This window comes from Centruroides vittatus, unplaced genomic scaffold (genome assembly GCF_030686945.1).
Source record: "Centruroides vittatus isolate TY-2023 unplaced genomic scaffold, ASM3068694v2 scaffold_861, whole genome shotgun sequence".
Classification (NCBI taxonomy): Eukaryota; Metazoa; Arthropoda; class Arachnida; order Scorpiones; family Buthidae; genus Centruroides; species Centruroides vittatus.
Window position 1 is genome coordinate 1,062,068 of NW_027122718.1, and position 72,089 is coordinate 1,134,156.

Genomic DNA, 72,089 nt, shown 5'->3' on the forward strand with positions numbered 1-72,089 from the left:
TTCTAAAATTAAGCGGGAGGATTTCGTTAAATCGAGATAAATTTCCAATTTAATTTCCTTCCAGATTATTACGATAAAGCCATTTCTAGAAAGCGAATCACGTGGCACCTTCTGTCATTGTCACGAACAACCGTTAGAATAATTCCCTTAGATCTGCTTACACAAACAAAAAAATTAATAAAATATATCTGGAAATTTTTTAAAATTCGATCATTTAATTACGGATATTTAAAAAAGTTACCTTAAATAAACACGGACTACTCGGAAAATATATTAAATAATTCACTTATATTATTTACTTTAATTAAGTAAACATCTAATTATTTATATTACGATAAGTTTTCAAGTTTATTTTCGAATTTAAAGTAGTAAAATAGCGTGTTTATTTACCGAATTTAAGGAAAGAAATATTCTCGTTGAAATTAATGTAGTAGAACCTGTCTAAAACGGACAAAATCGTTCGGCACCGCCGAATCCACTTTACGCAGGCTTTGCTGCGTACATTTGAATACGGTAAAACTTGCGTAAACTGGAACGGCACGATACCGAATATTTCTTACGTTTTGGCAGGTTTCCGTTTTAAACAGGTTCTTCATTTAACGCAGAAAATTGCTCCGTTTAGGAAGGTTTCCTTTTTATTCGGGTTCCGTTTTGGAGAGGTTTTATTGTAATAATTTTGTAATTTCGTAAATAATAATTTCCACTCGGAAATCGAGGAGCGAAACAACAAATTCGTTGTTGACGATTTAGGACCGACAACAAAATAAAACTCGAAGCGGACGGTAAAACAGTTTATTGTTTGCAGGATAAAATCGATACAAAAAAAGAAAAAATATCGGAAAAAAGGAAATTGTTTTATAAAAGAAAAGCGTAAACTTTGCAATAAAACATTTATTGTATTTGAATAGATTTTTAGACCGAATATACATGAGTGGAAGATCGTAAATCACAAGACACGAACAGTAGAAACGAAAGAAAGTGCTTTCAATTAAGAAAGTGAAAGGGCGTGAGTGACAACCGAATGGACGTAACACATCTAGTCGTATAAAATGCCGTCGAAAATTTGTTTCCGACGATGAACGATACCGCTATTTACAACCCGATAATTGTTCTGTTAATTACGTCAATCAGTGGGTTTTGTATTATTTCTACAAGTATTGTTCACGGGCGAGTACACCTCTGGGGAAGACTTTTATTTTTTGCTCTCGTTTAAACGTACAAACTCGAGTAATTCGTAACTTTCCGAGTCATTTTTTAAAATTTGTAACGAAATAATCCATCACAGTTTCGTTTTTTTGAATTTTTCGCTTTAAGTAGGGACGTTCCGAACAGGAATTTTGCCGTTTTGTAAAAATACGTGGACAAAAAACGTTACTTTATAAATGTCTTTTCGAGTGGCATAGCGTCGACGAGATGGTCCCAGAATTTTTCTTCGTTTTATTTTAATTCTAAATATAATTATATTTTAAAAATACTACAAGATTTAACTTCTAAATACTATAAATTTGCGGTTTCTCTCGCTTTAAAGTGTAATTTTAAACACGATTTTTGATTTTCCGAGACATTTCGAGTAGTAATTATTGTTTTTTAAAGATATATTTATATTATTTTCGTGCCGTTTGGGATTTTCGGTGATCTAAATCGCGACCTTAGCAAAAAATTCGACTTTTCTAATTCAGATTTGACAGGTTTTATTATAGAAAATAATTTTGTTTCTATTGCCACCGATTGATTGTCCTTCTTAAACGAGGGATTTCGGAATTTAGAGGCACTTGGTGGCACGACGCAGAATAAATGCTACCTGGAAATAGATATATTTTGCTTCGTTCCTTCGGACAGTTCGTGTACGTCCTCCCCTCGTACCGGTTCCTCCCAAAACGAGACCACAGTTTTGGAACCACGCTTCAACCTCCCGTTTTGATTCAATAGTTCCGGTACGTGCATAACGGCTGCGGTGACAAAAGTCACTTGGCTATTGTTCCTGGATGTTCTCCTAGAGGTCAAAGGCGATGCCGGCGACCCACACGTGTCCGATTTTTCTCCCAGAACCTTTAGATCCGAGGAAGAATCTCTCGAAAACAGAGACGGCTTTTCACGGTTTGGAATGTCCAAGGTAACGGAACGATATCTAAAAATAGCAATAGAACGATTCGTCGTCTTAAAAGTCTGGAAAAGTTTTCTCTAGAAATGAATTAAATTAAATTAAATTAACTATAAATATGTTCGAATTGGACGCGTTTCGATAAAGCCATTTTCAATTATAATTAGTTGTACGAATTCGCCGTTTATAGTGGCAAATTCGTATATTCGCTATTTTCGTACTAACGGCTCGGACATTTAATTGATACGGCCGGAAATAAATTCATATTCTTCGCGAAATGCACACAGTGCACGCCATAGTTTGATTGCAGTTATTATATTTATAGGAAATGAATAAACTCTCGCGTAATTCGAATATTTTCGTCTATTTTTTAAGTATTTTTCGCAGCGGCCGTCAAAAGTCCGTCGAACCCTTTCCACACCTCGAAAATGATTTTAAATGCCAACCAGTACTTTTGGAAGGAAAAGGTGCGAGAGACTTCCGCTCGCGCGGCGTTAAGTGTTTATTAAGACACCGCGAGTGCCAAGAATTTCTTCCGATAGTTTCGAAATTGTATTCGAGGTAGAATATTCTATCGCGGAATACCACTTTGGAGAATATTCTACCGAGTTCTTTAAATATTTAAGAGCTAGTTCATATTTTTATTACCTTTTTTGTTTTAGACTTCAGAGAAAGCGATGGAAATGCATTTTAGTAAGTCTACTCGACATTTAACAGCAGTACCCATTCGAAATTCAATATTTGAAGAAACCGAAGAAGGCGGCGGGAATACTAAAATCCATATTTCTTCAAAATAGTATTTTCGGATTTGACTTCGGTCATTCTCAACACGTTTTAACGTTTTCAACAGTTTTGCCTTCGATTTCCCGAAATCTCGAAACGAAACACGGGCATTTCTGTTTCGTCACGGGTTAACCGTTATTTTAAATGAGATTTTACCGCCGTAATCAAGGGGGAAGAAAACCGTAGTAACCGGCAATTATTTATTGCGACGTCTTCGCAATAACGGGCTGCAATTTTTAATTATCTTTTAATTTAAAGAAACGGCGCGCGGTCTCGGTTTTGGTGTAGATCGAGACGGACGAGTCGAAGCCCCCGAAATAAGGAACTTACCCCGCTTGCAAGCGACGGAGACGATCGCGTTTGCGTAAACGTTGCGCTCGGTATCTGAGAGCGCAAATAATGGCAAACGTGATAATGGGAAAACTGATGATGCAAGACAGAATTGGAATAACGATCGGTCGAGGATCCAACGACAGCGACACTGTAAAGAGACAAAAGAAATTCGTTACAATTTACATTAAAGGGTTTACTTAATTAAATAAAGCGGAAAGACTCGAACGTTAAATAAAACAGAGATCTCGACTCGATGATGCGGAAGTAATTCCAGTCGAATTTAAAGACGTTTACAACGCATCCGATGCGAGATTTCCCGGAAATTAAAGATGCGCTTCCTTAAACGTTATAAATCCAAGCTGCCGCGGTTCGACGTAACGCCAAACTGTCGCGAAATCGTCTTTACGCGTACGCCTTCGATAAAAGTATTTCAATTTCGCATCAAATTTATACGTTTAGTTTATTTAACGCTTTTATTTACTTTTCTCGATATCGAACCCCGCAATTTCTTCCACTTTCGGTCTGACCACGTCGTTCGAATGACGTTTTAGGATCGGGCCACACGCGTGCGACGTAGCGTTTTAGCCACGTATACGTCGGGGGTCCGACCCTCCCCGTCTAAATAACGTGACCGATAAAAGCGTCTAAACCGAAATTACATGCCAGATAATACGGTAAAAACGGAAAAATATTCGCTGCCGCGCGATTCCGGTTTACACGGGTTTTACCGTACGTACTCGAGCTATTGTTATAAAATGTTTCGGGAGTTTTGTATTACAGATTTGGCAGCGATCCGCCCACATTTATTATAAAAACACATTTTTACTTAAATTTTATACCCCGTTTCGTCCCTCGACGTCAATTTATCGTCGCCGCGTTGATTTATTTTTCTTTCCGAGCGAATTTTCAAAGTGTAATTTCAATTACATTACCACTTGGCGTATTTAAATAAATGAAAAAGAAACTAGAATCGCTATTGAGAATTATTTTTAAATTTATTACAAAAATTACTTTACGATAGAAAATTGAATGGAATCTTTTCCGCTGCTAATAAAAATTTTCAGTGGATATAGGAGCCCGTATTTGTCGCAATTCGTCTCGATCTTCACCCTTTTTTCCCTTCCTTTTAAGTAATTTCGTCTTCGCTTTTTATTTTCTTGTTTTTTCTCCGTTTCTTAAAGCAATTTTAACAGAAATTATCGTTAAATATATTATTATTGCGGAAGAATTCGATATAATTTAAGTTTACTCGAGATTCTTAAGAGCCACTTCTAGAGTGAAACCATTACGTACATCCCTTTTTTTACTTCACCGAAATAGAAATTTCGGGAAGCTTAAAATAAAAATTTCATGCGGAAGAAGAAGCGAAAGACCGGAAACTCTTCGCTAGTTCAATTTTTTATTTTTTATTTTATTCGAGTTTTAATAAACTTGCTGGAAACTCGTATAAATTCCAATGGAGTCGACCCATTTGTAAGTGTTTGCTAAAGCCAATGTAATCTCTCCCTACTTATCAAGGGCCACCTTCGAAACGTTGCAGATATTTGTAGATAGGTCTTTAACCTTTCGTCATAACGCACCGACCCTTCGTTTAGCTTCCGAAAATAATATTTATATTTCACTTTGGCACGCTCTGGTTACTCGCAGCGGGAGTGAAAAATTTTTATTTTTACTTTTATCTCCGTATCGAGGGGCGGAGCGATACTTGTAAAAAGTAACTAACGTCAATTCTCCGATCATTTCACTCATTTTTTTACGTTTATTCCACGTCCCCCCATCGATTTTCGATTTCCACCGCACAATCGCTACATTTTTTTTCCATTTTATAAAGTGATAAGAGAAATATTTCTCGTTATAAAATTTTTATGTTGCCGAATTGATAAATTATTCCTGTCGAGGATGTAATCTTCATTCTTTCACTAACTACTAAAATATTTGTCGAGAAGGAAAACCCGCAGCACCCCACGGACGCGCTCTTCCCCGTCCCTCCCCTTTATGCCAGAATCGTTTGTTATTATGACGTATTTGTCGGATAAATGTGGCAGAAAGTTAATTACCGTAACAATTATCCGCTAAACATTAAAATTTCTTATCTTTACGATAATCGCCGGTTCTTCGACCAAGTTGGCCGATTTATATTGTTCGATGTGACGAGATGTCTTCGGGAAATCTTAAAGACTCGACGTCACTGCCACGTTTTGTGTTAATACACGAGACTTTCCGTTCTTTTTAACCTTTTGTCGAGGGCTTTTTGAATTCGCATTGCGTATTTTCGTAATTTTACTAAACCCGACGCTCGAAACGTTTTTGGAAACAGCTCGACTCCCCGGGGAAATTAACCGCAGACTCTTATAAAACTATTAAAACTAATACGTATACGCCATATATTCGATATTTTAAAATAAAGCAATAACTTAATTAATTTATAAGCTTCCGGAATGAATAAAAAAGAATAATTTCTTTTCCTTCGATCGTACATTTGTAGGAATTAAAACAAGAGTTAAATTATCTACAGAAGAGGAACTTTGCTTTGGTGCCATTTTAAGAACAATCGTACGGATAGATCGATGGATTTGCCCGTGGCGGTCGACAAGAATAAGTTTCCTAGTTTACAGTTTCGAACCGAAGCAATCGTTTCGAACTTCGAACAGACCCAAACTGTTACGCGATTAGAGAAGTTCTTCGGACAGATTTATTTCGACAATAGATTTGTAAATCAAATATAAAATACTTTTAAAAAACGCTGTTATTGGTCGTGTCTTTCGAGATTGGGGCGGGGCGGGGCGGGGCGGGGCGGGTTAGGGTTACACCACTCTCAACTTTCGTAACATCGCAGCGCATTTACACAATTCTACATTTGGTTTCGTTTAATCGGTTTAGAGGACGGGGAGGACGGTCGGTGGAAAAGATAACGAGAATGAAGATGGCGGATGGAAGATAGTAAGAGTGGTCACCTCTTAAAACATCATTAAAACGTATTGTCACAGGTATGTCCTCGAAGTCCCTTAATTAGAAGTGGACAGAATTTGACTGGCAAGATTTGAGAACATAATTTTAAAAAATCAAAATACCAGCCAAGAAAAGTTTTTAATGGATTTCTTCAATTTTCGCTTCTCTTCTAAAGAATGTAATGTTTTTATTTTTAAAAATAAATTATTGACCGTCGAAAGAAAAGAGAATTCTTCAAATAATTTTAAAATATTTTCCATTTTTAACGTTAATAATTTATAATTTACCTAAGTCTGTTGCTATTAATTTGGCGAAAATGTCCCCTAAAACGCTTAAAATACGAAATAATCAATTTTACTAATTAAAATTACATTTAATAATATAAAACTTGCTTCGTAATAATTTAAAATAAATATAAAGTATTTTAATATTTAAAAAATATTCTTATACGTAGTTTAACGAGTGAACCGTGTTCGTATTATAATTGGTCATTTAATAAATCTCTGGAATTTGAAAGGCGAGCGAAACGAAAAAAAATACTTTATTTACTATTATTAAATGATATTTATGAGTAATTAATAAACATTCGCTATATCATTAAATCTTTCATTACAGATTCATTTACCTTACGAGCTAATTACAAATTAAGATAAAAACAAAACAAAGACTTTTTTCGTTTTCTGTATTTTACAAAGGGGAAAAATGATTCAAAATGTAAATAAAAATTTCGTACGTGCGTTTTCGTTTTTGACTCTTTTCCCTCTGTGGCACCGAGAGGACATTTTCCGGGTGGTTCTTAAGGGGCGGGCCCGAACAAACGTCTCTCGAACGAACCCCAGAAATTTCCCGGATAACCCGAAAAAATCCTTCGAAAATCTCAAAATATCCCAGGAATTTCGGGAAACCCGAGAAAAATTCCTGGAAAAAATCCGGATAGCCGAGGCCGAGGCCGATATTTAAACAATATTTAATAAGACGTAAATACGTACGGGTACAGTACGTAAAGAAAAAAAGTCGAAATATACTTAAAGAACCGGCAGTAAATGCAATTTCTATGTTAATCCGTGTACTTCCACCAGATTTTAATTATTGTACACTTTGAGAAAAATCGATTTTTATACTTTTAAGTAATTATATTCTTCGATTAAAACTTCGCAAAGATTTTCTTATTTACGTTTTTGATTTTTAATATCTAAAATTGAATTATTTAATTGTAAACTTGTCCGGTCGAATTTAACTCGGTTTGCCCTTTGATTTTTACCCGTCATTTTGGGTGGAGCCAATTTAATTAAGAACTGACTAAGTAAAAACTTGGATTTAGACTGTCGAAAAAGACAAATCGGCCTTTGTTTAGTCTTTGTATTGTAAAGAATCTAAATAAATCAATCCATTTTTGCCTGGAAAAGAAATTAAATTCTCATCCTATTCGGTAGATGAATAGAAACCATTAAAAATCATAGCGACAATGGTGTGGCTTATCTTTTTATGCGGTTAAGATTCGGGATCGAGAAGATCCTTCGAGAGGAAACAATCGTATCTCGCTAGAACAGACAGCGGCGACGAACTGGCCGTAAACTTCCGAAGGTCACATTAATCGCGACTCGGCACCGTACACGGGTGAAATCTACTTATTTTTTCGTCTCTGCCGGCGACGGAGGCCCCCCGGAGGCCCCAAATTTTGCCAGACCCGAGGCAAAATTTATTTCTCGGGCCCATTAAAAGGGCGACGAAGATAGAAGGTAGATTTATTAACATTTTTTAACATAGAAAGCGAAAGTAAAACGAATTATATTTTCGATGATTTAAATAGTAAAATATACCAAATTTACCAGACCCGAGACCTTTTTCGTCTGCTCGATAAAACGCTACAGTAATTGCAGAGAAGGAACGAAAAGTTAACAGAATTTTTTCTCCGGCCGTTACTGAGATTTTTGAAGGTCTGGGAGAAGAGAAATCTTTGCGCAACTAGGAAAACGTCTGCGAGTTCTGCTCTTTGAAAACTAAAATTGTCGTTGTTTAAGAGGAAACCAAACAATAAATTCGATTTGGCCAAGAATATATTTTCGACTGCAAATTTAATTCCGTTTTATACGCCGCTTTTCTTTCCAGACCAGTTGTGTTTTTTAATGCCCGTCAATTTTATTTGTTTTTCATTGGAAAATTCTATTCGTTTAAATAATGATTAAAAGATATTTACGTTTGTTTATAACGCATCTTTTCCTTATTTTTCTATAACTAAATTTAATTATATCGATACTCCGTTTTCGTTCTTAAATTTTGAAATTTTTGCCAATTCCCCCATCGATTCTCGTATCTTTTCCCGAAATAATAATTAAATTAAATTGTTAATATCAATTTTAATTTATTTAATTCGCTTCCTTTTCTTCTTTGGCAAGTTCTATGGGATATTTCGAAGAAATTAAACGAAGGGAATTGCTTCCGTGCGTAAAAAAGTGAATTTATACGACGCCATTGACGTGTAGCCAAAGTTATATCATTAGAATGTCTCGAAGATCCGTAAGTGTTTTTCAATAGAGATTCCTCCAGCCAACAAAAATAAGATAAAATTCTGAATGGAAAGACTTTATGGATGGGTGTGCTAAGTGTACTTTGGGAAAATTTATAAAAATAAAATTCGGTTAATGAAATCATTTTTTCTCTCCTTCCTCTTCTTTCTCCGTTTTGTCTCTTTTTGTTCTTCGAATTTAAAACGTGTGACAATTTACATTTCGTATCTCGCCGCGACGTCAGTCGAGCCATTCGATGCGAAATTCGACGTTCGAAACCGGTTGAGATAAACACGAAATCTGCCGAAGATTTCTTAATGAATATTCCGTCCAGTGACGCATTCGGAAATTCGGCTCGAATTTTCGGCCCAATGATTCAATTTTATAATTTAAATATCGAAAGGGCAAAGGGCGCCGCTATTCCAGACCCGCAACCCTTCTGTCGCGTAAAATGTATTCGTATATTGATACTACTCGACTGATATTTTGCCCTCACTTAAGTAATTCCTTTATAAATTGTTTCTATACGAACAATTATTTATTGTGACGTGGTCCCAATGCCGGGCTGCAATTTTTAATCACATTTTTCATTTATTTAACTTAAAATATACGCTTTTTAACGCGAAGAAAACTGAAAAACCTCCACGCCGAGCCACGAGTCTTTAGTGGTTCTATTCTCTCGGTCTCTCTGTTATATTGTATTTTCTTAAAACTTATATTTTTCATAATGTTTATAATTAGACTTTTCGAAATTTTGCTCGTTATTATATTAATTACCTAAAATTAATTATTCTACGTCTTGTGAATTGTATATTTAATAAAATCTTAGTGGAGAAGCCCATCTAAACTAAAATACTACAAACATAATTGCCATTTCGATGCATCTACTCGTATACAATCGAGTAAAGACGTTTATAATATAACTAGCTGACCCGGCCACGCGTTGTTGTGGCTCAAAATGTATGTATTATAAATGTATAACACTTCCCCCGTGGAAGGAATTTCAAAAAATCCCTTCTTAGTGTACATTCTCTTGACGTACCCTATTAAAACGCAATCAAAAACGCGTCTAAAATAGTATAATAAAAGCCGAGTTCTTCACAGTAAGCCTTAATCCCGTCACTTTTCCCGCTGGGGAATATCGAAAAATCCCTTTTTAGTGTATATTCTGTTGACGTAACCTATTAAAAAGCAATTAAAAACGCAAAAAACCGCACGTAAAATAGTATAATAGAAGCCGAGTTCTTCACGGTAAGCCTTAATCCCGTCCATCTCCCCCCACTGGGGGGAATTTCGACATGTATATTATATAAAAACACGTGCGTATTCGAATGCAACGTTGTGTCAAAATTTCAAAGGAATCGGTGGGAACAAACGAACGTTATATTTTATTTATATAGATAGATAGAAAATGATCTGCTTCAGTCCATTCTCACAGAAAAGCAAACTTAGGTCGTCGGAAGTTAGCGCCATCTGTTGGACATAAAAGCCTTAATTCATATATAAATATATTTTTGAAAGGGGGGAAATGGTGTAGGGGTATGAAAAATAGATAGTAGCCGATTCTCAGACCTACTGAATATGCATATAAAATTTGGTAAAAATCGGTAAAGCCGTTTCGGAGGAGTACGGTAACTAACATTGTGACACGAGAATTTTATATATAAGATTTTAATACAGTACAGTCAAACCTCCGAACAACGGCCGCTGATAAAAACGTTAATAAAGGTCGTCGTTGGAAGGTGACCGTTGTTTAAAGGTTATTTTGTATGTAATTTTGCTTTTTGACAATAACAATAACAATTGTAATTAGTTTTATCACTCGAAAAATCGTACTTCCCCCCACAAAACTTTAATAAATTAGTAAAACGAAGAAAACAAAAATAAACATAATTAATTTATAAATATATTTAATATCGGCCTACGTATTCCTGGCATCAGCATTTACAACATTAATTACGTTGATTTTTAATTGAATATAAAATTATTTAAGAGGGAACACAATGACATTTCGAGATAAACTACAAAGGGGAGTTTAGGGGAATGACAAATTTGTTTAAGTAGCATTTTTTATAATAATTTATTGTAAGAAGATAAATAATAACGATGTTTTTAAAAATATACGAAGGAAATGACTGTATTAGGATAAATGCCAATTACGCTAACAACAAAGTTTTATCCGCGGTCGAAGATTTGCATAATTTGAAATAATGCTAAAAACAAATTTAGCTATCAAAATGTGCGGTGTTTAATAAAAATTATCTTTCCAATTTTCTTCGGTTTAATAAAGTTTGAGCCGACCAGCACTCGGGATAAAACCACTGAAAACTGGTCGTGGGTTCGTGCCTTAAGCGCGTGGAGTTTTCCGGGTTGTTTTCACGTGCCTAATACGTAAATAGGGCTGCAATTTAGAAAATATAGAAAATCTTTCCGGTATCCTCCTTTAGCAGATCGAACCGGTCGCGGGTTCTTTACTTGTCTAACACTTAGATAGGAGCCCGTTTCCTATAGAAAGTCCTCCCGGGAGGCACCCCTCTTGGCACATCTGCCACGTCTTGCCTTCTTTTGCCAATTCAATCAAACTTTAAAACAATTTACATATAAAATTTTAGACATTAAAAGTCAACTGCACCTTTTACACTGTTCGATGATAAATGAATTCCTTCAAAGAATTTCAATGGATATTTGTATTAAATTATTGTTTCGAAAAAATATATACGTAAATTTCATTTACTTTTAAAAAATAATTTTATTTGAAAATTACAAGTAAAGCAAAAGTAATTGTGTAAATACGTTATTTTGGTACAGTCTTTGTTATCCTGTAATGTAATGGAATGGCCACCATGAATAAAAGCGTATTATGATAATATCAATAGAGCTAAGTTATTTGATACGACAGTATAAGGACACAATGCGCAAGTATCGCTGTGACTTCAGAAATGCTCGTGAAAGAGATCGTAAATAGAAAAAGTATTAGGTTCTAATACAGATCCGGGTAACTAAAAGTTCTCAGTTTATTTATTTATTTGGAAATAAACTACAATCATAATTACGTCTACAAGTACATTGTCCGGAAATAGATCAAAATTTTCTAGAAAATGGATCGTAGGGTTGATGGGGTATGGCGACGCAACGGGTGGGCAATCTGCCAAAGGGTACTGTCTCGGGAGGACTTTCTATGCAAAACTGGTCCCTGTTTAGGTTCTAATTAGACACCCGAAGAAAGTCTGGTAAACTACACGTGGTCGGCCGAGAACCAGTGTTCGATGGTGTAGCCACTCGGGTCACCGGTGGCCTTTCTAGAAAACTGTTATATATTTAATAATATTTGATAAATTAATTAATTGTGGTAAAGAACATAATTCGGTTTTAACCAATGGCATTTGAGATTGTGGAAAGGGATTTTAATAGAGGAGACTATCGCATTTGTTTGGATTCGGTAGTGGCGGGTTACTCAATTCGCACGCGAGACACACATCTACGAACCCCTGGTCTCGAGGGGTCTCGAATTTGAAAAAATAGGCAATTTATTTATAAATAAATTGCTAATCAGACGTCGTTAGTTTACGGCGCCGTAAAATTACACGAAAGACCTCCAATCTTCTGTGTGTAGGAGCCACAAAGGGGCTCGATTAGCCATTGGCATTCACTCTTTAAACAAATTAATAAGCTGACAGTCATTTTGTAAAATATGGGCGTATGGACGGCACGGGCCTATTTATTGTCTGGAAAAACGAGTGGTTTTTTGTTAAAGTTTATTAGCGCTAATGTATGGTGTTTGTGATTTTTTGAATTACAGTAATGTAATTATTTAATGATAAAGTATTTCGATTTCATAATCCGAATGATTGCCATTTATGAGGTAAATTTATCCTTATAAACATAAATACGATGCAATTAAAATTAAAATTTTCTTTCGGAAAAGAAATTTAATTAAAAGAACATTAATTAATTAATTTGTTAAAGCGCGTGTATACGATATAATTTTTCCAGTTAATTATATATGTCATTATTTGTATTTTCTTTATTTATTAATTAAAATATATTATAAACTCGTTAAAAAACCGAACAAAGTTATTTTTATTTTTACTGTCGAGGCCAAATTATGTTCGTTCTGCCGATTGTTTTAACAGACACCAATTTGTATTCCTTGCGCATTTAGAAAAAATCCAGAAAAAATCTCCAAAAATCCTAGAAATTTCTAGGAAACTTCAAAATGTCCTGAAAAAATCCTAGGAATTTTCCAAGAAAGTTCCAAAATCTCAAAAATCCCCAGGAATTACCGGGAACTTAAAAAAACCATCGTCATTATTATTATTATTCATAGTTCATTATTCGATATAACTTTCAAATATTGGATAAAGGAAGCGATTTTTACCGTAAATAAGAATTAATGGGCATTATACCTGCCACGTCAAATGTCGAGTCATAAAAGAAAGACCTGGACGTAAATCAAAATAATATCATCGAAACACGTTGCTTTATGGCGCGTGATATTGAACAAAATGATGACGTATTAGCCTTTAATAAATAAGCCGAAAATAGCCGAAATATAAACAATTTTAAATCTTCAGATAAGATAAAACGAAATCGTTTTAGGAGACATTTTTATTGCCTAAAAATAAAATAAATACAAATTAATAAGCTGACGGTCATTTTGCAAAATATGGCCGTATGGACGGCGCGGGCCTATTTATTGTCTGGAAAAACGAGTGATTTTTTTAAATCTCTTTCTCCCGTGTAGACACTAAGAAGACCTTTTTAGCGAGCCCACGATGGGGTGGCCGGGTGGTGAGGGAGAGGCCTGACGTCTCGAAACATTTCTGAGATTTTTCGGCTCGTCTGGATTCGATCCAGGGTCACCCGGAGCTTTAGACTGTCACCTTAACCGCTCGACTTTATTCTTCGACTACAAAAACTATAGAACATTAGTGCCGAGTACATTATTAATGCAGGTACTGTACGTACCTGTAACTTTATTTATGAAGCATACGTGTATCTCGGCATAGTGTGACGTATGGAAAGTCCACCTGTCACACTATGAGTTTAGCAGCTCGGTAGCCGGTACTGTTTTAAATCTAACTGTTTCATCTTATACACTCTGTTTCGACCAAAACTGGCAAAACGTGTTGGTCACAAATGGGCATACGAGGAGATATATGATATTCTACTGTAGCCTATATTTTCACACGTGTTCGGTATTCAATATTGTCAATTTTTCTTAATAGTCCCATTTTGTCCGGAATGGTTCTACTTTGAAAAGTTACTATTGAAACAATGTTTAATTAATCATTAAAGTTTTCCTACTTTTATATTAAATTTTTAATTATGAAAATTCAAAACTAATGAGAATATTATTAGACCTTGAGTATAAAATTATAAATTCAGCAATACATAACCCGCAGGAATGAAAAGATTTGAATATTCAATCTGGTATTATCGGTTTAACGAGTTTATTCATAAATAGCTAATGTCTACCGAATATCTTGCAAACACATATATAATTTACATAACAAAGATGCTTAGCAATTTATATATATTATTACATATAAATTATTCTATTATATAACGAATAATAGAATATAAATAGACAATAATACCTGTTTAATAATACAGGTCCAGATATAGTTTTTGTTCAAACAGTCGACGGATGAGATAATAAGCATAATTACCTCAATTAATATAATATTTATTAATTCAACAGATTTTTTTTATATTAAGCGGTTAAATGTACTGTACAAGAAAACAAGTAAATTAAGTGTACTTGACGTGGCATTATCGATTCATTTATATTGTTATACGTCAGGCTCCATATAACACTTTAAAAGGTAGCTACTCAAATTAATATATATATACATATACAGTATATACTACATCAACAAGAAAAAAAAAATAGAAAATAAAAGCAAAAAGTAAAAAATTGAAATTTATAGATGTGTACATTATAAAATAATACCATTTTACTGTTATTTCATCACACAATAAATTACTTTTTATTGTTATTAAAGGCTTGTTTCGTATCGTGTCCTCAAATCTCGAAGTTCATCCACTTCTAATCAGCTTTAAGGATATATTTAAGTCCAAGACAACGCTTTTTGATGATGTCTAAGAGGGTGACCCCACCCCGATCCCCCCAAACATAACCAATTGTAGAAATTAATTATTATATATATGTAAACGCACTGTACACATGTGTACAGTGGGGGTGGCCCAACCCCTACCAACTCTCACCCTTAATCTTAGAAAAATTATTTAATGTAAAGGAGAAATTAAAATGTTTTATAATAAAATCTATAAACTACATTTTTATTATTTTTGAATTATTAAATATTCGCTTGTTTCAATATTAATATTTGTTAAATTTATTGAATATTTACAGCGTGTTCTGTTAAATAATCAAACACATTTAAGCATTAAGAAATATAAAACATAAATCTCATTTTTATTCATTTTAAATTATTGAAGAATTGCCCAAAATTTTAAAATTTTAATTATAAATACAATAAAATTAGCAAAGAAATCCGTTTATTTTATTTGTGCCTTTGAATGTTATCGCTGTCCTTTACCTGTACGAACAAACGTATTGATTTTCAAAAGCATTTTGCACAAATGCAGTGAATGTACTTTGAAATAGAAAAAAATAAATAAAAGCTGCGTTTTTTAACAATTATAACACAAAAATTTCGTATTATTAAGGACAGAAATTGATATAAATGACTATAACAGCATACAACAGCATTACACCCCTTTTAATAACAGTTCTGTACTTCATTAACACTTTAATTATACGTTTAATTTACTCGCACATTTACAAATTAATCTAACATTAATTTTGAGCTTCAAACTTTTTGAATTTTTAACTATTTTCGGAAAGAAATATTACAAATACTACTTGTAAAATCCTTGTTATTAAAATGTCAACCGACGAAACACGATCGGTAGGAATTAATGTTGTTAATCTTTGGAAAGAATAAAGTGAAATGAATCAAAATCATTTAATTAAAATTTTCATAATAATTAAAGGCAATTAGATTGGATTCGAGGAAGAAAAATGTAATAATTGTCAAATGATTTCAAAATGTACACAGGCGGATTTAGGAGGTGCGGGCCGCAGCCGAATACGTAAAACCACCGAACACGGGGATGCTTGGAACGGGCACTTTTGGAATCAAACCGATCTAAGATCACTCTGATCGTTCAAATCGTTCATACAAATCAACTATAGAGATCTGACCAATCTGGATCGCGATCAAACTTACAGTTGACAGTAGAGAAATATATTTAACTGTCGACAACGAAAAGTATTTAAAACTCATAAATGGTAAGTAAAATTATTACTAAAATATCCGATTAACCGAGACGAAAAAATAACTATTAAGAGAAATTTTGAGACTGTAGGCAAGAATGTATGGCGTGCACTCTCCCATTTTGCCGTTTGTCAGCAACTTTATTCAGAGTAAACACGATTCGATCCTACTCGTATACTTTCCGCCAACGAACACACGCGACAGAAGCGATCCGTATCGCACGACAAAGACTGATCCGATCTTACAAATCGATTCGTCCGAAACGAAAAGTATACGCACCCTGGTAGTCGGTCGTGGGTTCGCACCTGGCCAACGCGCCGCCCACGTGTTTTCTGGCCTTTCTCGACATTTATAACACCTAAATAGGGACCAGTTTCCCATAGAAAGACCTCCGGAGAGGCATCTCCCATGCCGTATACAAATAAACCAAGCAGGGCGCAGCTGCAACCCTTCTAGGGGTTTTCACGCGTAAACCCCCGCACCTCGCATAGTAAAGAGTTTTGTAAAGCGCATTGTTTCCTTTCTCTCTAAAGATTTCTGGATCCTCTATTGATAGGGATTTAGTGGCATCGTCATTAATGTAAAACGTCTTTGATTATAATTTTTTTAAATATTAATAATATTAAAAAATCCTTGCGTGGGATAATTTTATTATTTCGGATATATCTTGAAATAATTAAAAGCTGGGAAACTAATTAAAGTACTCGGTAACTAATACGAAGAGAACAGCAGAAATGATCAATAGTAGGTCCTATAAAAAATGATTACGTCTGACAGAATGAAGGGTACGATGACATTTTCAACAATAATAATATCCTACACTGCATTTAGGAAAAATCTGTAATAAAACAAAAACATTTATAATAAATAAGATGCATAAAAAGGTACATAAACGATAAATAGTGGAAGATCAATTTTTGATACGTGGTAGAAAATTTAATGCAAATGTATAAAAAATAATATTGATTCAGACAATTTTCCAAATGGATTGGATCACTTTTTGTTCCTTTTTTTTGTAAAATTTAAATAATATCGATTTGAAGACGTACACTTCCGCCACATCTTCGAAAAATTGCGTTTATAAATTAATCGTAATTGTAAACTGTAATGTATTATATTTATTAAAAGCATACGTTATAAAATATACTTAATTCCATAGCGTAAATGCCTTATTCCGTTAAAGCCTTCGTACCAAGTTTACACGCACCGATTTTTCCATTAAATCCGTTGCCTCACGTCCTTTAATTCACGTAATTTACACGTGTAGACATGTACCGTTGTACCGTACATAGAGTGGTACACGTGTAAATTCTATTACGTACATCGAAGTAGATTTACTCGAAAATGAGCTATTTCTCGGCTATTTTCTTTGGCATTGTTTAAAAAATCATTATTTTATATTTCTTTACATACTTTTATACATTATATGTTAGAATATGGAGAATGCATTATTTTATCTTGTCATATTATCAATTATTTACAAATGCCAAGTAATATTTTATCTCTCTATAAAAATGATTCGATTCTTTCCCCCCTCTTAAAATTTTTACCTCGAAAGATCAATCGCCGCTATAAATAGAAAATTGAAGTTATATATATATAAGCAGTTGAGAATTTCTTGAACATCGAAACACCGAAACGTCTATAACAGGAATTTTTATATTCTGATAACATCTACGAGTAAACAATATGAATATTTAAGAACAATGCAGTTATTGATATATAGGGACTGTATTTTTTTAAATATTTTATAATAAAAACATTATTTTTTACAAATATTCTTTTAAATTAATAAATAAATATTATTTCGTATAATTTTCATGCGTATTGCAATAAGAAAAAAAAGTATAAAGATAAGAATATCGATAGTAATTTATCATCTTTCATTTGCAATTGTTAATTCTTTTTCTTTTGTTTTTAGTTGTTTTCCCGCCATCCATTTATCACTAGTTCGTTATTTCATTCCATTTCGAAAGCCAAATAATTTAATAAGAGCTTTGTAATCTCGTTTTTACGATTCTATCGCTCTGGGTGACTCCCCGAATTTTCGCGAGTCCCGAATATTTCGGACCTGGTCCATCGCCACTAGGCCACCTTCGTCGTGGGCTGGAAGAACCCGTGATGTAGGTAGTCGGAGATGTCTGAGCCTTCCACAGAAAATTTTAGCCACCCTGTCGGTTGTTCCAAATGAAAAATTCGTTTTGATTACTTATAGTTTTAGCCCCCCGGTGGCCGAATGGATAAAATCACCGAATACCGGTAGTTGGTCGTGGGTTTTCCAATGGGCTGGCCACGCGGAATTTTCCGGACTTTATTCACGTTTATAATACCTGAACAGAAGGTCAGTTTCTCGTAGAAAGGCCTCCCATCCTCTGTGTATCTAGGATTTCGAAAATATGGGTGCTGCGGAAGACAGATTCGGGGGGACCAAGACGCGTGTCCCCTGTCATTTTTGGGAAAATGTTTCTCAATTACGTTAGAATTAATTTAGTTATCTACTTGGAGTCGTGCTAAGAAAACTGATTGCTCGACACGGTGCTGCAGCACCCCTTGATATAAAGTAATGTTGTAGCATTATAAGCATGCCCCTATACGTGACAAACTGTATTGTTAATTCGTGTAATATTTTTATATAATTTTTAATGTTAAATAAAACCTTAAAATACTTTATAAATAAACGCATTTTGCTATTAAAATAAACAGGAATAAATGTATTCGGTTCTTTATATTGTGAGCAGTCGATTGGAAGGAAACTTCATTTCGTGTCTCTTATATTTAAGAATTTCTAAATGTGCTTTATCATCATCTGCAACGTCCAAATGACACAAAGAAATATTAACAAGTAAAGTAACTGCACTTAAAACTTCGTTAAAGTGATTATCTCTCTTCTACGCAACATTTTCTCTTATCTTTTCCGCCCAACTGATTAATAATATTATTGTTTTTTTATTTCTACAGATTTTTTCCCATCCGTAAGTAGATTTTATTCTTTTTAAAGCCAACCTTTTAGTTTTATTTGTTTATGTACAATGAGCTCTGGCTATTGTTAATTCACTAAAAAGACAAGTTTATCCGCAAGTTTTATTCTTATTTGTCTTATTAATTAAAACACCGAGTAAAATAAACTTTTATAAATTTTTACTTATTCCCAATGAAATAAAAATAAAATTTACATTTTAGATATTAAAAATTCAATTGCGCCTTCCGAAGAGACATTTTTTTTAAATGATATAAGGCTATATTTGTTCCTTTACCTTATGTACAATTTCTTTAATTATACACAACTACCTTGTATATTATATTTTCTATCGAACCTGTGAACAACGAGCACCGACTGAAACATAAAATTGTCCGTTTTTGGAGATTATTTTGTACGCATTTTATAGAATTTCTTAAATTGTATAGAACTAATTTATATTACAGTCGAACCCCAACAATGGCCAATGATTGAAACACAAGAGTGGGTGGTCATTGTCCGCAAATTATTTTGTATGAATTTTAGTTCAAAATAGTTCCTAGAAGAATGACCGTTATTGAAGGTTCGACTGTATTTGTTAATAACAACGTGTAATATTTATGTTAAATGTTTTATTATGTAACTTAAATTGTAATTTATTAAACTTTTAACAGCATTTATTAATAATTTGAGTTCTAAAGAAACAGAATATAAATACAATTTAAACCATTCATTTTTTATTTTATTTTTAAACCGCTCATCAATATCAACTTCAATACAAAGATGTCATACATGTGAAGAAAACCCGAAAAACCTACGTGTCCACCAATGGCCGAGTGGTTTTATTCACTCGGCCTGAAAACCGAGTAAAATAAATATGGAATGCTATTTTCTACAATAATGATTTAAAAACTTTTGAATAGAAATCGTATACGAAGCTAATATTGGTTTGTTTTTCATCGTTGACACCCCTTCGGGTCTTTCAATCATATGTATCGTGGGTTCAGCCAGACCCATAATGGAAATGGCCGGGTGAGAAGATTAGTCCTAGAAAACTTCCTGGAGTTTTCTGACCGCATCGAATCGATCCCGGATTCCCCAGATCATAAATGACACTGTAACTGCCTCGGCCATCCGGTCCTCACTACATTGGTTTATTTGGTTAAGGCAATCGACAGTTGGGCCATCTGCCGAGGGGTACCACCCGGAGGCGTTCTTATAAGAAATTGGGCCCTATTTAGATGTTACAAACGTGAAAAAAACCCGGAAAACTCCAGGTAGCCAACCCGTTGGCCGGGCTCGAACCAACGATCAACTAAATGTTCGGGGGTTTGATTATCCACTCGGGCACTAGTGGGCCCGGTCGTCACTAGAACAGGCCCAATAGATGGGATATGATAAATGCAACAAATTCAAATTGAATATATTATAATATTTAGTATATAACAATTAAAATCTTTGGAACAACGATCAATCATATAGACCTATAATTTTATTAATCAAATTGCTGTAATTTACACGCCGAAATGCGTGTATTTTCACGTAATTTCATGTAAAGCATTATTTATTTTCATTTCGATTCATATTTATATATTAATTTTAAAACTTGAAATAAATGTGTTTAAGAATTAAGTATAAAATGGATTATTAATTAATAAACCACACAGACTAATAATATTATAATATAAACCACACAGATTTAATCAATATAATTAGCATAGAGACTGATTTACATGCTAATTATTAAAGTGTGTAATGAGTTAAGAATTACTCAATTTACAATCACTTTATAGAATTCGAACCGTCGAATTTCATCAGAAACACATATTCCTGCTTTTATTATGTGTTAATTAAGTCAATTCTTGCCTCCAAATTTTCTAATTCTTCCACATAAAATACAGTCAAACCTCTGAACAACGGCCACTGACGAAAACTTATAAATGGCCGTCGTGTGCAGGTTATTTTGTACGCATTAAAAAAGTAACGTTTCTAGAAAATGGCCGCCGTTTACGAGTGGTCGTTGTTGGAGGTTCGACTGTATCACTGCACACCCTCTTGGTAGATCGCCCAAGATTCATAAAGATATTCCACACGAAAGTATCGTTATACAGCAAAAACGGTAACTTTCGACAGTGTCGTCCATTCTAGATTACTCAATCGTCTACAGAACGTGAAGACGACGACCGCGAAAGTGGTTTTCGAAAGTTCTTGTTTAATTATTTTTATTTTTCTGGCTGTTATATTAACAGAGGAAAAGTATGGCGATCGGTCAAAAAGTGGCCCCTTGAAACGTCGAGAAATATTTTAAAAAATCAGTTTTTGCTGTGTTTATGGATGTTTGTGTGTGTTGGGTACGATTTCGTTCATCCATTTTGAAGCTTGATAACTCCTATCCCTTTTGTCGAGAATTTCTGATATTTTGCAGGGAGGTTTGTGTATTAGGAGCAGTGATGATATTAAATGTTGGCGGTTAAAGGCCGAGGGGTGGTGGGGAGATAAAGGGGGTCGTGTGTCGTATCTCGAGTAAGGTTGGACTTATACTAAAATATAATAACGGATAGCGCTACCATAATTTTAGATTATTTTACGAGTTATCTTTTATGAATACGCTATAAATCCTCGATTTTAGAGACCACTAATTACGAAAAAAAACACTTTTTATTTATTAGCCAATAGAGCACGTTAAAAGAGGTTGGGTCAATGATTCAATGCGTATAAATTACTTACTTAATGTACTGTGCATTAAGAAAAACAGTGTTAATTAAAAGTGAACAAGTATTTTATCCACACGATAAATAATTTTATGCAACCTGTTATTGATTAGTTACACAGAACATTTACAAAAAATATATAATAATGAAACTTTTAGTCTATTTAAATTTGTTAATTCCCATTACACCTAAAAAACAATTAGTGGTGTAGATCAATAGTCATTAGCAATGGTTCCCCCTAATTACTTCACTTTTGTTTCAACAAAACTCTAAAATGATAAATGTACCATAATCAGGGGCGTAGACGGAGGTTGCATATGGTGCTGCAGCATCCCGTTGATATAAAATCAGTTTTGTTAGCATGACTTCAATTAGGTAAGGTTAGGTAATTAATGTAATTCTAAGTTGATTGAGTAACATGAAAAATAACAGGGGGCAATGCCTGGTCCCTCTGAATCCACCTCTAACAGCACTCATATCCTCAAAATCAAAAGTGTATAAAATAAATCATACAGTAATACAATAGGGCATAATCAATTAACACGCGTAGAACAGGAAACGAGGGATTTAGTTAACCTCTTCTTCAGTGTCGGTCGGAAAGATGAAATCAGAAGAGTCGCCCAAACTGTGAAATGACTTATGGATAATCAGGTCCCCCACTCGTTGGCTGAAAATTGAATCCAGGTGGCCGTTTTGAAGGTTCTACCTCCAGATTTAGAGGTGAGTTACATTTAAAAGTGTTTTTAGGGATTTCTAAAAATAATTATTTCCGTGTTCTAAAAATCTTTAGTTGTAAATTAATAAAATTTAAAACTAAAGGTAAAACTTTCTAAAACTAAGTACTAATTTTGTACAATGTTTTTGCAGTGAGCAGGAGATTGTACAAGATTGCCAGGATTAGGAATTTCTTCCAAAATTTACGGAATTCAGGTATAATTTAGGGAAGAAAGGCATTTGTTTTGAGAGTTAAGTGTGGATTGAAATTAAGAAAGGAACCTACCAAAATTTTGTTTTTTCAAAACAAATAATCAAATTGGATCGAGAAAAACAGCAGCTGGAGCAGGAGTTTCGGAGGTTTTTTGGATGTATTTGCTATCATACATGGAGGTTTTTGGAGGTAATTTGCTCCGTATTTAGAGGTAAGAGTTACACAAAGCGGAAGCGGTGAAGATTCGTGTTTGAGTAACACTCGAGATAATTTTTTTAATGCATCAACACCAAACCTTATTGCAAATTACAAATTCAACTTTGTTTACGGAAGAAGGGAATTAAAACAATAGCGTAACAAAATTGAAATTAGTAATAGAAGTTTTAAAGTTATGATCAATGCGGGATCTTAATTGGAAAAATTGTTTTGGTAGCGTGTAAATTTTAAAATAATCGGTAATTTTATTATCAGGACAGCCCACAGAATAACGGAGGCCTGGGGCAAAGTACATATTGGGGTTCCTACAGGGAATTTAATTATTATATTAAAGAACGTAAACAAAACAACCATTGTAAATGGGACCCCCATTTGCTCGGGGCCCAGGGCAATTTGCCGCTTCCCTCTTCTAGGTGTCCCTGTTTACTATTATTAAATTATTAAACATAATTTGCCAAAGTTATTGTAATTAAATAAATAATAAATATTGATATCTCCATTTAGTAAATTTTCTTTAATAAATATAAAAAATTCTGCATGAAATATTATCGTATTTTAATGACTTTTTTTGATATTTATTTTCTCATTTAAAAAACACTTTTTATGTTTTTAATTATTTAAAATGATTTTACTAATGCCACTTAGAATAAAAAGCATTAATAAATAAATAAATTAAGAAAAATCAACAAAAAACAGAAGTCATTTTTATTTATTTATTTTAATTAAATTAAAAATATTATTTTCAAAAAGTAATGAAAAGAAATGAATAAAAGATACATCCAAATAATAAATTAAATATTTTATATTTTAATAATAGTCAGAAAATAAATTAAAAGACTAAAATATTTTAATGTAGGTGAAGTGTTTCAGTCAATTCTACCATAGTACTCCACTAAAGTGTATTTTAATTTCTATTTTTAATAAGAAAAACGTAGAAAATTTAAATAAATGTTTTAACCATAATTTTAAAATATAATTGATCTATTATTAAGCAGCGTAATAATGTAACTAGATATAATTATTTTTTAATTTAGTACAAATGATCTGGAAAGTAATTTTATTATATTTTTTAAAATAAAAGAAATGCTTTTATTAGTCGTGCTCTTTGAGATTGAGTGTGGAGCCACCCCAATCATCTTCCACCATACACCGTACAGGCGTACATCAATACAGAGCATTTACCCACACGAACATCGCGATTAAGTGCTATATTTGGTTATTTTTGTAAGATTTCGGGGTGGAGCGGGATGTGGGCTGTCGAGTTTTCAGCCTTCTGTTTAAATTAGAAGCGGATGAAATTAAAGTTGCAAGATTTGAGACACGATTCAAAGTAAATCGAATAAAAGCGCTTAAAGAAAGTAAAATCACATCCGAGATCTCAGTAGAGCCGAAATTGTACACTTTTAACGTCGATTTGACGTCATCTTTCCAGTTTTGCAATGAACGAGTTTAAAAATGACGTCAAATTGACGTAAAAGTACACTATCTCGAGCCTCTCCATCTGATTCTTATCATCGTCTAGAAGATTTTCTTCAAATAATTTCCGATTCGTTTGTTTTAAAACAATATTCTTAAAGAAATTCAATTGAAATACTTTTACTTTACATTATAAAATTGATTTTAAAAATGCAAAAATTTGTCTTTCCAGTCAACAAAAACTTTTAATCTGCAGAATGGAACTTGCAAAATTTCGAGAACTGTCAATTAGCTTCACTAATTGAATTAATACGGACTTAATTCGAATACCGAAATAAATAAAAAAAAGCAAAAAAGTGAAGTATTTTAAACTAAAATCAACATTCTAATTAAATATTTTGCGACAAAGAGATTAAATATTTCTTTTTTTTTCACTTCAGTTTTTGTTGATTTTTTCTTCTATCTCAAGGGGGTTTCTTGTGTTACGTCGAACAGTACCATATTGTTTAATTTCAATAAAATAAGATCCGACTATACTAATCGCGGTGTTGACACAGGACAGAACAAATAATACTTTAATTCGAGTAATGGAAAGTCCACATATAATAAAAATAAAATAAGTAATTGTCTTCGGTTTAGGCTGTTTTAAAATTACTCGATGAGTTACGGAGGGCCATGCAATACAGTAGAGCATCGATTATCCGACCGCGTTCTAGTCGGCAAATTGAAATGTCCGCTAGTGACGTGGCGCTACAATATTTGGCTGTCTCGGCTACTTTAATATTATTTTTTTAAATTTTTGGGTGTTTTAGCTGGCAACACTGGCTCGACCGTGAAAGGGAGGCCGGTATTTAAACCGAGCTTAATTTTCTATTTTCTTTAATTTTGTATTTATTTTGTGCAAAATAAAGAAATAATTTTTAACGATACAATAGCGACGATTGTTATTTTAAAAAAAGTTTGTTAGGCTTAACATCGATGAAAATTCAACGCGAAGTAGGTTAATAGCGATATACTAAGGTATTTTTTCATAGTTTTCGGTTATCCGACCAACCTCAGTCCCCAATTGAGTCGGATAATCGATGCTCTACTGTATCTTTTACAATTCGATTTATTTTTAATTTTAATTCTTTTCCGTCGTTTTAAAATTACCTAATGGATTTGTTTGAGGATTAGTGAAGAATATGTCTGAATTCCTTTCTCACTTTCGTGTTCTTCGACACGAAAGTGAGAAAGGGATCAGAGATTAAAATAAAATATTTGAATCTCTGAAAGCTTTCCAGAACAACGAATAAATTTAACTATATTAAGCCTTAAATTGATTTATTTTTTAAACTCTTTTTTCTCCCGTAGGCACTGGGGGGGGGCTTTGTAATCGTATCTATTGTAGGTTCGGCCCCTGACACACGCAATGCCCACAATGGGGTTCCTCGAACCAAGGCTTGACATATCCTGACATATTCCATGAAACAATCAATAATAAATGCAAAGTCGGGCAAGCACGTATTATTAATATATTCGTGGGCATGATATCGATTATACTTTTCTTCTAATAGCGATAAGTAAATAACTACGATTTTTTAAAATAAAATTAATTGTTTTTCTCTATGAATTTGGTATTAAAAATTCTGACGATTGTCTTCTTTGTTAAGATTTGCATTAGATTCGGCAGCAGTACGAGAAGGCGTTTGATACGTACTCAAATACAGGCTTCTACTATTTTAACATTGTCAATGTTCACAAAGATTCGGTTGGCGTTTTTTGAGAATTTTAAAGTTCGCTTAGATTTTAGAAACGAACCCACCAATGGCCGAGTGGATACAACACTGACAACTAAAGAGGAGCAAATCTTCCATAGAAAGTGCTCTCGGGAGGCACTCCCCGGGCACGTGTCGCGTTGCCTTAATTCATTGCTCCAACTCTTAAAAGATAGAAGAACTTTAGCATCTCCCAAGTTATGCAATTTTAAATCAAACATTTCTTCTGATTAATGATCAGATTATTTAAAAATATTAATAAACATGGCATTTATTTAATATGATTTTTAAAGAAAATAAAAATCGAGACTTAACTTGTGCCATTTGTTATTGGTATCAATTTATTTTCTCACGCGCTCCCTTTAATTAAAATTCCTGTCAAATAACCAAATTAAGGATAGGTGAATTTGTTGATTAATTTATTTAAGGGAAAAAATTTATTTTTTAAATATTTCTCTCATTAAAAACCTTTTTGTTCCAAAGCTAAATTCTAATTAAAGAAATATTTATTTAAATTACTTAATTAAAAACTATAATTATCTACGCCTTAAATGAATTTTCTAACGCTTATTATAATATATATGAAAATTACTATAGGAAAAAATTAAATTGGTTATTAATCCACAATAATCTCGAGAATTTCACGAAATCGCCATTATTTATAATTTAATTTTGCACTCGAGCATCATCTTCCACAAGTAGAAAGCTTATTAATAATTTATTTAATACGAAAATTTTATAGATAAATATATAATTTTTAAGGCCAAAATTAAATATTTACATTAATATAATATATTTCGAAATTATATACTTTTATAGAGAATTTTTGGAATTCTTTTCAGACGAAACGTGATTTGACGGAGACTGGTAAACGGTTGAAATATTTAATCAATTTTTGCTTCATTAATTTAATGTCTAACGTTTTAATTTTAATTAATTAAATTATTAAAATTAAACTGATTACCTGTTGGTTTAGGATTTGGTAAATTTGGTTTTGTTACCGACGTGACGTAGGTGATGACATCAGAAAAGGGTGAAATACTACTTGCAGTTTCATTAGTCGAAGTTAATGGTGTCATTGTATGCTCCGCCCACATAATCGCATGACAAATGTAAAAGATTGATGCGATCACATTACTAAAACGTAAAGTTTCGAAGACGACGAAGTTAATGAGATCAGCTTCTCTTCAACACGAAATTTTGGAATTAATCCTTTTTTCCTAAGTAACTGAGTGCTGCCAGTCACTTATTCCACATGGCACTGTATTGTTTCATACAATCCAAAAATCATATATAACGAATACATAATAATGATTCTGCGATGGTGAGAAACTAGTCCGCACGTTGCTGGAGCTCTGTAAAGAAGAATACGAATGCCTTAGTTAACATAAAGGACTCTATTCTCTTATATCTAAAGCCGGCTGGAGGTTTGCGGGTCCTCCGGAAAACGATATTGGAGGGGGCTGAAAATATTTACCAAACGAAATTTTCTTGGAAATTTGAAAGTGTCGGGCCCCTTTGAGCGCGGGGCCCGGGATCGAGGCCCGAAAAATCGACGTCTGGGCCGGCCCTGCTTTCATCGCGTAAGTTATATTTGTCTCGATACTTCAGAATATTATATCAATATATTCATTGATTTGGTTTCGAAGAAAATGCTGAAATTGTTAGAAAAGTGGGATTTATAATACAAGGTTGAAATCAAAAAACATTATTACAAAATAATAAAAAATGATTAAGTCTTTTATTTGATTTGAAAATGTTATTTCAATTGAATAAAATTCACAAAATACGTCGACTGAAAATAAAAAGTTTAGACTAAGTTTGTAGGAAAGTGATGAAATGTTTATATTTCCAAACCATCTTTTATCACTGTTAACAATACCAAGCATGGGATTCTTTGAATTCACATAAGTTACAAGGTTGCCACTTAAACATCTATCCACGGGCAAAAGAGATCTTTCCGGCATTGAAAGGTTACATTAAGTTAGGTGTAGACAGCAGAGGACACAAATACACCAGCTATTACACCCGACACGCACCCGACCGCTGCAATCTGCGACCATCACTACATGCAAAAGATGCCATACGACACTTTGAGTGGTGCAACATTGTGTTAAATTTACAGCACCACGAGTCGCAATTCCTTCGGTACATTTTATGGCCCGACGATGTACTGTTTTCCCGGAATGGAGTGCATAACCGTCGTAATGTTCGCCACTGGATACAGCTGCTCCACTATCCACGCGACACCAATTGCGTTTTACCCTAAACGAATGGTGTAGAATTAGGGGTGAGCAGCCTTCTCGGTCCCGTATTCATTTGTGGCATTTCATATCTGAACATTCTAAACACGACCGTGGACGAATGGTCCTATGACTTGCCGTTGGCGCAACTACAGTAGGTTTGGTACTAGCAAGAGGGCACGCCACGTCATTCCCGGACAGACGTACTGTACAGTTCGCTGCAAGCATCCTAAATCCGCAATATTCCCATTTTCCACTCTTATATCGAGCACAAATTATTATTATTATTATTTTGATATATTTTTAAATATATTAAAATAATTTATATTACAACTTAAAATGCATAAATTAGTATAACAAATAACCTGTATAACGTATCCATAATTCATATCATTTCTATGTTAAATTAATGAGTAACACTTTATTTTCTATATTTTATGCAATGAAAACAAATTATCTATTGTGCTCTTAAACATATTTCTAATAAATTTTTCATGATTTTGAGTTTTTAATTGAATTAAAATACAATAAAAATAGTACTCTTAAATTTTAATAAGGCACAGAATTTATAAGTGCCGATAAATCTTAGTTTCTTTGTTGGGTTATATCGTCTTCAAATTAAAGATTAAACAGCGCAGGGCTTTGTTTGAAAATCCTCTTTTATTCATCAGTGCACGAACCCAGGTCTTACGTGTATGTAAATGGATAACCCAAGTATGCGTACTGATCAGAAAAAAGGATTTTCAAAAAAAAAAATCCACGCGTTATTTATACGCAACTGGAAAACAACGTAACTTAACAGTTTTTTAAAACTCTCATCCCTGCAGTACTAAGAAGACAGAAGACCATTGTGGCAAACCCACTGCGAATTCGGTAGGCCACAATGGGTAGGCCGGATGGTGGATGGAACCCGATATATCCGGAGGGACCATCCTCCGAAACATTTCTGGCGTTTTCGACTCGTCCGGATACCATCCCGGACTCCCCAGAGCGGTGGGCCGCCACTTTAACCACTGGTACCTCCGGCTGTCGGCCTAATAGTTGGAATAAGTGCAACGTGGTTCTATAATAGCAAAAAGTAAATTCTTTAAATAAATAATAAAATATAAGATATTGAAAGCGATATTTTGAGGGTCAAATAGCTATTACTTTTTTACGAATACGATTCTTTCATCTGTTTTCAGATCACAAAGCGGCCTATAAAGGGCCACGTGCGGCTTCTGGACCACATTTCGAGAACCGGCGAATAACTTAACGTTGAAATACACATAAAAGTTGATCGTACATCTTATAAGTCGTAATAAATCTAATAAAAATATTCACCTAAAAATTTGAAATTAAGAAAAAACAAGCTTAAAGATTTATTGCTTTTTCTGAAAATCGTCCGAAAATACAAAATCTCATTAAAAATAAAAATAAGTTAAAATTATTCAGACTTTAATTTACGACCACTTTTAACTGTCCTGTACAAAATGAGTTGCTGTAAAATTTTACTGGTAACTTCTAAAAATTCTCACTTGAGTAAAAGTGGATATAATCCGGCAGTTCCCAACCTTTTTCATGTATAGACCCCCCTTTTAAGAAATTTTAATTATATTGTACTTAAGGTGGTATAAATTATATTTAAGTGGTACAACGTTAAACAATATTAAAATATTATATACAATATACACTGTATCTAATTTACTCATTTACCCCCCCCATCCATTGGGAAGCCGTGTTATAAAGAAATATCAGAGCCAGAACTTGACCAGTATATTTTTTATTGCAGATGATCGAACATTAAACAATTTAATTTTCGCCCCTAAACTATTCCCTCGTTAATCGTCTCTCCGCTAACTTTGCGTAGTAGCGAGATGAGAAATCGCCCGACTGACCAGTTTTTTTTATTTGTTTATTTATTTTTTTATTCCAGTTTTACTTCGATGACACGCGCGAAATACCGTACTTAAATTTGACGCATTTCTTCGGAGGGAATAAAAATTTCTAAAGCGTCACTTTGATTAAATTTCTTTTTTTCCAAAAACGCCTCGGTTGTATTTTGGATTGGATTAAGAATACTCGCGAGAGAAAATCATTTGTTTATTAAAAACGTATTGGTCGAAGAGATGAGTTATTAAATATGTTAAAAAGAAAATAGTCCGCTCTACAAAAAATGTTGTGCGTTGATTTTCAAAATTCAATTTTGGCCAATCTTTCCAGACGAATCGAAGATGCCGTATTTAATTAGACTGGAATAAGCCCACCAGTTGCCGATAAAACCACTGAACGGTGGTCGTGGGTTCGCATCTCGTCAACGGGCTGGCCACGTCGAGATTTTTGGGTTTTCTTCACGTTAGTAACGTCTAAATAGGAGACAGTTTCTTTTAAAGGTCCTCCTGGAGGCATCTTCCTGCCGCCCACGTGTCGTGTTACCGTAACCGAATAAACCGAAACCAAATTGTAATAAAATTACATTGAAAATTATTTATACGAGATAGATCTGCCGTGTAATACAATTACGGTAGAGATTCGATTTTCTCAACTTGATGGGACCAAACGGCCGTCGGATAAACGAAATTTCGGATAATCCAGTGTTTTGGATGCTTTAGGAACAAGACAAGACTGTACATTTAAAGTTTCGTGGGCAATAAATACTATAATGCAATTATTGTTTTTGTAGATTAGTTAATTTACTCAAAATCTGACGTAATGCTATGTATGTGACCTAGTTTCCTGGCGCTACAACCAACGGATGACGTAGTGATTTCCTGTTATATGGAGTTTGGTGTCTGGATAATACACAGAGAGTTTCGGATAATCGAGTTTCCACCGTATCTATAATAAATATCATTATTTGGCTGCCGACATCGTTTTCCTACCTGGTCCTCGACACGAAATGCCATCGTCGACTGAATTAATAAAATCACACGACCCTGGTAACTTCGTTTAGATTTTTCTGAACTTTCTTCGCCTGTCTAACATCCAAATACGAGCCAGTTTCCGATAGAAAGTCCTTTCCTCGGTAAATCGCCTTCGTGTTACGTTGTGTTCCCCGTCGAACTAACCGATTAACGCGAGGAACCAATAAGAAACGGCATCTTCATTTAAACTGCTTAAAACTTTCGGAAAGCAGCGTAGAAGCAATGGTTATCTCTACTAGAACAATGGCTCTTAACCACAGATTAGTGGGCTCGAAATAGAAGCATTTTCTTAATTTTATGTTATTATGCGAAATTGTTCATTATTGTGTTAAGAAAGAAGCACGTGTTTTTTTATTTTCTTCTGTAATTTTATTTTATGAATTTAAAAACATTATTCCGGAAAGAGATCCACAATCTTCACCCGATCGGAAGAGGAAAGTTGTTAAGAATCCCTGCACTAGAAGGAGCCGGCTTGTTGGTACACTAGGATGAACTTCGCCCTTTGCTGTTTGCTCGGTTATTTCTAGCATATAGAAAAAGAAGAGAGAAGTAAAAGAGAAAAATGGCTAACGGAAATTGGGTGAAGATTCCTCCCAATTTTTTTTAACTGCTTCAATTAGAAAAATTCGAAATTACTTATAAGATTTGTTTCCAGGAATAAAATTCATGTTATAGTTTCATTGATAACTAAGAGAGCCATTACGATATAACCTCCATCATTATGAAAACAAAACAACATGTATGAATGCTACAGCAGTATTATCTGAAATTCTATATAATGTTTATCGACGAGAAAATTCCGAATATTTTCTTCGGCCGACGTCATCAACTTACAAACGTCTAGAGACTTCAAAAATCCAACTTTGTAAAAGCCAACGTAAATAAAATAAAATGTCTCTTCGATTGGTAAATAGTAAGTTATATAACGAGCTAAAATAAAACAAAAAATTGTAAGTATTATATATCAATAGATAAGTCTTTAACATGATCGGGAAAGACAGAAAATAAAATCTAACTTGTCTTAAATATAAAAGTTTTATCTCAAAATGATCTCAAACAGAATTTGTGAATAATAAATATATTCCAATCTATAACGCGCTTACCCGAATGATAATATAAATAAGGCAAGGAGCCCATAATGGCATACCCGAGCAACCGTATAAAATAAGACAGGTGGCCCATAATGGCTTACACCAACGATTTATCATTTTGAATCGTTTAGGTATGTCATTATCGGCCTCCCGCTTTATAAATTACATCATATTTATTAAGCATTAATTGAATTTTTCCAAATTTGCTTCTCGTGTCTAACATCTAAATAGGAATCAATTTTCCGTAGAAAGTCCTCCATTGTTATATACCAAGTTTGAACTATGATTTTCGGCAATTCCAATATTTTTCCAAGTTATCCCCCTAGACTCTAGATGATAGCTTAGCCAATTCTCGAGGAAAAAATTGGAATTGATCAAAATAATAGTCCAAACTCGGTGGCCGTAATAGGTCCCCGCCTTATTACAAAATATCTCAAAATTTATGATGCAAACTTACAAAAATCGCTTCGATGTTGAAGCTTTTTATATTAATTAAATGCTTTTATTTATCTTGCTTCGCATCGCGACCTCAAATCTTGCAACTCAAATTTCATCCACTTCTAATCAAGATAGAAGGCCGAAACTTCGAAGACATACCTAAGACGATGCATTTTGATGACGTTATAGGGGTGGACGGATTCCCACCATCCTCTCCATTCCGAAACCCGATAAACGTAACCAAATATAGAATTTAATCGTGTGTGGGTGTAAATGCATTGCACCGTTGTGTAAGGTGGGGGTGGTGTCAACTCCGCCATACACCACCTCTAATCTGAAAAAACACGACCGATATATATTAAAATCGTATTTCTCTAATCTATTTAAAAAATAATGCAGAAGAGTGAAACAACTTTTGTTTTGTTGATTAAATAAATATTTTAAAAAAAATTTTAATATTTACATTACAAAATATAATGTAAATATAATTTAATTTCAATTTAAAATATTAAATTTCAGAAAAATAGTTGGCTAAGCTTGGAATTTCATTGCGCCATCCGAGATGCTACAGCTTTAAAAGTATGTTACAGTTACGTCATACGATATTCTTTTGTATCCTGGTGTTATACGAAATTTTACGTATGTGTCGCGATTCGTACGGAAATGTAAGAAAGAAAATTAATGAAATTGCTGACAAAAATGAATTATCAACTAAACATTTCAACCTTTTAATGTTTAATGTTAAAGAATTTGGGTGAAAGGGTGAAAGGTGAGATTTTTATGCAATACCTGCTAAAAATAATTAAATCTGTAAATTATTTAATAAATTGTTTAAATATTTATATTTTTGGGTCACGTTTTAATTAATTTATCTGTAAAACAGTTTTAATTCTTCTATCGAGAAAAAGTGTTTTCTGTTGTAAACCAAACAAAGAAAAGTCTGTAATCAAAATAACACCGTTGTTATATTGTATTTTAGTATATATTTTATAAGGGATTGTCTTAGTGTTCGTTGTATTAGGGGATGGCAAGTAGTGTTTAAGTGACTTGGCTCGTATAAAATAAAAATGAAATTAAAATGAACACAAACGCTTTTTCTACAAATAGTAAACTTTGATTTATTTACATTTCAGTTCGTTCATTTTCAAAAAGATTTATAAAACTAAGCAAGTGTTTCGGTATCCGATGGCTATTTTCTAGGCTGATAATTTAGCAAATTAAATTAACCAAACTTGGTTAAAATTAATGCGCCAACTTTAGAATATCTGTCAAATTAAAATGTACTCTACTATAATTTTATCACAAGATGGCGGACCAGACATTTCCATCATCTGCCAAGTGCTTTTATAAGATAAAAGCCAACGCATTAATCAAATTTCCTTCGAATCTGTGTTAGCATTGTGTAATATAAGTTAAATTAATCAATAGAATATACCAACTTCTGCTAAAAATTAATTAAACAATACAAAATAAACACAATAAATCTTATTTTAAATGTATTCAAAATGCATACTATGAAAATATTTCTATGTTTATTTTTTATGCTAATATTTGCGTCAAATACACCAGAAACGTCAGAGCTTTCCTTATCTCTAGTTTTCGTGTAAACACGTCAAACGAGCAATTTCAAATTCTTCCACCCAGGTTCATTGGGTGGTGCAGGCATCCTAACGATTTAACTCGGTACGTCGAGATAAATCCCAACGGTGACACGACGAAATGAACTAATAAATACTCCACTTCTGCGGTATGTAACTCCGAATAGTGCATTACCAGACCTCCGACATTCTTCAGCTTTATTATATGTTAACGATTTCAAATATAAAAAATAAGCTCGGCCCTCATTATCTACAAAGTGCCGTCCGCTACAATATTTTATTTAAAGTGATTTTTGTATTGTTAATTATTATAAAAAATTCCAAACACTTAAAGTTATTATTATTTACGATTTCTTTAAAATCGTAAATGATAATAACTTTAAGTTTGATCCCACTCGAGATACGACACGCGGTCTTTCTCTATCTTCCCATCCACTCGACGCTTAACTACCAAAATTTACTAGCACCAATGCCTAATATATAGAAATATATATATTTGGCTCATCCAGTGTTGAGATATAAAGAAAAATAGACGTCGAACCACACAAACACTACCCACCCTATACATACATACACCCAGAATTTTGTAAAAGTTTTCACATTTTTGGACTCGTCAAGTGTGAGATATGCGAAAAAATATAAACAAAGGATGGAAAAATATATCTGAAGAGGTCAAATTTTTACCTCTTCGCCTACAGTTAGTAAAATAAAAACTCAAAATATTATTTCTATTTTTTAAAAAAACTAATGGAAATAAAAACAGATTTTTTAATTGTACGAATTCTGTAAAATTTTAATTAAATCCGCAACAACAAAAGAATAAAACAACTAGTTAAATAAGATAAAAGAAAATAGGTTCCGAGGTTTTAAAGATTAACAAAGCGTGAGGGTTTTCTAATTAGATTTGAATGATGTATTATCTAAAGAGCATGTGCATCCTCTGAAATACAGAGTACTTTAATTCGGATAAGAACAGAGTAAATAATTTAACGTGTCAATACGTGCATTATACATTCGCATATTGAAAGAGCAACCAACAATATGTGAAGGGTGCAGAGAATCCCCTGAATAGGATTTAAAACTTATGTTCGAATCTTTTATTTGCACCTGCATTGTTCATAGAAAGTCATTATTTTCGTTTTTCTCTTGCGAGGAGAAACGGGGAAAAAACGATAATCGTCGGGTCTACTTTATTGTTTATTGTAAAACATAATGCAGGAATTTATATTTATACAAAATAAAATAATTGTAAAAGTAATTCAAATTAAAATAAAATGTGCAATTTTTTTTGTTTCTTAAATTCCTGCCAATTTTAAATGTAATTCATATTTAATTTAAAAAACTGGCAACGTTGTTGCTGGATTTTCCTGCCATTTTATTCATTTTTATTCCTGATAATTGCTAACGTTACTTTTAAGTCTGCAGATCGGTTCGGAGGATATTAAGGGAGTAGGGCTATATCTCCCGAACCAATGGTCCGATTTTCCTGAAAATTTCTGAAAACATTTCTCTCTAATACACGCACCTTTCTGCAAAATTTCATAAATTTTTAACAAAATGCACAGGAGTAATTAAGCTTTAAATTGGATGAAAAAAGTTGTGTCACACACACACACACACACACACACTAACATCCCTACGTGCAGAACAAACCCCCAAGTTTTTTTTTTTTTTTTGAATTTTTCCACGTTTAAAGGTCTCCTGAGTCCAAAAATGTAAAGTCTTCGGGGAGTGATTTTTTTTACCCATCGTTATACTTTCTCCCTCTTATATAACAACCGGAAAAATAAAAAACTGAACTTTAATTAACTTATATTGGTTAATTTAAAACGAATGACGTTATTGGCCGTAGTTTATTATAATAAAAAAGCACACTTAATTAATAAAACATATTCGTAATAATAAATACAACAAACAAATAATAAAGCACAATATAAACAAAAGTAGAAAGTACAGCAAAACCACAGATTTTGCTATAAATACTTTTGAATATTTTAATATATACAAGTTTAATGTGCTTTTAATTAATTAAACGTTTGTCATTATCAGATAAAACACGAGCTAATCGATTTTAAAAAATTATTATTATTATTTTCTCATATTTAATAATTATTTGTACCTTAACCGCATTTCGATATACGGATATAGAGGAAAACCATTATACTGATAATTATATTCACGAAATCCTTATTAGGAAACCAGTTAATAAAAGGACCGCGAAGTTAAATATATTAAAATATTCCCTGCTGATGGTAATGACAATTTTCCAGATATTGAGTCGTACACGAGTATTGTGTGCCACACACACGTGTTCATAAAAGATGATAATCACATTTGGAATAATTGCGAGATGCTGTTCTAGTTTAGAAGTAAATGAATCTCGCTGTCTTTGTATACTCAATTATATTATAAGTGGTTAAGGGTCCAATCGAGTTTTTTGAACTTGCTGTGGTCACTTTTAGCATTAGTGGAGAAGAAGCAAACATCTAAACACTTGATTGAGCATCAGCTTGATGACATGGAAGAGAATGTGGCTTCCATTAAGTTAATTACAAAGAAGATGAAACAAAGTTCCTCCACCATTCGGGATCAAGATGGATTATCTCTCGGTTTTTCTTCTTAATGATCATTGGTTCCACCTGATTGGTTTTGTGTGCGGAACAATAACGATTTCATTTATTCGTGCGAAGATTAAACGTCAAAATTTCTAAAGATTCGATCATTTAGCCTTACTCCACAGGCTGGGAATTTAAAGCTGTGCCTTAATTCGAAGAATAATGCACAAGTAAATCTTAATCACCGCTCTATTCAGGTTTCGTTTGTTCGCTGTTAACGAATCCTATTCATCATTTCAACACGTACAAAGTCAGAGATAAGTCGTTTAGCCTTCTCTTATGTCACATATTAACAAGACGTAATGAAATTATTGCAGGAATCAACGGAGATCAGTGGATAATTTGAAGGATCGATGATGACATTCGATGATTACATCCACGTAATTGTTTTTTGAGGCTAATATCTTTCAGTGGGTAATCGTGATTGATTTTGGATGCACCGATATCAAGCTACGAGGGTTCACTGGCCCCGTGATAGAAGACAGTATCTGATGGACAGTAACTGTTAGGCACTAGTAGTGAAGTCGACAACAACCATCCATCACTCTAAATGTGAAAAATGTGCCTCAATCACTTGTTGAAAGCGTATTTGTGCCGTTATTTGGAAAAAATAGCAAAATAATAGCTTCCGATGCTGCTTTATCTCTGGTTTAAAACCTTTTACCGTTTAAAATTCCAAAGAGAATCATTTTTAATTTCGTACGGATAATGATAACTGGAGACGATTGTGGAAATTTTAAATTTCCGGCAAGGTTATTGACCTAAACATTCGCCTTTAAATATCATAATCTCTCAGGCAGAATTCTGCATAATCATTTACTGGAATGATGGAATATAATATAGCAAAAGTGAAAGAAGTAGAGGATTTTTCTTTCTTTTTTTATTAAATACCGCAATTTGTTCTTGTTCATTGATTGAATTGTGACCGAGACATCGTTCCTCGAGAAAATCGATATAGAAAAAAGCTGTCAAAGAATTATGTTGAAGAAATAAAAGAAATGAATGAAAGACAAATATCGGAGTCAGGAAAAATACCATTTTTTTCTAATCTTTATCTCTCTTTTCGAGTCTAAATATTGTTATCTCGGCTCTCACTTTATTATTAATTATCAACTGAGCATTTTTCTGTTTAAAAATGTCATTTATTCCCGAAAGTTCTTTTAAATAAATGATAAAAAATTATTACATGCCGGGCGGCAATTTTTAATCATATTTTTAATTTATTTAATTTAAAATATATGCTGGCCACCTCAAATTAATGGCTTGCCCCTGTACATCATACTTTTCCCGATAGCAACAGAGTCGTGCCGGTCACCTACGTAACTCCGCTTTGGGGAAATTTTTCCATTGAAATCACGTGACTTCCGGTCTAGATGGGAATTTATAAGTCTAGAAATTTTTTCGAGTCGCAGCCCAGCGATGAAATATCGATTTTTTTATTATTACTGTATTATAATGCCTTTAGAGAAGCCCATTTATGTTTAGAGTATATTTACGCTTAATTGTATCGAAGAAAAAGATATTAAAAGTGAAGTTACAGTTCATAAAACATCTCGAAAACTCGGTTGAAATGGCATTTTAAAAATTGTTTTCGCTGGTAAAGCTGTAAAGTAAATATTCTCCGACATTACGCGAATGGGTATAGATGCGTGGAGTATATAAATTGTTAAAGTATCTGATAAATTAATTTACAGCATGGTATTGTATATGAAAACGGGATAATGTTATAGAATACGATAATAAATGGAGCAATTTATGGGCATTTTATGAGAATGTAACCTCGTAAATTGTTACCGAGGTTAAAAGAGGTTAAAATTGCGCATTGCCCTCCAGAGACTACGACCCGAAGCAGTTTAGGAGAAAAATTCTTTTCACACCTGTTATTGATGAACTCTATACCCGTCGTTTAAATTGTATTTTGTATACGAACAAATACATATTTACGTGGATATAAGAAAGTAAGTATTTTCATCGGGAAAATCCGAAAATAGCAATTATTAAATGGATAAAATTCTAGTTTTACGGAACGGATGCGGTTCGAAAAGAGCTAGAATTTCGTTTATACCCTGGAGATTATGCCTAGAATGCGCGCAAGTTTTTCGCTTTCGCTCGTTTTCACTTTGAAAAATGACCCTTAATTTAAAAATCAAGATTCTCAGATTATATTTTCGCCAGTTTCATCATAAAATATAAAAGGTAGATTATATGGAATTTATCACCGTAAGGTGTTACGGGATTACTCGTATAGCTCTAATGGCATAAGAGAGATAAGTATAATGAGGCCGGGCAATCCCCCGGAATGATAAAATTTCCTAGCAATTCTTAAAATGGTACTATTTATAAACCTTTCCGTTTCCTGACTGGAATAATAAAACAATTTATTCGGCCAAGACGATTGTTTAGAGTAAAAGATACAAAATGACTATTCATGGATTTGCGATTTCAGTTGAGAAGATTACATTACTTCTACAGTAATTTTATCTGGAAATCTAGCGAGTGGCTAGAGGATTTCCATTTGAAATCTCGGCCAGCTTGACAAAATAAACTGTCAGAAATTCCCAATGCCGAATGACTTAACTCGAGTTTCAAAACATTTTCGCAACAATTTCTCACGTCAAAAACTTTAAATGTAAAATAAAGTCTCGCGAGAATATTTCATTATTTCACCATTATAATTAATTTTAACCCTGACATATACAAGGAATAATCAAAAACTCGCTTTCACCATTAGCATAGTTAAAACTTTATCCATTAAACAAAGAAATTTATCACTGTCATTAAAGTGTTAATGTAATTAAACGGTGCGGTTTTTCGCAAGTTTTTCGCCCTATATTTTTCTAATAATTAGAAAAATGCGGTTAATGTTCTTTCCCCGTACGAAATTGCACGGTGCTATATCGACATCGATCGCCAGTTAAAGAATTATCAACTCGATATTACCAACGCGAGTAATCTACGACTAATGTAACTCGATACTTGCGTAGGTGTGCCCGAAAACTAATGGAATTGCCGAGATGGATTTAGCCAGGGGCGGATTTAGGGAGGTGCGAAGGGTGCAGCTGCACCCCTTCGTCTAGTGATTTTCCTCTCTGGACCTTGTTCCTTTCTGTAAAGATTTCCGGATCCGCTGTCGTATCTAGGTAAACACACGTCGGTCGATTTTTCTAAGTTACGCAGATGCTCGGGGAATTTTCGGCAAAACTCGTCGTCGGTCAAAAAAATCTTTATGTCAAAGTCCAGAAATAATATTTTGTTTCGTTTTAACAAACAACACGAAGCCGAGAGGAAGAAATTCTGCTTCGTAGCAACGTTATTGACCCAACTTAAATTTGCTTTTAAAATATTTAAAGTAGACAAAAATAGCTGAAAATGTGTGCCGAAATGTAGGCAAATTAATTTTTAATTTAATATTATTATTATTAAATTTACTTTAATGAACTTCTGTATTAATGACCGTGATTGCGATTGTGACTTTAGACGATTCGCATTAAGACTGGAGTATTATAAGTGATTAGAAAGTTGTTTAAATCCTAGAAAATTAAAATTATATTTAGGATAAGACTAAATAAAAATTAAGTACATTCGATTAATTTCGAGTTAATTATATTCCGATCCGTTTATTACCTTTCCATTTCTGAAAGGTAAATTCCCGTAAAAATTTACAATTAATCATGGAAAGCGTTTAAAAAAAGGAATTAATTGTAAATTAGTTTAAGAGCAAATACAAAACGAGCATTGTAACTATACGCGTTAATTGATAATAATTAATGCTTTTTAATTACGGGAAGGAATTCGAAGAAATGCGCGTGCAGTGACGAATTTCCCTTTACGCCCACTAGACCCGAACCCGGAAGCGCAAAAGTTGGGGCGCGAAGTAACGATAATAACAATGAAATAACTTTACAGTAAAACCCGAGTAAACCGGAATCGCGCGGTACCGAATAGTTTCTCCATTTTGGCAGGTTTCGTTTTGAACAGCTTTTGAAACAATCTGTAAGGGAATTAGTACAAATTAAAAGCTTAAGTAGGTGCGCGCTATCAATATACGAATATATTTTACGCTAAAAGAGGGCAGTAGGTTATTAATAACGGGTCTTCGATAGAGATGCCCTTTGCCCTTTCGAAATATAAAATGATTGCAGAATTAAAGTTATAAAATTGAATGACGAACGGAAAAGATTTCATTTCGGCCACGTCCCGAATATAATCATAAAAAGATTCGGCCCACATTTTTGATTATATTTAAAAAAATGGCATTAAAAGTTATACAGAATAGACACGATATAAATCCGAGTGCGTGGGGCGATGCCGCATAATAGGCAATTTTGAGAAAACCATCACGTATAAGGAATGGTGAAGTTTTGATCAAACGATGGATAAAAATCGAATGATGCGCGACCTGACTCAAATCATAAGTCACTGGCAAAGAAAAGAAGCCAAATTATTTTTCGATACAATCTCGAACTTCTCTCGCACATAAAAGAAAACTCGCGCCGATAGAATTTTCTCCCACTGTATCTACTTTGTTCGTACGCGATGTCTGACACGATTATATCGGCATCTGATAAATTCCGGTGGAATAAAAGTCGAAGTAAATTATTTAACGTAACTTCAACGTATCACTCGATGGATGGCCAACGTTTCGACTACTCGCTCGATAAGGACGGAGACGATACTATACAATCGTTACTACGTTACGTTAGTCGGGCGGAATCTAAAGAAAATAAAGAATAATTATAGCGTTTATTTCGAGTTTCGTTGTTTGTATAGGGCAACGTGACAGGTGGCGCTTCTCGTAAGGAAAACTGCCCCCTGTTTAGGTGTTACAAACGTGGAGAAAACACGGAAAACTCCCCGTCACCCGCCTTATGGCCAACTAACGGTGATCGGTGGTTTTATCCGCTCGGCTCCCGCGGGCGTTGTTTTAAATAATAATCTGTGTTTTAACTAAAAATATTTATACTTCCAGTCGTGTTTTTTACTCGATAATACTCGACGTATTTTCGAGTAAATTATGTATTTGCATTATATAAAAAGATGAGCGAACGTCAATTTTTATTAAGCCGCGGTTGAAAATAAATTTCGGAAATTCGAACTTATAAATAGCTTTAATTTATCTCTGCCGTCCAACGCGATCTGCTAGTCGACACGACTGTAAGCGTTAATGAAGGAAATCTACTGATTTTTTGTTTGGTTTCGGTTACTTCTTCATCCAATTTCTATCCGTGCAAAGCTATTTTCGGAACGGAGTAAATTGGCCAAAGACACGTAAGGCTGTTTTCGGAGCAAATAACTTATAAACCTTAATCTGTTTTTAATATTACAAAATATTAACTGCTCGGAAAAGAACACATTTTTATTTTTCTCTTACAGTTTACTCGAATAAAACACGCGATACTTGTTATTTTCTATTCTTTTTTTAAAAATTCCATGTGTTTTATCTGTTTGATATATATTTTGTAATAAAAGAAACCATACATATATATTGAAATCTATTGGAAAATCATTCGCTATCGATGTAAAGAGCAAATCTTTGATATATTTGGAAAGATTTATTTCGAATCTTCCATTCGTAAAATTATGAACGGGTGAATAAAAATTGATGCGTATGACAAACATTTGCTGTAAACAAATCAAACAAATTACATACTTCTTTAATTTCCTTTATATTTTTATACGAAACCAATTGATACGCTCCTGTTAAAGATTTAAAGAAGATCTTCCGTGTAGAGTAGAAGACAAATTTATTTACAATACCATCCAATATTGATTTTCATTTAAATGAAATTGTTTTTTTTTTCCTTATCGATGTTTGATTTACATTACTTTTATATAATATTAAAATTGTTTAAAAGTAATAGTAAACAATGCAAAATTTTAATTACCATGATTCGGTATTAATCGTTAAGACAGTTCTTAATGACCGACATTAAAATTGACTTGTTTATCGTGATTAATAGAGTTTAAATTTAAAATAATGGAAAAAATACACGAAGTCTATGTGTATAAACGCGCAATAAGAATTCTTACCTCTAATATTAGGAAAATTCAGCTGCGGACAATATCTAATGCGTGTGTCGCGTGTTATGTATTTGTTCTATAAGTTTTTACTGCTTCCTTCCGTTCGGGGCAATAAAACGGCCCCCTTTTTAAATCGTGTTTATCACGGGTTCGACCAGGCTCCCGATGGAGTCAACCGGATAACGAGAGACGGGCCCGACGTATCCCGAGATTCTTGACCGGGACTCGAACCTGGACTCCCAGATTGCTGTCGAACCGGTAGGTAGAGAGTGTGCCAGTTTGTATCGCCTCGGCCACGTGGCTGTTAAATTTTCTATAATTTATCAACATCTCAATTATGTTCCAGATCAATGGTTCTCGAGTTTTTCGAGCCAGTGGCGTGCACGCGATTTTTGATAGCGTGCGTAAAGGACATCCTTACCAACGGTCGAATGAATCAAACCACCGAAAGCTGGTAGTTGGTCGCGGGTTCGTGCCTGACCAGCGGATTGGTAACGTGGAGTTTTGGGAGTTTTCTTCACCCGTCTAACACTTAAACAGGAGCCAGTTTCGCATAGAAAGTCCTTCCGGAAGGTATGGCTCGCGTGTTGTGTTGCCTTATGTCATAAGGCAAAACAAACCAGAGAAATGAGAGAATAATATTAAAAATTAGCAATTTTTGTCATTAGATATTGTGGCACCCATACGAGAAATCCGCGGCTAACTAGTGTGACGCGCCATACTCGTTTCACTTTCGAGAATCGTTGTCAAATTAACGTATAAAATAAATTTTAAACGCACGAAAGCCTTAAATATTTTTAGGTTTATATTAATAATTTACATTTTAGCGTAATCGATGGTCGTTACGCTTTAATTACATTATATTTTGCCCCACTTAATATGCAAATCATTCGAGTTACGTAGAGTTTATTGGGTTTTGCGCATAAATTATTGTCTATTGTCATGTTTTGTTGCTGTCCATCACGAAAAGAAATAAAAAAGGAAGAAAAATAGGCTTGTAAATTTATATTTTAAAAAACATCCGAATCAATTTAGGAGTAGCTAAAATATACACCCATCAAAAGTTAGGAAAAACTATTCTATTTTCGAGAGAAGGGGGCGATCTATAAATTCATCCGAGCTGTTTTTAAAAGGGACGTCGAATAGTTAAAACTAAACTAAATCAGGCCTTTAGCAAGCCTCATAAAATATTTTTATTAAAATCTTTCTGCGTGTAAGAAACGGAAGAGATGGTCCACAAATATTCCTAGAATAAATACCGAAAGCATTATCTTTAAGAAGAAAAGTGGGGATAATAGTATATAAATAAGCGTCTTCAACGGATCCAGTAAAATAAATGGCGTTGGAATAAAAGATTGCTGCCCTTAACTTCATCCGGCATTTCCTAGCGATTGTAAATATCATTATCAATGGCGACAAACGAGGCCCAAAGACAATGTTTCTCGATAAGTTGTTTGACTCGGTGTCTTCGAGAAAAGAAAGTTTATTTTAGGTTTTCGAGTAATGCATTAGCAATAGCGAAAGACATTCGATAGAATTCCTCCCAGCAAGAAACTCTTTTGCCGAGAATTCTGGCATCCGTTCCGATTACCTGAAAATTCAAATACGGAGAAATAAAAATAGAAATAACAAGGTAATGTCTTATTTATCTACCGAAACAAATGTTTTACAGAAATTCCACATCGATCTTCAATTATTTTTGACAGTTTTAAAATATCCGGAATGGCTTTTCTTTTTGCAGCAAAGAGCATTACATAATTTTACTTTGTATATCGTTAACGATACAGCACCAAGCGAAAAACACGTCAGAACCCATTAATGGATCGTATAACCGGGAATATTCATCTTTCTTTTTAAGTATACAGTTAGAAATTTTCTACAAGTTAAAAATTGCGGGGTGAAATAGTTTATTTATAAATTTTCTGGCAGGAAATGAGCGTTATCAAGTATCAGCATCTAAAGTATCACTTTAATGACTTTCCAATTTAGCTATTTTCTTTCATAAATCACGTAAATAACCATTTTAATACGCAATTTCAATAAAACTACATTATTTAAAAAAATAATATTTCATTATTGTTCCTAATCGTTTATTTTGTGGATATGCGAGAAAGAAAAACAATTTCCATAAATTCGATTCATTTAGAAGCTTAAATTTAAACATTAATGTCTTTAAAGTTAGTTCGAGTCGTTTTCTTATGCAAATTTTTCTCTTTTTTAACGTTGGCGATTCGGTAGGACGTTATCGAGTCGCGTTTAATCCATTAATAACGGGCAAATATAACCAGGAAATGGCAACCGTTAAGCAACACAAGACCTTTGATATTCTCACTCTCTTTCAATCTGCAAACTTCTCGAAAATAATAAAAATAAATACAGACGATTCTAAACTAGTTTCTAGGAATATTCAGCCGACTTGCAAGTTAATTTTATCAAAAAATATTTACAAATGCTGAATATCGGCATGTGTATTTGTATATCTCCGTCTGGAACGATTGTTTTTCTATATCGGAAGAGAAGCTCGCTGTATCAAAAATCCAGAATCGATTTTCGTTTAAGTAAACAATTTGATAAGAGAAGTTTTGGTAAAGAAGAAGAGGGGGAAAGTCAGAAACTTTTATTCAATTTCTTGATTATCATTACTTTCGGAAGGATTTAAAGATCGACGAGGTAAGGCAGAGCAACAAATGGAAGATGCCTCCTGGGAGGATTTTCTATGGGAAACTGGGGTATTATAAACGTGAAGACCCGGAAGACTCCACGCGGCCAGCCCGTTGGCCAGGCGCCAACCGGTGTATTTTTAAAAGAAAGAATGTGAAATATTTTGCCGTAAATTCGCGTTAGTATCCATATCTATAGAAAACATTGTTCCATTTTCAATACGTCCCGATATTGCTATATAAGTAGAGTCTATTGTATAGCAAAACCCGAGCAATATATGTGGCAAATCGATTTTACAGAAGCTTCTCTCCGCACCAGAACGTATCAACAGTTAGAAGCAAATAACGCCGCTACACATCTCACATTTAGCTAATGTTAAATTTGAAAAATATCAAAATAAGATATTAAAAATTGAACCCTACGAAATTCTAATGTAAATACTTTAAATTACTGTACGCGAGGGGAGCGGTGAGGAAGGGAGATACATAAATGACCGGTTAATTAAATAGGTAAATTTACTCGAATATTATTGGAATTATTATCTTTCTATTTTTAAACGAATGTATATTCTTGTATTTTTTAATAAAGAAGAGTTTGTTACTTACACCACTCTTCCACTCACCCCTTTGTACTTAAAAATCCTAAAACGTGGAATAAATTAAACAGAATTAAAAATAAAAATTCACTCTCTCGAAATTAGTTTCCTAGTTTTAAATATAATGACTATAAATCGAAATACTTTATTATTCATTAGAGAAACTAGAATAAAGTAAACAAACGTATCTTTCGTTTAGTGGCATGCGAGACGACGTCGAAAATAAATGAACTTCGCTACGTTCAAACATTTAAATGATTTAAAATAAAAATAGAAGAGAAAATTCTGGTAATTTTTAAGTAACAAAACAAGTTAAATTTTAAAGAAGAGCGAAGAGAATAACGAAATCTAACAGAAGTATTCAGTGAATGGGGCGTTATCTGTATCTAGTTAATTTCATTGTCCTATTAGATACCGATTGCTCGCTGCATTGTGCAGCGTTACCAGCAATAAAATGCTGTTAGTTATTGGAACCACTCTAGAGTTTTATGAGATAATTTCCATTTGAGATTTGTTCTTTTATCTTATAAGGTGTCGCCTACTGTTAGGATTCGTTACGCGCCCATAATGTGATTACGAAGAATAACACGCTGGGAGTAGGGAAGTTTTTAGGTAACTTATGTTTGAATTTGATTAAAGTTTAAATTCAATAACACGGGAAACGAGCTGTTAATGATTGGATTTCATTTTTGTTTTTCCTTGTTATGGTGAAAAAAAGTAAGACTTTTGAAGCATAAAATGAAATTTTCATATATTTCTTTCCTTTTTCAGAATTTATATATTGAAATTTTTAATAAAACGCAATTTAAATTGATTATAATAATGAATAGACGGTAAGAGAATATATAAAAATGTTAATAGGAAGAGATAAGGAGCGCAATTTATTTTGCTTCTATCCATCGTTTACTCCTCCACACTTTAAGTAATGGTAAAATTATGACGAATAAGCATTATATCGATAGCGTTAAGTCCGAGTGTGTTGATAACCATTATATTGTTTACTGTAATCGTTAATTTTAACGAAAGTATTCACTCGAAAATTATTTCTAATGAATTTCTCTCTTAGAAAACCACTAATTTCGTGGCCACTAATATTTATTAAATATTCAAAAAGTGAAATTCTTAAGTAATCAATTAACTAGAATTAATGCTAGTGTCGCAATTACAACAATAGATAAACCCAAAATCTAGCCAGTACATATATTCGTGTGTGTATATAATGCACTCCATCGATTCGTTACGTGTATACAATAGAGAACATGCAATTTCTAAGTTGACCTGGTTTATATACAGGGATTTAATAATGTAATTCGACAGAAAGGAAAGGAGATTGTGCGTGATACAACCATTATCGATGTATCCTGGTGGAAATTTTTGTCCCGATAACAAACTAAATGTTTAGAAAAAAAAGGAAGATAAATCAGGCTACACCGGCTAGAAATACTTTGTAGAGAGAAACTTTTTACATCTATTCGCTTAACATTTTTTTCTTTAATATTCTTTCCCTATAAGATTTATCGTGTTGCTACTTAGATCAATTTTAACTATTATTAAATAAATTTACATCATAATTTATCAGACGGAGCTGTTAAAATTTCAATAATTTAAGTAGCTCGTTTATTTATTTATTCCAATTGTTAATAGCAAAGATACGAGTCACCTCCGTTTAGAGAGAACACTAGAAAAGAGAATCCCAATTAAAATTACACCTCTAGAACGGTAATGACAATAACAAACAATCGATTATATTTATAGATTTTACTATCTAAAGAAGGAAAAAAGCTTCTTTCTTCAATCGAATAACAACAAAAACTGATTTAATGCTGCGAAAACGGTCGTAATAAGAATAAATAAAGTATAAAACTTGCATAAAATAACCAATTTGATCTACTGTAGTAACACAAAATCTATTAGAGACTTTATAAAATTAGTTACGCTTTTAGATAATAGAAAAATATTCTATAAATGATATCATTTCGGCTTAGTACAGCTGTACTTAATATTATTCGAGGATCACGGCTTCCTCGGAGGGGAGCGAACGGGAATTTTACCGGGATCCAGTAATTTCCACAAATTATAATCGTCGATTGATGCGCGCAACCTTACACCCTCGACCGTGGGAAATTTCCACGAAATACTGTAGAAAAGCCCCCCAAAATTAAATTTGTTGGCGTAATTACTTGTCTCCGAGCTTTTCCTCCTCGAAAAATTTTCCCAGGACGTCCGTACGTAATAATCCTCGGCAGGGACGTAATTTTTAACAGTAAACGTAACTCGAAAAGTATTTATCTCGTGTACTTATTACTTATTTAACGGTGTTATATTTACTTTAATATAGATAAATTAGTTACCGCCACTAATTATATAATGTCCGGTTACAGAGTGGACGTCCAGTCGCAGCCGTGTGATATCAATCATCGACACCCCGAGCTATTAGTACGGAATTTTCCTATGATAAAAATAAAAGATGATGGATGATAAGGGTCTAAAAGAAATATAACGTTGCTTCGTCACACGCCACAATTTAAAATTTGCTTCGGTGGTTTGGATGTATTTCTAGACCTTTGTCTTCCATTTGTTTTTATTTAAGAAGAAAGCTTTGGAAATTCATCGTTTCTCCTTCCTCCATCTCCCGATAGAAATAAGCTTTCGTCGGTTATTTTTATATTAGTTTTTTACGTATGTTTTTATAAAGCTTTCACGGATATTTATATTATTTTAAAACCAAGATACGAAGCCAATAATTATGGAGGAAGATCTTGTTACGGTTGTCTCTCGACTATAAATTTATTTATTGGTCGAATTTGTCAGAATTTTTGCCTAAGTAAATCGGATTATTTTGTAATTCTGTAAAGAAAAATACACGAGTCCTGCGAGTTACTGACGTAAACCTTAGCTTATTAAATTGATAGAAATAGAAATATATATATATATATATCAACATGCACGAAAAAATCCAATATTAAGAAATGCTTGGAAACAATCTTGTATTACGTCAAAACGGTGAAGAAGTTTGAATAAAACGCAACTGTCAGTACTTTTGACAACACTCCTCGTAAGACCCGATGCTCGAGAGCGGGAGGAAGTAAAAAAGAAGAAAGTAAAAAGGATCGTTGTACCTTCTCGAAAACCAAGTAAATTTCTTGGTGAAATTCGATCTTACATCGAGGGAAAAAATACTTGAAAATATGGATAACGGCACCATCTCCGAGCACGAAAAAAGTAGCTTTAGACGAAATTGCCACTTCACTACGTCTCGATTTAGAATTCTATTTCAAATACCTTTCACCGCGCCAGGCGAAATTTTAAGCTAAAAATATAAGAAAATCTTCATATTTGAAACATTTCTAACTGTAACTTTCATTTATCCGACTCTTAACTATCTTCGAATCTTATTTATCGGTGGCTGCTATAAATATCTTTCCAAATATTTATTTTTCTCGAGATCGTTGTTAGAATCTCAACCAATCCCGTTACCCGTTAAACACGGGAAGACACGTTCTAAATCGACTCCTTAAGAAAAAGAATATATTGTAAATTTTGAAACGAGAATTTGTGTGATTTTAACGGCAAAACTTGATAAATACTTTCGAATAAATCAAAAGAGGGGGTGCTTGATAAATTTGTCAGAGTGTCAACGAGACACGACATCTAAGCTCGTTAGTATTGTCATCCTCATCCCCGAGGGTTACATTAAAAGAAATAGCCTAACACACCGACACGTTGACATAACTTCAAATATGTCAACAATAATACAACGAAAGAGATTGGCTAAAATCCCGCTTATAACGCTATACCGTACATTTCTACGCGTTATTACGTATACATTTCTTCCTTATAACGGTTTAATTCAGAACGAAACTGGTAAACAACACGGAAATTCGATTTTTCGGGTCCGTTTATGAAAATTTTCCCGTTAAAGCGTAAAAGTAACTTTTTAAGGGGGTAGTTGTACGCAATGACGGAAAAACGCACTTATTATCTACACTCTTAACGATGTATTATTATTTATTTTATTTATTTAAACGAAAAGTCGAAGAGTTCGTTAATTAATTATCTGGTTCAAAAATCCGTTGTGGATACGTGCAGATAGAAACTACTCACCCGTAGATAAAAGCCAAGTTCCATCTCCACCTTTCGAACATCCCGACACGTCTGCAAGCTGGCGTAACCTCAGCACTGACCGACGTGTATCATTCTGAGTGAGACTGCGCATAGCCGTATGACGTAACGATCGAATAGTAATGTCGCGTTCAGGTTAATGACGAAGCCCGACTAAATTTCCTCTTCTTATTTCCATAAAAAATCGCCTAAACCCGTATTAATTACAAACTAGTGCCGTATAACCACGGCCGTATACTTCTTAAATTCCGTGTGTTTTTTTAATCGCGTCCCGTATATAACGCTTTGTAAATCGAGTTACGGTACGTTTACACTCCGACTGTACCGAGGTGTTACGCGAAAGGGAGAGTGAAGTGGTTAATACGGGCACGCGAGGAGGCAATACGAGGGGAAGTACTCAAAAAGTAATTATTACGTTGCCGTTAATTGGTACCAGCCAGCGAAAGTTGGCGAGACGACCGTCTATTAATCGATAAATCCCGTACGATAGAGAATTCTTAAAAATCGTTATCGTTTTAATTCGTGTTCTACCGAGGACCGAGTCCAAATAGCTTTATATTATCTAATTGCGGATCAAGGTCAGAATAAAAAGAAACGAAAATATTTTCTTCTCGAGCAAAACTTTGGAGACTATTGAAATAAAATTCCATTTGGGAAACATCCAAATGACTGTATTCTCTTCGATCCGAAGGGCTAATCTTCGCTTTCCGCTGAACATTGTGCGCCTATAAAAAGATATAATTAAATATTAAAATAAGATCTTATCATTTTGGGCAGAGAAATGTGCGAAGACGGCAATATTCAAAAGTAGAATATAGTAACATACATTTCGGGCAATTTTAATATTCATGAGATATAATAATTTATTAATGCCGCATATCGGTTTAATAAATGGCACGATATACGGGGATTGAAAAATAACAAGTGGCACTTCCCCTCCTTACTAAGCATTACCCGCAACATTTTGAAATCGTTGACTCGTAAATGGGACATAAAATATAGGATTTGATCGAAACTAGAACTGTATTAAATGCGTTATTAACAAAAATCGATACGAGCTTACGTAAAAATATTCATTTCTAGTGTCATTAAAAAGAAAACTTGGTCTCCGATTTACAAATTTTTAAAGATTGGCCATTTCTTAAATATTGCCAAAGTATAGATATTTGCAGATACGAGAATTGATCGGTGCTCACATAGTTTACAAATATACGAGAGACAGCACCGGTCTCTCTGACGTCATTCCCGGGTAGCCTGACGTCAGTGATAACGTATGCCGTCGGAGCTACAGCATCTTGCCTCTATAATGATGTAAACTCGTGTTAAATGGATTGAAAGAATTATTGTGAATGTCAATGGGTTAGGGAATAAACTTTGTAATTAAGCGCAACGAATTTATATAATACACATTATTTGGTCCAACTCCATTCGTCTTTTCTTCCGGTTTTTGTCCATTTTTTTAGTAGAATTTTGACCAGAAGGTGCCATTTGCGGCTGGAAAATAAATATGTTTATGGAGATTTTCGAATTATTAGGCGAGTTATTCCTGGATTATTCGCTCGTACGATTTGTCACCAGATCCTCCTCGATTAAAATTTTATAACGTGTCATCTACCTCGTGGCATAAACTCCAAATAATGAATTCTATATATTTTTACAAGTGTTTCGTCTTTTAATTTTGTTCTTAAGCTATTTAATTAATTAATACTTCGATCCAGTTTTTAAAAAACTACGTAAAAATAAGCAAGGAGTAAAATATATTTTATAGAATATTATAATACTTATGAGGGTGATGTGGGTGTTGAATCCCCGGACACTTTGGGAATAGGGTTTAAACTTTAAATAAATAATTTTACGTTACGCTTAATTTTTTTTCCTTCTCCCGGATCACCCCCAGAGCAGTTACGTAACTGTATATAATATACGGTAAAACCTATAAAAGCCGGAATCTTACGGTACGAAATATTTTCCGCTTTGACAGGTTTCCGTTTCGAACGGGTTTATTTTTTGACATAGAAAATCGTTCCGTTTATGCAAATCTCTTTTTTATTCTTGTCCGTTCGGACAGGTTTGATGTATAAATATATTTACATCGAAGAATAGTAAAACAGCATTAACCATTGAAAATAAAGATTTTAAAAAAAATCTTATTAAAATAATCTTCTACTGGCTTTCTATATTTAAGAGTTTCTAAATACTTAAAAGGAATCCATTTTATATGACTTTTTTCTCCGAGAAAAAGGAGTTTAAAATCCTTCTAACACGCAGTTTTTAAGGCCGAATGCTTAGTACAGTTTATGATGACCCTCTGCCTTTGTTAAACATCGATGTCGGGTATTGTCCCCAAAGAAGCAAAGACTTCGTGAGATTGAATATCTCTCGAAAAAACAAGAAGTAAACGATTGGAATTTTAAAGCATTATAGTAAAGTTGGATTGAAATTTCAAGATTATAGACAACCATTATGTTTCTGCAGCCCGAGAGGAATTTCCTTTGTGTTTCCTCTTACGTCATTTTGGATTATGACGAAAATAGTGCTGTTTTTTCCCTTCATTCGGTGCCGAGTTGAAATTGGAAGATAGCATATTTAACTTTTTCAAAAATAAAAAACGAAGAAAGACCTTTTGTAGAAAATAAATACAGCAAATTTTAAAAGATTCAATTCGATGAAGATTCAAAGTTTAAACAACTTAAAATTAGAAACAAAACATCATTCTATTCTCATTATTTTTACTTTTCCGGTTGTTACGGAACAGAAGGAAAGTGTAGCGATCGTCAAAAAATGACCCCGAGATTTTTTATTTATGGACTCGGGGACCTTGAATCGTCTAGAAATACAAAAAGTTGGGGAATTTTCTGTATATATGGATGTTAGTATGCGGGGCATGGTTTTTTCATACAATTTGAAGCTTAATAACTCCCGAGCCTTTGGTCGAAAATTTCTGAAATTTTTCAGAGAGGTTTGTGTATTAGGGGAAAAGGTTTCTAGAAATTTTTAGTAAAATCGGACATTTGATTCGGAAGATATGGCACTACTCCCTTATTATCCCCCCCGAACCAATCCGAAGACTTATAAAGGTCACGGTAGCAGTTATTAGGGATGAAAACAAATAAAGAATGACCACGCTGCCAGCTCTTTTAAATATTTAATATGAATTAAAAAATTGATGTAAATGTACAAATTACTGGAAATGATAATATAATTACAACAATATAGATTCGAGTGTATTAGCTATTTTTTATTTGTGTTAAAGTAAAATTATATTCAATAATAGCGAGTTAGTAACAGCTGCGGTTCTTTACAAACACAAAAAATAACTGATTCTACAGACATCTGACAACAATCATTAATAGCACATAGATAGGTAATCAATGGCAAATCCCATCGGATTTAACACTCTGTACTGTGGACATTTCTCATTAAGCACATCCCCGTACCAAAAAAAAGGAAAAAAAATCCGTTTGAACCAGGAAAAATTACAGGTTTACGAGTAACAACTGGCTTAGTCCTCGGCCATAACACAAGAATGATGGATGAATCCTCTTTGAGTGCATAAATATTTATTGTCATTCTATACGATCGAGAGTTGTATTATCGTATCGCTTTCAGTTGAAATTAGTCAATATTCTTAAGGCATTAAAATTTCTAGAATTGCTTAAATTGACTTATTTAAATGGAATATAATAAAAGCAACATTTATGAATAAATAATCCCTTTACGAATTCATTCAGGATACAAATTTTGCCTGTATAAGTGAGAACGTGTAGAGGGAAAATTCCCGTGAAGATCTATAAATTGCTTTTACACTCCCGAAGAAAACGTGGTAAATTCCACGTGGCTAGCAATTGGCGACGACCACAAACCGGCCCCAATTAAGGTGCTAGACGTAGGAAGAAAAGCCGGAAAACTCCGCCACCAACTAGTTACCACTGTTCGGTAGTTTTATCCACTAGGCCAATAGTAGACAGTTTAGAAGAGTCTTTCGTCTTAAAAAAACACATAACTCTCCAAATATTTGAATAAAAAGACTGTTTGTAAATAAATAAATAACAGGGGAAAAGATGAATGCGAATGAAAGATATTTTATTCAATAGATTTTATGGTTCACAATATATGATCAAAAATAACGATATTTTCTACTTATGATAAATTGTTTTCTTATTGCTTTGTGTTTTATTTCGAATCGGATTAATGTATTTTGCTTTTATGTCCTCGTTTAAACTGAATTTAAACAATTTGTTTACGTAGAAAAGCATTAATAACTCTCAAAAACACAGTACAAATTTAATAGATAATACAAATCTGTATGGAATTATGCAATAAAATAATAAATTTTGTCCTGATGAAATAATTTATAAAAATATCTGTAAGAGTTTTTAATTTCTCGAAGGAAAAATTCATTATATTTAGCAAACTTTTTGTCGTACCGTCGCTGTGATTATCGATTATAATTTAAATTCAAAAACGTTCTTTTTTCTAAAGAAATATCTTTAAAAATTTCCAATTTTAAAATAAATACGACGAATAAGTGCATTTTTTCTCCAATAAAAACGTGTTTTAGTAACAATCAATGGAATCTGATTAAGATTTTTACAAAAATACAATTTAACGTGTTATAAATTATTAAATTTTTTAAAATACTTTTTCTGTAAATTAATTTTATATTTAATTTTTTCGATGTCGCATATTAATTTAAATTTTAAAATAAAAAATTTCTCATACATCCAGCGTTACGCGCGCGCGCGCGCACACACAATACACTCAACACACAAAATATTTGTTACTTCGGCAATTATACGGCATTATTATTACGTTGTACGCTTAAATATGCAGTAAAACCCCTACTTTGCGGTCTTTACGAAGGTGGTCGCTTTAGAGGGGGTGGTCTTTTAGGGAAATTTCGCCGTATATTCGATACTTCTAACTCGGGTCATGCATACTGTATTTTCAATCTCCTTCTTACGTGCGAATGGAGAATTTCGGCTTCATTGTGTAAAGAAATTGCCATTATGTAGCCGTTAACGTAAATTTAAGCGTATAAAAAAGAATCAAAATTTTCTACATAAAGATTTATCGTAAACAAACTTTTAGAATTTTAATAGTAACTTTACGGGAATTTTTATTAAAGCGCATACTTAAATTTGTTTTATATACTAAACCGTGTGTTTTTTTAAATAAAACTAGAAAAAATATTCGAAATTTAATCGTAAATTTATTTAATTAAAGTATTTACTTTTAATATTTTACATTAGAAATATCTAAATAATAATTTCATATTTTGAAAGTTTGTGTTCGTATTTTTTTAGTGTTAAATGCAAAATCACAGAAAAACAAGAAGCGAATAAAAAAGCTGGCAACATTGTTGCTGGACTTTCCCGGCATTCTTTATTTGTTTTCATCCCTAATAATAGCTACTTTTACCTTTAAGTCTACAGATTAGTCGGGGAGATATAAAGGAGGTGGAGCCATATCTCCCGTACCATTGGTCCGATTTTCTTGAAAATTTCTAGAAACATTTTCCCCTAACGCACGAATCTCCCTGAAAATTTTCAGAAAATTTTGACAAAAGGCACGGGAGTTATTAAGCTTTAAATTTGGTTTAAAAAATCACTACTCACACACTAACATCCGTATATACAGGAAAAAACCTAACTTTTTGCCTTTCTGGACGTTTCAAGATCCCGAGACCAAAAATATAAAAATCTTGGAAGTTTTTTTGACCGTTCCCTCTTTTAACAGTTGGGAAAGTAATTTAGTTCGATTTAAAAAAAATACGTATAAATTTACTCTCCGGACGAAACAAAAATAATTAGGAGAATTGAATAAAGAATGGATAAAAGAATAGGAAACGATATCTTTTAGTCATCAGGATATAAAATATAAGCTGTGTTGACTCTCCCATCTACTTAGTTGTTTCCTCGATGTTGAAATATCACCGGCCAAAAATAATCAATCATAAGTAACTTATATCAATGGTCGAGGATCTCGTTGAATATCTAGAAACATCAATATCATAACTAAACTTTATCAAAGAGCATCAATTAGAGGTTTTCCCCGACACGAGTAGCGAGTAAATATCTGTGTTTCGGATTACAGATGGCATAAGCTTTCAGGTTTGACAAAAGGAATATTCGGCAAAATATTCATTTAAATAATGATAAAAACCTCAACCACAACTACGGTTGAAGTTTTTATCGTAATCTATGGTCTTGCACGAAATACGGGGGCTATAAAATTTTTAATATAAAAAAATAAATAAAAGGTACACCCTGCCACATTCAATTCCTGTTGTAGAATATATCTCGAAGTTTTTTCAAGATACGCTTTAACTGGAAGAAACTTCTAACGTAATAAAACTGAAATAAAACTTTATAGGCTGATGAAATAGTCAAACGAATAGAAAAACTTGATACATAAAAACGAAAACAGTAAGATTTCTTTTTGTAAATATATGTAATATTACTTAATATATTTTTGTATTACTTTCAAAAAGTACAGGCTGTTCAAAAGTTCGCTCCTCGGTGTCGGGCGAAGAGTGATTCACCGGAATTGCGCGCGCGGCTTATATGAAAATCGACACTCGAAAACGTCCCCTAGTTTGACACAACCGAACTCTTCTACACTACCCGTAGAGTTTTGATTGTCACGGTCTCCTTCGTTTTCGGGATTATTGCAAAGGCAAACGTGTACAGAAATCCAGGAACAGGCATTCAGAACACGCGACGAAGCACTGTTGGCTGCACTTGACACGTAACTGCCAAGTGACTTTTCGAACGCACTGTATTTAATAATGAAAAAAGAATTCTTAAGTTTTAAACGAACAGTTGTCACGGGGTAAACAGATGACTTAGATTATATAAATATACTCACATTTGTCCAAATTGAAAGCTTAGAAAAAATAAAAGAAACTTCACGAATATCGATCATCGGTAGATTAAGAACGAAAACAAAATTATTTATTTATGTTAGTTTTAAAGTAGTCGGTAAAAGAAGATTTTAAAATGGAATTTTTCGATTATACTACGTATCTCGCTTCATAAATCATTTGCAATCAAAAATAAATAAAAATTTCGCCACCGGAAGATTCCTTCCGGGCAGCATTGAATTAAAAACAATATACAAAAGTAAATTAGTCGATCGGATTTTCGTGATTGCTTACGATTAAGTAGATCAAGGACGATAAATAAACTGGTTCGTTACGCTTTTATTTAATAAGTTTTTTCAATGAAATAAATATGAAGCTTCTCCGGGACGAGCCTACCAATGGCAGAGTGGATAAGACCACGAACACCGATTCGCGCCTCACCAACGTGCTGACCACGTGCAGTTTTCCGAGTTTTCTCCACCTGTCAAACACCTAAATAGGAGCCAATTTCTCATACAAGAAAGTCCTCTCTCCAGTAAGGACTTTCTTGTATGAGAAATACAGCGAAACCTGCGTAAACCGTAATGGCGCAGTGCCGAATATCTTTGGGTTTGGCAGGTTTCCGTCTTAAACAGGTTTTAGAAAATCGCTCCATTCCAGAGTTACTCCGTTTTTGAGGATTTCCGTTTTATTCGGGTTCCGTTTTGGACAGGTTTTGCTGCGTATTCTATAAATATAATGTATATAAGCTATATACATATGTACAGTACATTCCGATATTAAATGGTAATGTTTCGTCTGTTTGTTAATAAATATTAATTAATGAAATTAATCATATTATTATATTGCAATTAATTTCAAGTTATGTATATTAATTCTACTAAGTAATGAAAAGGTCAATGAAATATTCCGAATATTACAAATGTAAAATTACAGATAAAAATTTAATATTTTCTCCAAAATTAATATAAATATTTCACAATAAAAGCAAGCGCATAAAAACCAGCATAAAAATGTCTTTATTGAATTATTGAACCGTTTTACAGCTAAAAAATTTAAAAATAAAATAACAAAATACAGAATATACACCGATAAAAACATTCTAAGATAAATTACATAATTATTTTTTCAATAATTCGTTTATAAAAACTCTTTACGGTAAAAAACAATTAACTAGACAAAGCGCATTCCGACAAAGAAAAATAAAATTTAATATGGCCGAACGGCCTTAAATATAAATTAAATTCGTATCGAGAATTTATACAGTCCAACCTGTGGACAAAGGACACTGACGGGAACATAAAAATAGTCGTTGTTGCAGTTTGATTGTAATAGAAAAGCTTCATTTACTTTTTCTTAATGTGTGATACGAAACGGGTGCCCACCACTGGCTAAGACGATGAACGCAGGAGGTTGCGGGTTCGCGCTTCGCCAACGGGCTGGCAACGTGGAGTTTTAACGGGTTTTCTTCACGTTAGTAACGTCTAAATTGAGGCCAGTTTCCCAAAAAGTCCTTCCGGAAGGCACCCCCCTCGGCAGATCACTAGCGTGTTGCGTGTCTTTATACTCGTATAAATCAACTAATACTAATTTATGGAGTATATTATGCATTATAATCTACTAAAGGCGAAAATTATATAGGCTATATATAGAGAGATATATCATTAGATAAGGTATTTGTATACTATAACGGAATTGTGTACCATCCCTTACGTTGTAAGTTGATAATGAAGTAGCGCAACAATTTCTTTTTAGTAAAAGATTTTGTTAATTATGATGTAAAAAGTCTGAATACATTACAACGTAACGTGTATTCGCGTTATTGATTGGCCGTATGCAGTAGTCGTGATTGTCGGCAATGTAAATTATGTTGTAATTAACAGAAGCTACCTCCACCAATTGTAATACAATCCGTATTTGCTACACTCGAGTGTACAATTACATGTTTACAATCTCGAAGAATAAATTATACAAAAATTCGTACTAGTAAAATCTATTTACTCTTAAAATCGATGTTCTAAAAGAATTTAGAACACAAACGAGTAAAAATTATGGTAACAGCGCCACAATGCCGAGCTGCAATTTTATATTTAATTAAAACATACGCTCTCGATCTCAAATTAGTAGTGTTTCCCCTGTAAAGCATACTCTTCCTGATAACAACAGAGTCGTGCCGGTCATCTTCGTTCCGAGGAAAATACTTGAATCGCAATCGTGTGACATCCTGTCGAGACCGGCTATTCGTACATAGTTAATCGGGATCCCCTGCCCCTAAGCTTTCTATATCTGGTCTCCACTTTCATCTAACGCCGTTCTCGCCATTAAGAAAGGACAGACTTACAGACAGAACGACAGTAGGAATTTATAGGTCTATAATTTTTCAAATTGCAGCCCAACTTTTAAATTCTTTTACAGCTTTCTAATCTCTAACAATATATATCAATACAATAAGATTCTGAACATTGATATTAAACTTCGTATTCATCTCTTAGTGCTGTTTTTAACTCTTCTAATACCGGCATCTCACTCGATAATTATTTTTATGTGGCGCCATTACTTTATCAACGTAGAGTTACTGCGCTTTTAGTACTCCTAGTAATACACCTAAGAAGTGTTATAGTGATGCTCGGCAATATATTTGGCGGCATCGGGCCCACCAGCGGTCGAGTGGATAAAGCGATTGAACACTGGTACTCGGTCCCTATAAATAAATGAAGTTCATTTATATATTTATTTTTAAACGCATTTTACGTTTAATCAATTTAATTTATTAAAAATTCAATAAATAATTAAAACATTAATAGTGAATCATAAAGTAAATTACCAAAACAGGCTGAAATATTTTTAAATCATTATTTTTGGCTCTGTTTCTGAGATGATGTTATGGAAGTAAACAAATAGCATTATGTATAGGCTATATATTATATTAACTGCATTATTTTAAAACAAATATAAATATATTTTTATCTATTTACTTCAAATCTAAAAGAAAAATCTACTTTAAAAACTTACCAGTGATGGTGAACGGGAGAGCCAAATCATTATTTTTGGATAAATCCTGAATTATATTTTAAGTATCCACTTAGAATATACTCGTAATTCAGAATTTCTCTTGAAAATATTTTGAATTATCTCGAGAACTTTCACTTTTAAATATTTCTTTAACTTTCTTCGCACCTTGCAACTCGAATTTATCCACGGCCAATTAAGATAGAAGACCGAAACTTTAAGAACACACCTAAGTCACGTGACAATGCATTTTAATGGTGTTTTAGGGTTTAGGGTCTAGCTGTTTAATGCTGGCCTCACCCCAAAACCCGATAAACATAACTAAACGTAGAATTTAATCACTACGTGTGCGTATATGCGTAAATTCTCTACAATGATGTATTTGGTTGGAGTAGCGCGACCCCACCATCCGCATCCCAATCTAGAAACACATGACCGGTAAAAGTGTTTATTTAAAATTATTCTTATTTCTATATCTGTAAATTTGCATTTTACAGGTATAGAAACAAGGTAATTAAATATAATAACACGGTAGATGAAAGAATAATAATTAATAAAGCTCAGAATAGTTTAATTAATAAAGAAATTATCAGTTGTTACTAATATGTAAATATTATGCGCTATAATTTAAGCATAAATGTAATTCAGCCATCAATCATTAATAGGAAACATAATTAATTATAATTCGTCTTTTACATAACCGAGTAACGCTTTCGATATGATTCCAAATGGCGTTACTCGATTATGTAAAGGGTGACTTGTTACTTATATTCTATTACCCATGAAATATACGTTTCCTATCTACGATCAAACGAAACATTTTTACCTGTTAACACAATTAATTATTTACATCAATATTCAAAAATCCAGCAAAGAGTTACGTAACTTTTCCGGCGAAAAAGAATACGTTCAACAAACACTGTGAAGCGTTAACACCAAGTTAAAATTCTTTGCGATATTTTATTTTAAAAATAACTTTTGTATTATTAATTATTATAAAAATCCGAAAAGCTTAATTTTGAGGGAAGAGATGAGTTTTTTAAAAAATTGTAAATGTCAATAACCATTAAAATGTTTATTCAGTCCGACCCTCTCTATCTTCCCACTTCCTGGGGTTTCGCACTCAAACTTTAGTAGCACGAATGCCACTTACATACAAGTTACAGTGCCAAATCCCCGCATACCCACATTCCGGGAAATTTTTCCTTTTGGGGGGTGAATAAAACCCGGAAGATCAAATTTGACACTTTCCGTGGCTACACATAACATCCTGGAATATAAAATGAATTGTTTTCCTGTAAATTTATTAATAATAATCGATATTATCCTTTCAGCTTATTCAATAATTACTCGATAATTTTCGTTATCCAAGTGGCTAATATTTTAAAATTACATTCGATTATATTACGGAGTACGTGGCGGAGCGCTGTATACTATTAAATTAAAATTTTTGTTTCACTCTGGCGGAAAAATTCGAGTTATTTTTTTAACTGGCTGAAAAAATTCATTTAATACTCGTAACATTTATTCCATCGAACTTACCACCTACTCGAAGACAAAATCCAATCTCTCGCCAGGAAATCGAGCCTTTATTAAGTTAAATTATGCCTTAATATGTGAAATTTTAAGGTTTTTACATCGTAATACCGTATACGATCCTCGTCCTTTGTCCTACGACGTCAAATCGAGGTCACCTCCCAACAACGGCCACCCGTAAACGACATTTTTGAAACAGAATTGCACATAAATAACCTTTCGAAACGAAAACGCGGGAAACTGCACGTGCCCATCACATCGGTGAGGCTCGAACCCACGACTACTTAGATGAAAATCTAGCTCCAGACGGCAAGTTCGTCGATCGGGGCGAACCCGCCACCGACTATCGACGTCGAGCAATGTTTTCCGTTCGGCTCTTGTTAATCCCGACTGTTACTACGTCATAAAACATTTTTAATTTATATATATTAAAGATTAAAATTAAAATATGAAAACGAACAAACGTCACATTCCATTAGCGTGCTTCTGAAAAATAAATAATTATAAAATTTGAATTTTTGATTTATCTACAATAAGATTAAAAAACGAAGAAAAATCCAATAATTTATTTATTAGAAATCTTTATAAATTTTTAAAATAAAATCGAATCATCCATCTTACTTTAATCGTGTTTTATTTATAAATTAAGTTAAAAATATCAATAGTCGATACGTTATTCCATTGATGGAAATTGAAGTGAATCATTCATTTTTCATATTAACCTGTTGTATAACATTTAAGTAAGAACAAAAGACATTCTTTCCACTAATAATAATATAAATTTTATATTTATTTTATTAAAGAAACATCTTAATAATGTCATTGTTACGTCCAAATAATGACGTTGTTGAGCATCTGTTATAAAAATGACGTTTTAAAAGTGTGTATTATTTTAATTATTATTGTCAAACAATACAGAATTAATGACGTAACGTCGGAGAATATGGTAATTGCTTTCAGAAAGACGAGAAGCCGGAGGTTTATTTTAAATTTAAATTTCTAATTAATTTTATTGTTAAAACGTTTGATTTTATTTTTAAAAAATTGGCAGTGTTGTTGCTAGGATTTCCAGGCATTCTTTATTTGTTTTCGTCCTTAATAATTGCTACTATTATCTTTATAATTCTTCAGATTGGTTCGGAAGGTAGAATAGAGGTGGGGCCATATCTGCCGGAAAACATGTTTGAATTTCTTAAAATTTTCTAGAAATATTTTCGTCTAAAACACAAACTTCCCTGCAAAATTTCGGAAGTTTTCGACAAAAGGCACAGGAATTATTAAGCTTCTAATTGGGTGAAAATCGTACATACGGAAGAAACCCCGAACTTTTTTTCATTTCTGGACCTTTCGAGGCACCCCGAGTCCAAAAATATAAAAATTTCGGTGGGGTTATTTTCTGATGGATTTCCAAACTTCCCCTCTGTTCTATAACAGCCGAGAAAGTAAAATAATTGTACTGTGTGTAGTCAGAAAATTTATTTTCATTCCAATTTTTTTCCTACATTAAATGTAATTACACATAAATTGCGACGAGACATTTACAGCCAGATTTATTTGAATTTTAGAACGGAAAGAAAAGACAGTAGAGGTGAAGGACCTCGAACATAAGAGCCGTCTCCTGGGAAACATTGCTTGTCAGCGTAATGTCACATCACTTACATCTGGCTATAATGCTCGATCAGGAATGTGTCGGATCATCCCTTCAAAGAATTATTCTTTCACCTGCCAGGAGTAAACATTACAATACATCCCCAAGATGAATTCTTCGGGGACGTAATGTCCTCGGAAACGGAAAATTTCTCTCTTTCCACGCTGGCTCATCCTATTACCGACAAAAATTGCTACGAAACAATAGATCCGCAGTTTTCGCGTAACCTTTATCTGGATATCGATAATGACCTTTCTTTAATTATTTTTTCTCTTGGATTTCTTTAAGCTTTCACTCCATCCCAGCTTTCTGGAACAGCTGATAGATGTACCGTAAATACTTGAGAGATTACGACGTCAAGAAAACTAGATATTAGATTTTTTCTTTTTAAAAAAAATAGATTTACAAGAGCCCAGAAAGCCAAATAACTAGAGTTTCTAATCTATAATCTTTCACACAGGATGATGTTTATTTTCTATATTTTCTTTCTCTGATATTTCAGAACGGTTCAGTTTAATCTTCTTAAAAATTTTTTCTGATATTAAAATTTGCAGAATGTTCGGAATTCATTAAAATTTTAAAATTTATCATAAAAATATTGCGCATTATTTGATTCTTTTAAAATATACATAAAAATAAGAACCCGGCCTTACGTACGATTTAAATCAAAAGTTTCTTGCCTTAACTTTCTAAATAATCCATCAAATTCTTTCATAATCGTAAGGGAGGATTATCATTGGTTTAAATCGTTGATTTACCTAAACCTACGCAAATTCGGTTCTTTATTTCTTAATCTGATTGAAGTTTTCGTTCCAATAAATCTTAAAATTTAATTGCTAACATTTACGAACAAACAAGCAATTAGAAGTCATTTTTTTGTTTTATTTTAGATTCGTGCTTTAAGTCCGGTTCGACCTTCATTTAATAATTTATGCCGTTAATTAATGTCGTTTAATTAATTTACATCGATCGAAATTTATTAATTTAGTTGTAAAAAAATTAGTAAAGATTTTTAAATATGTTTTGTTTTAAACAAAGCTCGGAAATCTCCTTAAATTTCCAGTCGATGCTCTTTTATTTCTTTAAAAAGTGAATTATTCCGCCGTATTTTCTGCACTAAAAAATAAATAAATATATTTTCTGAATTCAATTATAAGTGGAAATGGTGAAGATATCCCTTGTATATATCCAATGAAATTAAGCTACTTTAAAAAAACTGATAAATCTAAAAATAAAAATCAAAAAATTCTTAAAATTTTCTGAACTTAAACTTTTACATGAATAAATAAATTAACAATATATAAAACATTTAAAGGTAAATATAGAATTTTTGAAAGAAAATAAACAGATTAAACATTAAATTTTCATAAGTTTCAATGGTCTTCAAAACATCGATATACACTTTCCTTTTTTTTTAATTTTCTGTTGAAAATATGACCTTTTTTCCCTTTCAAATAAAGAAAAAATTCACTCCGAGTTATAACTATCAAACTGATATTTCAGGTGTTCTATTTGTATAAATAAAGTTCGAAAGAACATATTTTATTTAGAAGGCTTTTCCTCGCACGATATGTAAAAATTCGCGTGTCTCGACATAATAATAAGAGCCTAAGAAAGTAAAAAATAAAAGAAATCGCCGGAGAATTATAAAATCTCGCAGAAATGCTGTTGCAACAACAGAATTGATTAAACAAAACGTAATGACAATATTAAATTCTTTACGTGTTTATCTGTTGCCGTCTCCTTTCAGCAAATATCGAAACTTGTAGAGGTCATTTCGCATCATTGAGTTAAGGAATGCCTGAATGAATGGTATGCTTGCTTCCTCTAATCACTGATTAAAATTAAAGGTTTCGTTGCCAGCTTCGACTACTATTACGTGTTGAAATATATTACGAAGGCGTTCCACGCGACAAGTTCCAATCGTTTAAAAAAGGACGGGAAAAAAGGCATTAGGCTGTTTATCCCCAATGTCAAAAGTGAGAAAGATCAATGGAGCCAAGTTAGAAGATTAATAAATGAGACAATGATCGATGAAGTGATTGAAGAGATTAATTAGCCATTTTTTAATGTACTTAAACTTCTCGACATCGTTTAAATACCTTAGAAAAAAGGAGGTTTAGAAAAAACGTTTTTCTTTCGGGTCTTTTCCATTCAAATATTTTATTACACGAACATAACGAGCCAGCATCACTCATTCTTCAGTTGTGTTTAACGTACGATATTTAAAAAATACTTTTATTTTTTTATGTTGTGTACACTCGTCGGGTAACAACTAGGGATAATGTTTAACGTATAAAAATATATAATAAGGTATAAGGTATGAACGTAGATAGTCAATAAGGTACAAAGTTATAACGAATAAGATATGAGCGTGTAAGGTATAAATTGGGCTTCAATTTTAACATTTCAGTCCTATAAATTCTCACTGGCATTCGTCTGTCCGTTTGTCCGTCTCTTCTTCCTTAATATGGAAAATGAAATTATATAGATGAAAGTCGACACCAGATACGATTAAGTATACACAAACTTTCGGTTATGGACCGAAAGTCACGTTATTTCAATTCAAAAATGTTCTCCGGCACGGAGTAAGATAGACGACCGGCATGATTCTCTCGTTAACAGGAAAAGTATGATGTACAGGGGCAAAATACGATTAAAATCAAGAGCATTGTTATAAGGTATAAGGTATGAATAAAGCCGGGTAAACACGTACCGGTATATCTGAACGTGTATACCAAGCTGAAACTATACGTTCATATATATATATACATGTAAATATACGAAGATGGTGTACAGTACGTTATATACATTAAAAAATATATGATACGTAAGGTCGTGATGGTAGTTATTATTTCCGATATTTTCCGGAAAATTTCGAAAATAATAGCTACGACCTTACGTAAATTATAGTAGAAACTCGATTATCCGAACTCGATGGGATTAGGGTCTTTCGAATAATCTAGAAGTTCGTTTATTTTTGTGTCTTGGTTACAGCATCAAGCACGGTGCATTTAGTTCCACAAATAAATAAATACTGTAATGCGATTACTGCATTTGAAGACGAATTAAATTTCTAAAAAGCTAACGTAATGTTACGTAATGACCTAGTTTCGGGGCGCTACAGGTCGACAGATGACGTAGTGATTTCCAGTTACGTAAATAGTACAGTCAAACCTGTTTTTATGCGGGGGATAGGGACCGCATTAAAAAAAACGCATTAAAAAAAATCTCACGAAACTTCACGAATGGCTGTAAATAATAGTTTTCGCAACACAATTAAAAAAATAATTTTTTTATGCGGTCAACAGGGACCGCATAAAAAAAAGTCTCACATAGAAAATAACTCAAAACCGTACGAAATAGAATTTATTGACAACAGATGTCAGCACTTGACTGCATCGTCTGGTCTATCGTCTGTTTTACATATTTTTGTCCAGGTGGTGTTTTGTTGACTTAAAAAGTAAATTATTTCATTTTTCGCATATTCATGCAATAATATTACTATACTAAGTGCATTTATGCTATAATAAGTTTATTTAGCTATAATAAGTCAACGTAAGACATGACGAATCGCACGAGACTAGTCGCCAACTATACCGCACAAATTAAAAATTCGCATTAAAAAAATCGCACAAATAAAAATCGCACATAAAAAGAGCGCATAAAAACAGGTTTGACTGTATTTGGTATCTGCGATTCGTATAAAGCTACACGCAATGGCCTAACTAAAACTCTTGGGTCCTTATCCGAAAAATTTTCTCGGTTCCCCTAATTTACAACGCTCCAAGAAATATCTTGAAGAGTTGTAAAAAGCAAAAGAATTCAAAATTCATAACACCGTGACGTAGCTTAGTTTTTTATGCAGTTCCGAGGGTCTCCTAGATGCGCGACACATATTCATACAGACAATAAGTTTCTATTTTTTTTTTTTTTTAATTTAAAGTTTAAATATGCAAATCTAGTCCAGAAGTAGGCCTAAGAATCCTTTGGGGCTTCGGGGCCCTATGCCATGGCATACCTCGATACCCTTATTTACGCCAGTGGATACTTGTTCTAGTTTTTTGTTTAGGTGTTTCCGATAATCCGGAGTTTTGGATAATCGAGTTTCTACTTATTTAAAACTTAAAGTATCGACATTTGGCTGTCGTTTCGTCAAATACAAGCATAAAGTTTTCTGTATCGGTAAGAGTTAAATCGCTGTATTTACAATTAATTTAGTAATAAATAAACTAGAATTTTTAAAATCTAGAAAATACTGAAGGATCCTTTCCAATATAAAAGCTGATAGAAGAAAAATCTCCGTTGACAATAGATTTTTTCAGTGTTAACACGTCTTTATCTGTTTAAATAAGTTGGGGATGTTTAATCGAACACAATGAAGTATAAATTGAAATCGTTCGAAAATATAGAAGCATAACACAGAGATAATATAGAGAAAATGATAGAATCTCTTGTCCTCCAGACGGTGGAGAGCATTAATTTGAAAGTAATTCGGGCTACAAAATTTGATTAAGCAGGAATGAATTACTTTACTGTAAACCTATTATTATCGATTCTTTACTTAAACTATTAACAGATTTAAGCAATAAATGATTAAAATAATTTAATTTTTATGACTCCAAGCAAAGGACAGACTGAAATTTCATCCTACTTCAATTGAAGCGCAGTAGTAGACACTAGTTCAATTCAATATTCTTTAATTAATTAACTCTTCAAATGTTTCAGTAAAACTCATTATAAACATAATTAAATTTTATTTTATTCCGCTCCTATATTCTGAAATCCAATCGTCTATATTTCATTTTCCTTAATTCCTCTAAGGTAGTCGCTACGTTCAGTGCCGGCCCGAGCAAACTCGGAGCCCTAGGCAAATGACACGTAGCCCCATTTAAAAAAAAATTCGACCAATGCAAAACAGAGTATCTAATTTTTATTCAAATACGTAATAAAACAGCATAGTACAGTTATTTTTTCATTATTTATTGTAATTTATGCATGTACTTTCGCCATGCCGCCCCCGAATTCAAGCGCCCTAGGTCATCGCCTAGTTCGTCTATACGAACGAGCCCGGCCCTGGTTACGATACGTTACACGAGGGTGGGGTGTTGGTAGGGGGGAACTACCATAGTTACAGACTATGCAACTGCTTAGGGGCTCAGTCAATTAGGGCTCATTTTGTCAAAAACAGAGCTCTGAGGAGGCCAGAAATTCACAGAAAGGCCTTTATTACTGCGTTTGAATAAACTTGGGCCAAAATTTGAAGCCCCGTTGCTGGGTTTGGGGTGTTTAAAAATACGTTACGTAATGCTAGGGTGTAACAGATTGGTTTACTTTTGTTCCTCGAGTGCTGCATTGTTTATGCCTCTTCTTTGTATGTTATTTGTATAATTAATAAAATAATGTAACGTTTTTTTGTATTATTCCGTAGTGCACAACTCTGTCCATGTGCTGTGTATTATTTCTTCATACAATTAGGGGGTTGATTGAAGATATGCGTTATGTGGTTTTGGGGTGGATACGTGCGATAGCGTTACGGAACGTTACAGAGGACAAGAAATGGTATAAGAGGAAGGAGGGAGGAAAAAAGGTATCAATAGAAGAAAAGGGAAGAAGAAGGAGCAAATGTAGAAGGAGAAGGCGGGAGAAAAAAGGAATGAGGGAGTCGTTGAAAAGTATAAAAATAGCGTTACGTAATTTATAGACGACCCCTAAATTATGGTTATTTTAAAACTCAGTTTATAAAAATATCAAATTTTAACTCTCCAACCTTTCAATATATTACAATTGACTAAATCTATTCATGAATAACTTTTTGAAAGGAATATTTTTCTCGAATACACTTGGTTCCAATTGCATATTTTTGTAAATCCAATTTCCCTGTCAGAGCCCTCATTTTTTCCGAATAAATCTGCCATTTTTCAGTAACTTAGTTTCCTTTACGTAAGAGCGCTGCTATCTTTAAGCTTTAACTATGTACAGTACGTCATTTTCATTAATTATAAATCATTAAATTGACACTATTGTTAATTATGATTATATAACACTTGCATCAATTGTTATATTGAATTATATGAGACATGAGAATATCGTTGGCTATTTTAAAATGATACTTTTAACCTAAGAATTGCATAGATTGACGTTGGGTATATAGTAGATAAGTTTTTTATGTATCATTCTTGTATGATGAAACGATCGTTTTTATTATAATTTCTTTAATGTAAAGCAACATCTTTGCCAAATAATTAATAATACATCTGTAAGGCTAATTAGAGAGAAAATTTATATTTAAAGCCCTTCAAAAGAGATTAATGGGAGAAGACAATGCAACACAATCTGCCGAGGGAGGATGCCTCCTGCCAGGACTTTCTATGGAAAACTGGCCCCTATTTAGGTGTTAAAAACGTAAAAAAAATTCAGAAAATTCGGTCAGGCGCGAATTGACGACTAGTGTGCAATATTGTTATTCAATCGGCCATTAGAAGACCCTACAAAACGAATGAAAATATTGCATGGCACACGAATTACGACAAATATTCTGAATTTTCACGAATGCAACTCGAGTTATACAGGCTGGTTCAGTGTTTCACTTAAAATTGTTCTGACTAATACGCTAAAACGTGAGTGATGTAAATTATATAGGGAATTTTTATGATATATTAGGGATGTAAACTTTACGAGGGATATTTAAAGGGGAGAGTGCACGAGATCAATACCAGAACTACACGCAAACCGAAGAGAAGTATTCGTAGAAGAATTAAAGCTATTTACATTAGTATTTTACGTGAGGTCAGTCTCATTACGCGTACACAAAGGTGCGAAGATACCATTTTCAACACGTTCTGTAAGTCTGACCGTTTAAATAATGTTGAAGTAAAGTTTCTAACGAGTGCCCATTACCTAAATTAATTCGTAACGTTTCCAGTGAGTGAACCGATATTCGATATTAAACCTCTTAAATTACTTTTCTTTACACAAAGCACGAAACAATGTAACAGTTTTGATAAATTATCACTTCCATCAAATTCATTTCAGTAATTATTTATCATCATTTTCACGGCTGGAAACAAAGAAAAACCAAAAAGAAAAGAGGAAACAAAAATTGATTTCTCTTTGCTTTTATTTTCTTCTAGTTTCGTTAATCAACCTTCTCGATAAACTGTAACAGAATTAATTACGAAATAATTCAATTATTCCGTTTCGGTCTACATCGCATTTAGACTTATCCGGTTACAAACAAAGATAATATTATTTTCCTGTTATATTAAATACAACTTAAGTACGATTTGCAGATTCAGTTTCAGATTTCTCTTTACGGCCAATATTCCAGTATTTACTTCCAACTTTCGATATTAATGTCCTTTTTCTACAGCCATCAAATGTCGTTATGGAAATAAAGATCTTATTTATTTTAGATTTTAATGTATATTTTTTCGAGATTAGTAATGGGGGATTGGCGAGGACGTCACATAATTAAATTGTGCACGTGGTTACGCTTATCGGGGTTGGGTCACCCCCTAAAACATCATTAAAACGCATCATCATTCGCATTGGACTTAAGTATGTTTCCTAAGTTTCAGCTTTCTATCTTAATTGCGAGTGGATGAAATTTGAGTTGCAAGATTTAAGAACGAGACACAAATCGAGTGAAATAAAACTGTTTAAAACATTAAAGAGAAATGTAAATATTCAACTTTACACATAATTTAGTTGTATAGCCTATGCAATTAACGTTAATTAATTAATGTTACTGGGAGATTACGGACCCTGGCTCCAACAGTAGCCTGCAAGAAAAGGCCTATTGTGAAATTTTACTATGTTCGTAATTTATAGTTTTCGTTTTTATTGATTTTCTCACCTCGTTTAAGGCTTACTGCCTTGATTAATTATGTCGAATGTATAGCTTTTTAATCGTATTTATAATTTATAAGTTTAGAAGTAATTTTTTCATTCTTTTATTCGAACATTTTTCGATCTTATACATAAAGATAATTTAATGATTAATAATTTTTAAAAAATATTTTTAAAGCTGTTTTTCTCTTCTCAAGAATTATTTTTAAAAAAACTGCAATGACTTACCTTTTATGGCCTTTTAATCTCCTCCATTAATAAATTTCTGGAATTATACTAAAAAATAATTTACTTCTGTTACTCTTATTTCGTATTTTAATATTCCTTCCGCGACATTTTCCCTTTTTTATTTTATAAATATTAAATCGAGTTTTGTGATTTAAATATAATTGTCTTTTCTTCACTTTATTGCATTATTTTCTTTTATTATAACTTTAATTATTCGTATGATTTAAATTCCGCAATTAACATTTTTCTTCTTGTTCGGCAATTTTCTTTAAATAATATCTCGGTCAAGAATTGCCGAGGCATTTTTATTTTCTCCGTGAAATCTTGCATCTAGATTTTATAAAATTCTCTTCATTTCATCTTTAAATTGCTTATAAAACGTAAAAGTTTCTTATTTCTTATGGGCCTAGGCCCAATTTATTGTATTCTATTATAAAAAGTCTACTGTAGAATTACTTGTAAATGTCGTGTTCTTAAAAAGTCAATAACGCTATTGAGGTCATCGCCGACCGAACACAAGTTTATTCTGATGGATATTGTCCAGCTCGCATCAAGGTTCCTTTTTCTTTCTTATCACATTTTATTTTATTTTTCTTCAAACTCGAAAAAATATAACTTTCTTCTATTATTTGTTAACGCCCGTCAGCGGCCGAGTGAATAAACCACCGAATAACGATAGTTGGTTGAGGGTTCGTCCCTCG

The 72,089-nt window shown here is 33.2% G+C and overlaps 1 protein-coding gene across 1 annotated transcript; it reads right to left on the reverse strand.

Moving 5' to 3' along the window:
- Positions 1 to 1,636: 1,636 nt before the first annotated feature.
- LOC136990036 (uncharacterized) lies at positions 1,637 to 50,320 on the reverse strand. The gene is made up of 4 exons (XM_067288370.1): positions 50,234 to 50,320; positions 26,929 to 27,319; positions 3,215 to 3,365; positions 1,637 to 2,128 (listed from the first exon to the last, which is right to left on the reverse strand). Exons 2-4 carry the CDS (start codon positions 27,059 to 27,061, stop codon positions 1,798 to 1,800), a joined length of 615 nt encoding a protein of 204 aa, XP_067144471.1. The 5' UTR covers positions 27,062 to 27,319; positions 50,234 to 50,320; the 3' UTR covers positions 1,637 to 1,797.
- Positions 50,321 to 72,089: the final 21,769 nt, after the last annotated feature.

Coding starts and splice junctions, on each gene's coding strand:
- LOC136990036 (XM_067288370.1), bottom strand. CDS start 27,061: ATGTGGGCGGAGCATACAATGACACCATTAACTTCGACTAATGAAACT. Junction 3,366..26,928: donor ACCAAATCCTAAACCAACAG/GTAATCAGTTTA, acceptor GTCTCTTTACAG/TGTCGCTGTCGTTGGATCCT. Junction 2,129..3,214: donor CTCCGTCGCTTGCAAGCGGG/GTAAGTTCCTTA, acceptor TGCTATTTTTAG/ATATCGTTCCGTTACCTTGG.